Source organism: Hibiscus syriacus, unplaced genomic scaffold (assembly GCF_006381635.1).
Source record: "Hibiscus syriacus cultivar Baekdansim isolate YM2019G1 unplaced genomic scaffold, ASM638163v2 tig00110890_pilon, whole genome shotgun sequence".
NCBI lineage: Eukaryota > Viridiplantae > Streptophyta > Magnoliopsida > Malvales > Malvaceae > Hibiscus > Hibiscus syriacus.
In genome coordinates, this window is record NW_024062900.1 from 1484261 (window position 1) to 1556349 (window position 72089).

The window sequence follows — 72089 nt, forward strand, 5'->3', positions numbered from 1 at the left end:
AAGGCAAATACAAGACAAAGAAAAATAGGATAAAACAAAAGAAACTGTTAGTGTCATTCAATCAAAAAACAAAAAAAATATTTACAAAAAGAAAAGATCCTACCCAACATGGTATCTACCCTGACATGCTTTTATAACATTTCTACCCAGACATGTTTTCTTCCCCCATGCTTTGTTCAATATATAAATCCTAATCTCGTTCTTTCTAGTTCGTATGCTTATTCGAAAAAAATGAACCTAACCGCATACTCTTCTAATTATCATGCTTTTGCAAAATAAATAAATTTGATGAAAAGGTTAGAGTTAGTTTCTCTTTAGTGACTTTTGAAGAACTGCGGACAGAGATTCAACATGAAACAAGCAGAGTTTTAGTATTACTAACACGGTCCTCGAATTATCCTTTGTTGGTATCGCCTTAGGCCTGCCAAACCCTCGATCCTCACCCATTTATAGGCTTAAACGGGTCGAGTTCAATTCAAGAGGATGCATTTCCCCATGTCAATGCAAGGAAACTCAATGTTTCGCTCGTAAACATAAGGCATATGTACCCCAGAGGTTACTTGCTAAATCCCATCGAAGAAAAATATTTTTCTCACTTAAGCGTAGCATTCACCCCTACCTAACGGGACAAAGCACAGTTAGAAGGCTCTAAATACTCGAATGGTTATAACGCGAGTGGGGGGAACTCACAATCCTTCGCATCGATCCAAAAACAAATAGACTAAAATGAAGTAAAAAAAATATGAAACATATAAATCACACGTTAGTACAACCAATAAATAAAAGATGCACGATGCAATGTAAACAAAACTTGACGATCAAAATTTAAATATCATTCAAATTTACCATTTTCAGCAAAAAATATGACGTATAATCGATTACGGCCTGACTCTCTAATGTCCCCCAACAGAGTCGCCAAGATGTCAAAATGGTCCTTAAGCTTTTTGGGGCTATGGCGGTGATTAATCCAACTTAATCTTGGAAAAGGTTGGATTTTAAAATAAAGAACAAATAAATAGTTTTGGAGTCGCAATCGACCTTTGTGTTAGGTAAGTCATACCTAAAAATACCTTTTAAAATAATTTTAAGAAAAATAATTTTAAAAAACTAAAAAAATTATATGCATTTAAATAGAAATTAATTTTGAAAAAGGGGTTCGGGAGTCGATTACGTGTGGGGAAGGATTAGCACCCTCACAACGCCCGAAATCGGTACCTAAGCGATTATACGTCATCTAAATATTGAAACTTGCAAATTTGAATATACATTTAAATTATGATCCTATAAAAATTTCGAAAAATGATATTACTTTGTACGGACAATCCTCAAAAACACACTCTTTGACAGTTAAGGCGAGTTTTTATGGATTCTCCATACAAAATATAATATTACTTTAATTAGTTTTTGTGAAATTTACATAGTTAATATATTCGAAAAAGTATCGAAAATAAAAATGATGCAATTTCGCATGAACAAGATTCTCCATATGAAAAAAATTCTTAATTTTGATGCAAAATACATATATTTAATGTAAAAAACCGCTCAAAATTGTACAAACAATTTTCAGAAATACACTCCTTGTTATTTAAAGCGCATTTCCATAAATTCTTCGCACAAAGTAATACTAAAAAAACTATATATATTTACGATTGAACCAACAAATGTTTAAGGTCGCGTACATACAAATATCAATGATAAAAATCCAATATATAAATGTTTAAAATAAAAATATAAACAGATACGCGGCAAGAGGCATTGCATTTTGACCTCAAAATGTAATACATTTTAAAAAAATAAACAAATAAGTAGAAAAAGAAAATGGTGCCCGTATACATAAAATACATGAAATTGGAACATAGGCATATACTATGTATGTATATTGTAAGCAAACATAGAAAAGAGAACATAAGGCTCATTACACTATCCGTAACGATATAAATATTTTTTGAAACCAAAAATTGGACGTTCAAAGTGCTAGCGTAGTAACTACATACGTGGAAAGGTAACTATGGCAAAGAGTTGCGAGTCAAACAAGAACATCATATAAGACATGCATTGGAGACGCAAATGAATCGAAACTATTAGAGAAGGTTAAAATTGAAGCATTCAAAACTGCAAAGTAAAATGCAAAATAAATAAAACTTGGGCCAAACAAACAAAGAATGACTAAAATAAAATGAATTGAAAGTTAAGATGCTTAAGTGAAAATACAAAAAAATAAGTGCTAGAAGTCAAAAGGACTGAAATAAAATGCATGAAATTAAAAGGGCAGAAAAATGAAGTACTGAAAATTAAAGTGCTGGAATAATAAATAAATAAATAATAATATTAAATTGCATACATTTAAAAGTTAAGGGGTCGATTTTAACCATTTAACCTGGACCATAAATAATGTGGATCGTCCCCTAGGGAGGGTCATCGCAAGGTCGTTGTTTATTCAAATGTTAGAAAATTAGCGGGTTAGTTTGTGCAATAAAATAAATGTTAGTAAGTTAATAAGAAAAATAAAATAAATAATAAAATAATAAATAAAAAGTCAGTATGTTAGTATGAACAATAAAATAAAAATTAGAATGTTAGTAAGTTAGACAAGTTAGCGGCTAGTGGTTAGCAGAGTCCGGACCATAATAATGTGGATCTTACCCCGGATCGGATCACCAAAACATCGAATCAAATAATGCAAACAAATATATAAAAATAAAATAAAATAAAATAAATAAAATAAAAAAGTTAGTCGTTAGCAGAGTTCGAACCATAATGATGTGGATCTTACCCCGGATCGGGTCACCACAAGGTCGAATCGAATAATGCAAACAAATATATAAAAATAAAATAAATAAAATAAAAAAGTTAGTGGTTGGCAGAGTCTGAACCATAATAATGTGGATCTTACCCCCGGATCGGGTCTCTACAAGGTCAAATCGAATAATGCAAATAAATATATAAAAAAATAAAATAAAATAACATAAATAAAATTAAAAAGTTAGTGGTTAGCAGAGTCTGAACAATAATAATGTGGATCTTACCCCGGATCGAGTCACCATAAGGTCGAGTCGAATAATGCGAAAATAAAATAAAATAAAATAAATAAAAAAGTTAATGGTTAGCAGAGTCCAAACCATAATAATGTTGATCTTACCCCAGATCGAGTCACCACAAGGTCGAGTCGAATATAAGAAACAATAAATAAACATTGGTTAGAATGAAAGAAAATAAAAGTCAGTGGTTAATGTACGATAAAATAAAAGTTTGCAGTTAATTTAAAATAATAAAGTGCATAAATCAGTGGCCAAAATAAAACAAAGCTAAACAGGGCGTCAGAATCACAATAAATAAATAAAACATATGCTTAGTGACCCATATGTAAAACAAAGCAGAAGTGGAAGGACTTACGGGTGATTACCCCTAAAACTGACCAAACTTGATAACATGCTAAAACTAGGGGACTTAATGCGTGATTAACCTAAAAAATAAAAACAGAAACTATTCCCCCTCCCTCATTTCACGTGACTTAACTGAGAAGCTTACCAAAGCTTCAAAACTCCCTCAACTATCGCTCGCCGGCCCTCACACGTCGGCCACTGAGCCAGTGGCCACCATACTCCCATTGGCGACCCCAACTACGACAAAAGAAAGCCCGACCAAAGACTTAAATGACCGAAACCCTTTTTTCCATGTTCATCTTCCTATCTCCACTCTCCCTCTCCTCCTTTCACGTAACCGAGAAAGCTTGAAATGAGCCTCAACGCCGGCGACACTCGCGAGAACTCCTCTACGCCGCTGACCACCGCCAACCCGAGGAACCTCCTCGGCCAACTCAAACCGACCCTCTTCCTATCACTCCTCTCTTCCTCGACAAAAGAAAAAAAACATAACCCCTAGGTACCATACGAACCCTGACAGTAACTCTGGTAGCCCTACTACCCCGATAACGCCACCTCCTGCGGTGGTAACCCGACTGACCAGCAAGACTCACCCCCTATTGACCGCATTAACCCAAAAAGAAAAGAAATAAAACAAAGCCAAAATAAAACAAAAAAATGGAGCAAAAGAAGTCTTCATATCCAATATTTCTTGGAAAAAAGGGGGAAAGAAAGAGGGCTCTTTTATACTTTTGATGAGCTTTTAAAGACCCCAATATTACAAAAGGTAAAAATACACATTTGGTCCCTATATTCTGTTCCTATTTTAATTTTAGGACAAAATTAGGGTATTACAAAAATAATAGTAATAATAATATTAATAATGTCGAGACAAAAATGAGTGTCAACAAGATGTTTGTGTAGACTTTCATTAGGAAGCCCATAGAATATAGGAAGAATATGATAAGGCCCATTTTCAGAGTAAACGAAGTTGCGCCTTAAGGAAAAGTGATATAGAGAGGTTGTTGTACGGCAGATGCTACAGGTAACTAGCAAATCGTTTGATATGCCATTGGTTCTATCATGTTGTCTTTGCGTAGTGTATCTTCGGTTATCGGTTCTTCGTTTGTATTGAAGGAAGATGATCCGTCCAGATTTATTTTAGATCTGATTGCTCCAATAGTTCCTATTGTCATTTAATTCTTTTTTTCTTGAAGCATTTTTGAGTGAATTCATCTGGCTCGTGCTTTAATTTCTGGATCAAATTCTACCAAATCACTTGGATTACTTCTGGTCATAAATCAAAAAGAAACAACATTTATTTTAGCCGAAGTCCCCAACAACAACGCCAATTCGACAGGCGTCGTTCGCATCAACTTAATTTCTTCTTCTCAATTAATAAATAAAGGAAATTTAATGTAGTAAAAGAGAAGTAAGAATCAATCCCACAGAGACTAAAGAAACTTCCTGATTTATTCGTGCTTTGTTTAATTTTTGAGCCAAGAAGTGGATGGAGTAGAATTTGACTAATGGTGGGGATTTATAGATGAAGAGAAATAAAATAGATGAAAGAAAAATAAAATATTTCAAATAAGATTAAAAGGAAATTTAAAAACAAAGTTTAAAAGAGAATTCAATATGGTAAAATCAACCTTGTGACTCAATTTCCTTTGGATCATCGAATTAGATTTTCCCTTTGGGATTCACGTCGGTTACTTTGTCTACAAGGGCAATCCTTGTGACTCTTCTTTGTATATCGAATCCCCAAGTCAATCTTTGATTCCGGCTTTGTAAATTGGTCTAATCAACATCAATTGTCATATATCAATAAGCGTTTAAGTTTGTGAAGACCGAATTAGATTGTTGTTTCAATAACTACTAATTTTGATCTCAATTCACTCTTAGCAAGGCAATCTTGCCAAGTGTGTACCATGAAGTCGAATGTGCTTTCAATAAGTTGATCCTTCCTCCCACATTTAATCGCAACAACATCTTGAACAAGGTCAATCTTTGATTTTGAAAAATGTTTTTTTTAAATAAGTGCATAAATTGATAGAAATATTCCGAAGTTATTTAAGTGTTTTTCAATCCTCACGTTGGGATTGAGTCATCGCTTTAGCCCTCAGCTTGAAAGAAAATTAAAGAACATGAAAATAGAAGAAAAGAATTATTATTAAACTAAAGAAATGATGAATCCATTAGGCTTACCCTAAGGGGGGTATTTATATCTTTCTAAAAACCCTAAAAATAGACAGGAATTGTTTAAACTTAAATCCTAAACATAAAAAGATAAATCCTAAAAAATTGAATTTTAAATTGCTTCATATGCTCCAGCCCTTCATCCATCTTCTAGAAGCTGCTGAATGGACCTGCTAGAAGCTGCTAGCCCACTGTCATGTCAGCATTTCATGCTCAATTTCATGCCCACTGTTCCAGCCTTGATTTCAGAACAAAAAGTACAGTTTTTAGGCCTTTTAAGCACATTTTCCAGAAGTTATTGCTCTGCGCAGAAATCGTGTAAAGATGCCAAAATCAGTAGTAAAGACGAATAAACAAGGAGCATTTACTCATGAAATGTTGCACAAAAATAGACACTAGTCACAAACTTTGATGGCTTAATTGTATTTAGGCCATTAATATTTTTTAAATAATTGCAATTAAGTCCTTGGACCTCTAAAAATTTATTAGTTTAATTATTTTTAAGACCTTTTCAGTTCTAAAATGAAATTTTATCATGACCTTCAATTTTTTCTAGTTTAGTTACTCTTAATTATTTTCTTATTCAGTATAGGGTGATTATACCTCTTTCCTAGGACCTCTAAGGAGAATAATTCTCCTTTTAACTATTGAGACTACTTGATGGGTTTAGTATTATTGAAATTGTTAAAATTAAACCATAATACCTTTAAATTTTATGATTATTTAATTACAAAGACTTTATTTATCTTAAAGTAAAACAATTTATTCCCTCATAATTTAATCACAACTCTATCCTTGTGTTATCTTCCATTAAAAAATTCACTATAGATATAAACTTATACTTGAAAAGTGTTTTGTTTAAGATAAAACTATCAAATAGAAATAGATAATACTTTAGGAGTTGGGTCCAAATCCCCCAAGAGTAAATATGCTTATTTCATGCTTATATTCCTAGTCATTTTCATATGTTGGGGCAACCCAAGTTGTAGTGTAGGCTTGCATGGTCCAACTGCATCTTCTTTAAATTTTTTTTATGTTGGACCAATTCTAATGCTCACAACCATCAATTCCTTTCAATTTAAAGAGATTTCCTCAAAAGTGTGTCAATCCCATTTTATATCAGTTAAACACAAGATGGACACATTAGCATATCACTAAGCATTGCTCTTGTTTATCACTTCAATGATTCTTTCTTCCTTTCATACATACTATATGATAGTACTAAGTACGAAAAAAATACAAGAAAAAACACAACACGAAATAACATGAATACTGCAAAATTTTATATAATATGAATTATTATCAATTACGCTAAATGCAATTGCGGAATAATATAATGCACAAGTATAATATTAATAAATTAGTTATTAGTTATTATATATGTATATGTGTGTGTTTGTCTCATTTGTTTGATATTTTGGAGTTGTAATTTTCATTTGTGTTTTGTAATATGTCAAGAATATTCCTGGAGGAATGTGAAAGCTACAAAGGACCACCATTGTGTGGATATAATAGAATAATGTTTTTCCCTCTTTTATTCTTTTTTAAACTTTCACATGATAACTGGATGTTCCAATTCGAGGATAAGAAGTTAAAAAACAAAGTATATATGTTAAGATTTCTCTTACATCCATTCCTCATTGCTCCAACCATTTCTCTAACTATCACCTCGAGACCTTCATCTTGATCCACTCCAACTCTACTATTAGCAAAAGGCCCCAAATCTCTCTCCCTCTTCCAAACATCATTCCAGAAATCAATTGTATTTCCTTTCCCTATGGTCAAAATTATACTTCGAAATCATGTCAATCTCGTCCATAGTCGGGAGCATCCTATTCGAATAATATTCTCTGGAATAGGGTCTATTATGTTATACTTTAATTTTATAATCCTTACTCATATGTGATCTTTCTGTTAGAACCAAAACATAATTAATATAAAATCAAGAACACAAATAACTCAAGATCTAATCATGCCAAATCATCAAGAATAAAATAATAGACTCTGTGACGGGCATAAGAGTAATTACGAGATTTTTTATTTCTTGGGGACCATAACCCCTTTATATAATTGATTTAAGAATCAATTATCATATGTATATATAACTATGTCCCTCATCAAATTATAAATACAACTTTAATAGTAGCTATACTTTTATTTCCATGACACTTCTAATACCTTATGACTTTGTAACATAATTGGTCACTTAATTTATGTCATATTTTATGATAACAATATACATTATAAACATGTACCTATGATTATTGATTTAATCCAACAATATTTCACCTAGGCAACATACGTTTCGTGATAGATGTATAACCTTATGAGCTTAAAATTTGTTATCATGCAATAGGTATTTTATAACAATTTTGTCCACCAACTATATCCATATAGGATCAAAACAGCCTTCGAAATATCAATCATGATTTGATCCATCAATGGTCACGTATCAATCATGGAACGTAGCATAGAAATTACATGCAATGTGAATCGTACATGTCTATTTCCAACTGGTCCTCTTTAAACATGTTGAACCATGCTTGAGATTTTGATATACCAAAAGTAAATAAGTTTAAAGAAAATTTAAGATTATTTTAATTTGGTTTTCAAGCTTATATTTAATTAAACCATTCGAATATAAAAATATTTTTAAAGTAAAAAACTTCATCTTTACTCTTACTCTCACTACAAGAAATTTAGATTGTTTCAACAAAATTATTTATCACTAAAAGTACTAAATTTGTTAGGATATATTTTTTCTGACCAATTTTATTTGTTACCATGTTTGTTAGAACAACCTTGTCATGTAAAGTATATTGTAACAAAACTGTGTTCGTTACCATAGTATAATATTTATTGCAATAATGAAATTTCGTTACTATAATTAACTTATCGCAATAAAATATTTGTCACAATCAATTAATCATTTCGTCAAGAGAAGTACATTTTGTCATAACTTATATTTAAACATCAAATATAAAGGATTTTTGTGACGAAAATACATAAGGCAACAAAAATTATTTTGTCATAGTTGCTATTTCGTTACTAAATGTAACTTACAGAGACAAAATATTTGTTAAAATAAAATACTTATTTTATCACAAAAAGTAAAAATCGTCACAATTAAATTAAATTATAACATCAAACAAAAAAGGTTTTCGTGACAAAAAGACATTACAACAAATTTTATTTTCTCACTACTTTTATTTCGACACTAAATATTTTTATAACTTTTTACTGTAACTAAATAATTTTGTTACAATTTGTTATTGTGAAAGAATATTATTTGTCATAATTTTTTATAATGAGAAATTAATATTTGTTATAAATTGTTATTTTCATTAAATAAATTTGTCACAATTTTTTATTTTGACAAAATATTGGGACGAAATAAATTTGATATAACTGTTCACTTTGACTAAATTTAACGTGTTATTGTGACTAAATCATTTTGTTGTAATTTGTTACTTTGACTAAATTTAACGTGTTATTGTGACTAAATCATTTTGTTATAATTTGTTATAGTGATAGTGAAATAATGTTATTTGTCATAATTTATATGAAAATGAAGGTTTTAGATTCGTTTATGGGTGGGCAGAGAAGCAACATTTGCACCAAGTAAGCATTCAATCCACCCACACTATTTTTATATTCAAAAACTCCAATGGCAATGAAGTCAATGGGCCGAAAAGCGGCATCGGAGAAAGGCCTAGTAGCCATGTAATAACTCCGGCGTTTTGGTTGGCCACAACTAAAACATCCATGGTTTGCCCAGGGTTGATCATCATATAGTCGCTGGTAAACCTTTTAACGTAGGAAGTATCTTGGGCAACGAGTGTGAGGGTGTGATTTGCGATGGAGAATAATTTTAGTTCATTCATTGCAGCGTTGATGATTCGAAGAAGGTGTGTACACCCATAATTAACTTGCGTACGAAATATTGTATCTGCAAGCAAGGATGAATTTAGAAAAAAATTATAGAGTGGGTAACATAAATAATTTGATCTGGTTTCAGTAATGCTAGAACGTACCGTTGGGGCATCCGTACGTGTCGCCTAAGTGTCCGTTGATGGTGTAAGCATCTGGTTGCCCAGGAGTGGTACCCGTTGCAACCGCTTCATCAATCATTTGCTTGTAGTCTCCATTGTACCATGTTTCTATCGATACAAATTAAAAAAGAATCAGATAATGATTTTATAAACATCTAGTGGGAAGTTGAAAGATATGCTTACGAAGCATGATTGTTTGATCGGCATCCTGCGTGGGGAACGGATAAGTTTTGTGCTTGGCTGGTAAAATGATAGAGGCTCCCTGGAATTAATTTATTTTGATTCTTCAGGAAATAACCATTGGAAAAAGAAAAAGTACAATTACCAGTGAATGGTTAAACCATAGTTTCCTTGATTATGAACAATATTGGATCTGAGGAGTCCCAGCCGTGGGGAGTAGAGGGAGACTTGAGAGTGTTCTAATCTTTTTGGGGGTTAGGGGTCCAAGTTCAGCATAGAGGAAGCCGACTACCATACTATGTTTTCTGTTGAATAATGTTTTTTTGCTTTGCTTATACCTTTACAAGAGTAGTCGCACAGTGAAGTCAAGCGTTCACAACGTCTTGCCTAAGTGAAAGAAGGACAGGGACCCCAACCCAAGTTTCAACAGAGTATACCAAATGACACATTCCATAAGAAATCATCTTGGCTCGATCCATCCTTAACTATACTTTTTCATATTACATGTTTGAAGATCTGAAGTGCTTAAATAGAGTTATAATGATAAACCAGAACATAAACTTAAGGATACATATATAGCTAGAATGAATTAATCAAATGATGTTAAGGATCAAATGGAGGGAGAGCATTGGAATCATTACCTTTATCGTCATCTCTGCCTACTTTTGTGCTTAATCCAAGATGTGCCACGATAAGGGAAACTTGAGTGAGCAGCTCTTCCCCATGCCTCAACTGTTGAGCATGCTCACTCCATGACCAATGACTAGCAGCATGAGTCATCATTTCCATCCACACCTCGCTAATCATTTCTCATTTCTTTTTAACATCCCCTTGCATGTAACTTGCCAACTCCTGCAATTTCCGAGCAATGAAGGCTCCCTCAAGCAGCGCTCCAACTTTGTGTAGCGGCGGTTGATAGAAATCAGGCTGGTGTTGGTAGTCAACAAAGTCAAGCAGCTCCTTGGCAAATTGTTTCCGGCTTTTACAGAAGTTTTCCTTCGTTTCCTTAATCATGAAACTCTGTGCATCATAGTGAATAGTATGGTTTATCACATCAGTGAACCCTTTACACTGCATCCCTGGATACACCAGGGCAAGGTACATCATACAATTAGCAGCGAGTTAGCGAAGGAAGGGAATCTCTGCACAAGGAAGCGAAAGCTGGTTGTATCCCTTGCTTGTTTTTAGTGAGCGAAGCGAACATGTACTGTCGAGTAAAGGCAACCGTTGTTGGCGCCGACCCCTCTAAGCCCTGGCACATCACAAGCCATCTTACTTAAGATTTTTGAAATAGGAGGAAGGGGCAATGTCAATTGAATAAGCGTGTCAAAGAGAATGAGAGAGAGATGCGGCGCAAAGAAGAGAAATGGCCAAGTGAAAACAACACGCGTGAAAGACTAGGGTTTTTGTGTTCTCCTAAAGTATTTGGTCTAATTAAAAATCGGGTTCTTGTAGTCTTACTTGTTTTTATACCTGGTCACTTTTGTTCCTCTCTTCCAATTTGGTCACTATATGTTTCTTTATAATTTTTGATCGTGGATCAATGTTTTGTTTTAGTACAATGTAGTCATTATTTTATGGCATTATGTTTTATTTTTAATTAACTACTGTCTTTTTATTTTATTACATTTTAATCCCTTGGTTCTTTTTAATTGCATTTAATTTTGTTGAGTAATTTATATTCCTTTCAATGTAGTCATAGAATCTTAATTTTAGATCAAATCATTAGGTTTAAATTTCTTTTAAATTAATCCCTACTAGAGTAATTAGACATAATATCAAAGAAAAAACTCGTTGTTTTATTTTTTTTGCCTTAACGATGAAAGAAGAAATATAAAGTTGGAATAATGGCATGAAACGGTTAAACTGCGAGTTTTCAAAAAGTATATATAAAATAAATACAAATAAATTTCTCAAAACACCAATTTCCCTTTAAAAATCAATTTCCTTTAAAATAAAGTAGAGGGAAATTTCCCTCCTAAATTAATTATTTATTTTAAAAAATTATAATTTAATATTATTAAGAACATAACACAACTATTTGTTTGACTCATATAATATTAAAATAATAAAATATAAATTATTGTAATAAATTAAATATTAAACAAAAAATACACTCCTATTAAACGCATAGTACGATTATTATTATTATTAATTAGAGGATCTTTTGATATCTACTTATAATAATAATAATAATAATAATAATAATAATAATAATAATAATAATAATAATAATAAAAGTATAATCTTCAAAACATGATGGTTCTAAAGAGATTCACATAATATTAAAATATAAAACAAATCAATAATTATAATAATATTAATTATTCATAAAAATGATAAAAATCGCATATAAAATTCGTGTATTAAAAATAATTTATGGTTAAAATTTAACGTGTTATAGTTTATAAAAATAATCGTAGTAAATTTAATACATGATTTTTACCATCTATATTAGTTATGGATGTTCATATCTAGGTACTCGCTTTTTCAGGTATTCGAAATTTTTGGGTGTCAAAAACTCGGTGTACGTCTCAACCAGTAATATGTAGGCACCCATAAGTTGGGTACCCATAAAACCTAGGTACCCATATTTCGGGTCATCGATACCCGATTAATATTTATTTAATTTATATTAATTTTCAGAAAAAAAAGATACCTAAGGCTCTTGTACATTTTCAAACAAATCAATTTGACCATCAAATTACTGTTGCATCCAATGTGACCCTCAAACTTAGGGGAAAAACAATTAACAATAGCTTCAATCATTAACCATTATGAAACTGTATAATAAAAAAACATTAAAAATATGTATACAACAAAGAAGAGTATTGTAGTGAATATAACATGATAAACGTAAGTAAATTTTACCTAAACTTAATGTAAAAAATTTAATAGTAAATTTGCCCACTATAATTAATATATATTGTTAAAGACTTACACATACCGCCTTACCTGAGGGCTTAAGTTAACTTGTTTATTCTCAATTCAATATATATATATCAATTTTTTTATCAATTTAATTTTCATTTTTACTATTTTTTATACTTTATCTTTTGTGTATTTTAGATTTTAAATTTCGAATAATGATTTTTTAATAAATAAACAAGCCCTTGAACTTTTTGATAATATATTTTGTTATTATATTTTATTTGGAAATGTCATTTAATTATATATATATATATATATATTATCAAAAAATTAAATTTTTAGAACATTTTTTTAATAATAATTATATTTTATCATTATAATTAAATATATAACTGCAAACATAATTTTTTTAATAAAACCCCTGAATCTTTTATTAATTAAAAAATGAATTTTTGTGTGATAAATTTTCTATAACAATAAATATTTCATAGAGTTACAAAACTTGTTACTATAAAACATTTTTGCACCAAAAAATAGAGAGAAATATTTCTGATAGTATAAGTTTTCATAATGATTAAAATATATAACTGCAAAAATAATTAATTACAAAAAACTTAAATTTTATTAATTACAATATATTTTGCTACTATATAACATTTTTTACACTAAAAAATAGGAAGAAATGGTTCTGATAGTATAATTTTTCATAATGATTAAAATATATAAGTACAAAAATAATTTATTACAAAAAACTTTAATTTTATTATTTGATGTGATAATTTTTCTATAACAATAACTATAAATTATAATTATAAAAATTGTCAATATAACTTTTGAAAAAAAAGTGGAGAAAAATAGTTATGTCAATTAATATATGCTATCACTATAGTTAAAATTTATAACTACAAATATAATTTTTCACAAAAATGTAAATATCATTATTTTTTGTGACAATGTTTTTGTAATATTTATTAACACTTATAGTTATAAAATTTGTCACTATATGATTTTTTTGACGCAAAAAAAATGTGGAGGGAAATCTTTGTGACAATATATTTTGTCACTATAATTAAAACATATAATGACAAACATTGTTTTTATTAAAAACTTGAATCTCATTATTTATTGTGAAAATTTTTCTGTAACAATAATTATAGCTTATAGTTACAAAGCATGTCACTATATGATTTTGTTTTTGTTCCAAAAATTAGAGATAATCATTTGTGACTATACATTTTGTCACTATAATTAAAATATATAATTACAAACAAAATTTGTCACAACAAATCTAAATCTCATTATTTGTTGTGATAATTTTTTGTCATGGTTACTAAAACTTTTAGTTATAAAAGTTGTCACTATATGCCTTCAATTTGGCGCTAAAAAATTGGAGGGAAACATTTGTGACAAAAATTCGTAATAAAGTTTATTTTGTCACCATATGTTACACATGTTTACTAATTGTGACAAATTATTACGACTATTTTAGCTTTTGTCATAATTGTATATCTTTTTTTTAATCTAATGCGACGATTATTTGTTTTGTCACAAAAACTACTAACAGTGACAAAATTAATTTTGAGAAAATTAAATTTATCACAATAGTAGAAATTTCTTGTAGTGTCTTTTGAAAATTCAAGTAATATACTGAAAATAAATTTTCAAACATTTTTACAAAGGGTTTCAGATCTTGATCGAGTCAAAAATCATTTTTTAACCCTGTAGTACCAATATTGCAAGAATATTATTGATAATGTTCATGAGATACCGATACTGGTATTGATATTAATGTGTAAAAGTACACTATAGTATCGATATTGGTACTGATACTAATGTGTAAAAATACCCCACAATACCGATACTGGTATCACTACTCCCTTTAAATTTTTGAAAAAACACCAATTCCAGTATATTATTTTCATATTGATATTCTATGAGTATCAATATCAGTACCGATACATAGAGTGGAGTAATTATACTCCCCTCTCACCAACAACTAGGTTTTGTAATTAATGTAGGCAGTACCGATACTCCAAGCTCGAGTATCGGTACTCAAGGTGTTTGGGAAACATTTATTGCGGGAAATTTCATTCCTATAGCTCTATTAACTCCCACAATAACCCAAGTGACTAGAATTTAAAGAATCGATATAGAAATAAGATTTCAAGTCATATGTGATGACAAGAAATCATAGAGAAAGTTAAAGCAATCACATTGAGCCAAAATTAAGTCAACATTTTTCAATATTTTTTTTGCTTTCAAAGAACACTTTTGTACTCATTTGTTTTATTTGCTAAGTGTTCTTATTTGTTCTTGAATTGTGCAAAACATTCTTAGTGAGGTTTTCTAAGTTTTATATTCGTAATTTCTTCTCTGGAAGGGTTGTACACTTGAGACTTTGGGGTATAAGTCTAAGTGTGTTGTAAGGTTATACCTTATCCTAAAAGGTTTGAACAAATTAGTGTTGAAATCCTTAATGTGGAAGCTAAGATAGTGGATGTATACTTCATTGAAGAATTTGAACCACTTTAAAATTGCTTGTGTCAAATTTTTCATTCTCTTGTAAAAAGCTTTCATTTAGTTTTTATTTGCCAATTCACCCCCTCTTTGCTATTTTATTCTCTTGATTGACTCAACAATTGGTATCAAGGCTAATCTTATTGGAAGGCTTAACATCATATTGAGAAGATCCTTGGAATAAGTCAATCAATTCATCAATGGCCACCCATATACTTCTAGCATTTTTTGTGAGTCTCAATTCCTTCCAAGCAAGGAGAACTTGTTGTACTGAAGGTCAAGTCAGAATGGATTCATGAAGACTGAAGACTCATCCAACTCAATGCAAAGGTCATGCACATCATATTTTGTGCATTAGCCCCCAATGAATATAGTAAGGTATCTTCTTTCTCAAAGTCAAAATTTATTTAGGACAAGCTTGATGTCATAACAAGTGAAGAAATCGAAGATTGAAATTATCACTCTCAATTATGAGAATTTCAAAATAAAGGCTTATGAGGACATCAAAATGGTGTTAGATCGTTTTATCATCATCATTGATGATTTAAGGAGCTTTGGGAAGGTGTATTCCAATGAAGAAGTGGTAAAAAAGATGTTTACACCATTGCCTTCATATTGGGAAGGCAAAGCAACCATTATTAAAGAAGCTAAAGATTTGGAGTTGTACAACCTTTCTAAACTCATCGTATCATTACTCACTAACGAAGTGAAACTTCAAAAGAAGAATAAACAATAAGAGAAGAAGGTGGAGAAGAAAGAAACTTGAGATTTCTCTCAAGTCTACCAAGGGAGAGATTGATTCTAGTCATGAGGAAGATGAATAAATAACAATGTTTTCCAAAAGATTTAGAAGATTCATAAGGTCTAAATTGCTCTCAAGTCTACCAAGGGAGAGATTGATTCTAGTGATGAGGAATCTGAATAAATAACAATGTTTTCCAAAAGATTTAGAAGATTCATAAGGTCTAAAAAAGGTAGAAGATTTCAAAGAAATGAGGGCATCGAGAATGTATCTAAGGAAAAGGACCTCGTCATTTATTATGAGTACAAGAAATTGGGACACATCAAGTTTGATTGTGCTCAATTGAAGAAGAAGAAGAATAGGTCAACCAAGAAGGCACAAAAGGCACATGTAGCTACATAGAGTGATGAAGAATGCTCCGATGAAGAAGAACAAGAAGTAGCCAACTTGTGTCTTATGGCCATCGAGGAAGAAACGAAGGTAACCTCTAATTCATCCAATTTAAATGAATATTCCTTTGATGAACTACAAGAGGCCTATGATGAATTGGACTTAGAATTTGAGATCTTGCTTTCAAAGAATAAGAAAAATATTTCAAAAATGAAAAATTAAAACGATCTCTTATCTAAGACCAATGATGAACTTGAAAGTAAGATAAAGGATATGCAAGTCAAACTTGATGAGTTTGTAAACAAAAATCAAGATTTGCATAACTTACTTTCTAAAGTTCACGATTATCATCAAAATGAGCTTGATGATCTCAAAGCTTCTTTTAAAAAAGTTGGATCAAACCAATTTCAAAAAGGTCAAGCTTTAAAATCCAACTATGTGAAAAATAGCTTTATAAAATACAAACATAGAGGTCCCCAAAGAACTTGTAATGGGAAAGTTGTTAGAAGCATATGGTTCCCTAAAGGGCTCTTTGTTACTAAGGACAAGGATATCCCATAAAAATGGATACCCAAAGGGACTAGATTATTGAGAACTAATGCCTATGGAGCAAAACAATTTAGGTACCAAAAATAAAAATATAATCTATGTTTGTAGGTAGAGGAGCATTGCTACAAGTCCCAAAATGTAAGCTCAAATTCATGGTATCTTAATGGTGGATGCTCAAGACATATGAACAGTGACAAGAACCGTTTCAAAGATCCTAAAACTAAAAGTGGAGAAGTAGTAACTTTTGGTGACAACTTCAAAGGCCACATACAAGGAGTCGGTTCAATTGGTAACAATTCTTCCATTTTAATTGAAAATGTGTTATATGTCAATGGGTTGAAGCATAATCTACTTAGTATAAGTCAATTGTGTGATAAAGGATACAATTTCATTTTTGAGTCCTATGATTGTAAAATAGTTTACATTGCATCAAACATGATTATGTTGCTGGACATAGAATATGAAACATTTACATGGTGCATTTAGATGATATTGCTTCCTCAAATGTATCTGTGGTAGCTAAAGATGAAAATGATTCATGGTTATGGCATAGAAAACTTGGACATGCTAGCATGAGCAAATTAGATAAATTTGTTAAAGGTGATCTAGTAAGAGGTTTACCAAAGCTAAAATTTGATTTAGATATTTTTTTGAATCATTTGTAAAGGGTAAGCATAAAAGAGTTCCCTTTAAATCCATTAATGATGTTTCCTCTAGTAGAGTATTTCAATTGATTCATATGGATTTATTTGGGCATATTAGGATTACTAGCTTGGGTGGAAAACAATATGCTTTTTGCTTGTTGTTGATTACTCTAGATTCACATGGGTTCTCTTTTTAAGTACTAAGGATGAAACTTTAGAGAAATCGATCACATTTTTAAAAATAAACTAAAATGAAAAATGTTAGTCAATTTCTAATGTTAGGAGTGACCATGGAACCGAATTACAAAATCTTGATTTTGATGAGTTTTGTAACTCTTATGGTATTAGCAATAATTTTTCAACTCATATAACCCCTAAAAAATGGAGTTATTGAGAGAAAAAATCGAACTTTAGAAGAAATTGCTAGATCCATGCTTTGTGAAATAAAATTCCAAAATATTTTTGGGTGGAAGCCATAAACACTGCTTTCTATATTGTGAATAGAGTAATGATTAGGCATATTTTAAGGAAAAATCTATACGAACTTTTCAAAAATAAAAAGCCTAACATTAGCTATTTTCACCCTCTTGGGTGTAAGTTTTGGTTTTTAATAATGGAAAAGATAATCTTCAAAAATTTGATGCAAAAAGTGATGAATGAATATTCCTTAGATATTCCATGAATGCTAAAGTTTTTTTAGTGTTTAACGAAAGAACTCTAGTGGTAGAAGAGTCTATTCATGTTGTTTTTTATGATAACCCCACTCCAAGAAAGATGTATTGCGTGGAAAAAGATGTAGGTATTATGGCATCAAATGAAGCTGGTGAACCATCATCTAAAGAGGATACGCAAGAACCAACACAAGATGCTCTTAAGAAGCCAATTCAAGAGGAAATGGAAGTATTATGCCAAAGGGAATACAACTATGTCAAGGATAGTGAGATTTTGGGTGATCCATCCAAAGGGTAACTACTAGATCCTTTCTTAGAAATATTAGTAATTTTGTTGCATATATTTCATGTATAGATCCTAAGAATATAAAATAAGCACTAAAAGATGAATTTTGAATATTGGCTATGCAAGATGAGTTAAATTAATTTGAGAGGAGTCAAGTATGGACATTAGTTCAAAGTCCTAGTGACAAATCTAGTATATGTACTACATGTGTATTTAGGAATAAATTATATGAAAGTGGCAACATAGTGAGGAACAAGGGTAGACTTGTTGCTCAAGGGTATACTCAAGAAGAAGGAATATATTTTAATGAAACTTATGCTCCCGTAGCTAGGACAAAGGCAATGAGAATATTAATTATCATTTGCATGTTATCATAGTTTTATTTTATATCAAATTATTGTTAAAAGTTCTTTTCTAAATGGTTTTATAAAAGAAGAAGTGTGTGTGGAACAACCTCCCAGTTTTGAGGATTCGGAATTTCCAAATCATGTTTTTAAATTGAAAAAACCTTATATGGTTTAAAAATAATTTCCTAGAGCTAGGTATGAAAGATTGCTAAATTTTCTTGTTGAAAAAGGTTTTTCAAAAGGGAAAGTTGACACCACTTTATTTATAAAAAATAAATTGAAAGATTTGTTAGTAGTACAATTTTATGTTAATTATATTATTTTTAGATCTACTAATGATAATATTTTCCAAGATTTTGCTAAGTTAATGCAAGGTGAGTTTAAGATGAGCATAATGGGGGTGCTCTCACTTTTTTGGGACTAAATCAAGAAAAGGAAAGATTTCATCTTCATAAATCGAGCTAAGTACATCAACGATATGCTCAAAAAGTTTGGATTAAAGGATGTGATACCCGAAGTAACTCTTATGAGCCCATATACAAAGCTTGACAAAGATGAGGAAGGTAAGTGTGTAGATGTTAAACTTTGTTTTATCTTACCGTAAGTAGACTGGACATTATGTTCAGTGTTTTTTATGTGATAGATTTCAATAATGTCCTAAGAACATTTACAAGCCATTAAGAGAATCTTTAGATACTTTAAAGACACTCCCATATAGGACTTTGGTATTCTAGAGACTCTGACTTTAGCTTTCATGCCTTTTTGAATGCGGATTATGGAGGTTGTAAATTATATAGGAAAAGCACATCTGATATTTTTCAATTCCAAGGTATTATGTTGATTTCATGGTTTTCAAATAAACAAAATATTGTAGCATTATCAACCACCGAGGCGAAATACATTTCGGCTGGTAGTTGTTGTGCTCACGTTTTATGGATGAAACAAAAACTAATAGACTATGGAATTGATGTAGGTACTATACCTATCAAGTGTGACAATACTAATACTATTTGTCTCACCAAAAATCCCATCCAACATTCTAGAACTAAACATATTGAAATTAGACATCATTTCATCAGAGATCATGTCTTCGAAGAAGATATAGTTCTAGAGCATGTTGACACTTTGCATCAAGTAGCAGACATATTCACAAAACCTTTAGATAATGGAAGAATTTGGGAAATTATAAGAGAATTAGGTCTAACAAACCTACCTTGACTTTGTGTATACATATTTTATGCACTTTTATGATTTTATAAAAAAACATGTTAAGTGTTTTCCTTGATGCCTACAATACAATTAGTTAGGGGGAGTTTATGACTTTTCATTAAAATTTATAAATTGTTCAAAGTATGTTTGCATGTGTATTTGTTTTCTTGAACATTTTTCCTTGTCTATTTAGAGTTATCTATACCATTATTGATGCCCTAAAATATGCCCTATGAATTTTGACCTTTCGGTGCACTCTAACTAGAAGTTCATGAAACTTCATCATTAACTGATGTTTTTGTTGTTAAACCTTATATAAATGAATGAATGCTTGTATATTGGTCATAATTTTATGTCTCATATGATCATATATGTTGTGTGTGCTTATTTTGTAATAAAAATGTTATCTTAGGACTAATTAGCAAAATTTCTTTACCATTTCGTGCATCTAGTATCATTATTGTTCTTTCAGTACTGATATTGTTCTTTCTCAGTATCAATATTGTTCATCAAGTACCGATATTGTTTTTAGAGTATCGATAGGAGTATATATACTATGTATTGATGCCATTTTCTTTAGCATACAAGTAATGTTACTTATTTAAATGAGTACCGATACTCGTGGCCTAAGACGCATTAAAACCTTAAAAAATTCCCATTTTTTAAAAAGCCCTACCAGTGTCGCTGATGAAAAACTCTCTCCCCTCTCAAATTGTTGCATTTTTCTATCGTTTTTGGGTAGTTTTTCACGCTTGTTACCTGTATTTCATGCTTGTTACATGTATTTCATCAAAATCGTGCTACATTCCTTCATTTCCTCCTAAAATAAAAGATTCAAGGTAAATCCTTCTTCAAGCCCTAACTCTTATTTTCAACTTTTTTTATTTATTTGTATAATTTGATGCAAATTACTTATTGGGATTTATACTTTAAACCTTTTCGCACTATATTATTGTATGATTTGTTATTTTTCCATCAAATTTATAAAATTTTGAATTAAAGAAATTTTTTTACGTTTACATATACATATTTTTATATTTTATATATATGTATTATACATTTGTTTCTTTAGTATAAATATGTGTGTGTATATATATATATATTTAACATTTATTTCAAAACTTTTTATATGTATGTTCATATTCACTGCAAATACTTTTAATTATATATATATATTTACACATATTCATATATTTAGATATAAAACATTAAGCTCATTGTTTTTCGATTTTAATTTGATCTTAAATACCTAGAATATTGCATACTCTTTTGAGTTTTGGGAATTGATGTTAGCATACATGTGTACATTGCTTCTTTTTGTAGGTTTCTCTATCCCGATTTTATCCCAAAATGTCTAAATGTCCCCGTTCTCCCATTCCCACCCTCATCCCTAAGCATCTCATCTTCCAAATCTTTTTAAAAATCCTAATCCTAACCCTGTTTCAAATTCAAATGAGCTTACCATTAAAAAAATCATGTTTTACTAAACATGATCGCCAAAACCTTTGGCATAGGTACTCGTAATTCTTTGAGTTATTACCCTTAGGGAGAGCTATGCCTTCGCTTTATTCCATGACCGAGCTTAAATTCAAATATCTTCCACAACTCTGATCTTAGAAACTAGACAACACTTTCAAAATCAAACTTGTTGTCTTTCAACTACTTGTTCGTATTTTCTATTCAAATATTTTTTGTGTTGTTGATCAAACCCTAAATGCCATCGTTAATACTCATTCATACCTCATGGAGCAATACATTCACATAGATGTTGCTTCCATAGCCCAAGACTTAGATCTAGAGGTTAAGGGAATATACAATGTGAAAATATTGTTGCATCTCCTTATACAATTGGTCATAGTGTCAATACCTTAGAGATTCATGAGAGATTCTTGCATCACATTATCACTTTGTGGTTTCGACCATTTGGGGGTAAATTATCCACCCTTCGTGCCGTAGACATTTGGTAGCTTAATTACTTTCAACATAATAAACAAATAAATTTCCCAAAATAGTCTTTGGTGAGCGTGTCGATGTCATCAATAACTTTTAATCTAAGAAATTTGATACCATAATTTATGGTTGTCTGCTTATCCATATCTTTCTCAAAGTCGGTATCAATGTCACTCTAGATCCCACTATTCCCCTATCCTCATACATTGATCTTAAATCTCTTTGTAAATCGAGATGGGAAAAACTTAGGATAACGTAAACAAGAAAATGGAAGCGAGCTATAGGATCTACCTCTGGTGCACCTCAACCTCAAGGCAATGATCTGGTACGCGATGTCGATGATCCGATGAATCATGTTTCTGTCGATCCCCTTGAGTTGGTGGTGAGGATGTGAGTGAGATTCCACCTTACTTCCAAAAGTTCATAGAGACGATGGACATGAGGTATGCTACTATAAAGTATCATTTCACAACTTTAGGGACTTGGATTTCTGACATTGCGGACCGACAGTTGTCATTGAAGGCGATGTATGTGACTACCAGCGTGATTTCATGGCTAGGCTAGACGCTCTTTCTCACGACTTTGCTTTCTTCCACGCTATGTCTTTGGATCATGATCCTTCTCCGTCAGAAGCCTGACTACTTTTCCTTGATTGACTGTTTGTTATTTGATCATGTTCGGTATTACATTTAGACTTAAATGGATATTTTTATCTTTCGCTCGGGGATGTTAGTTTTTATATTTTCGTTATGGCTTTGGATTTTTATGCACATGGATGCTTTTATTTGACATGATATTTGGATGCTTGTTATGATTTATAATATTTGATGTTTGAGACATGATTTTCTTTATGACCATGTTTATTGCTTAAGAGTATTATTTATGTTAACTAACCTCTTTTGGATAATTTGTTCTTCACATCTTTTATTTATATATTGTTTATAATTTTTAATTTAACAAAAATGGGGAGTAGTTATTTTCAATAAAATCTTAAAAATCTTAAAATTATTCAAAGGTTTTGTTATATCAAAAAGGGGAGATTGTTCAACCATGCTTTGAGATTTTGATATATCAAAAGTAAATAAGTTTAAAGAAATTTTAAGATTATTTTTAATTCGGTTTTCAATCTTATATTCGATTCAACCATTCAAATATAAAAATTCTTTTTAAATTCAAAAACTCCAACTTATACTAGAAATAAATTTTCAAATATTTTTACAAAGGGTTTCGGATCTTAATCAAGTCAAATATCATTTTTTAACCATAGAGTACCAATACTACAAGAACAGTATTGATACTATTCATGTGGTAACGATACTGGTACCGATACTAATGTGTAAAAATACATTGCACTACCAATACCTATACCGATACTAATGTGTTAAAATACACTACAATATCGATACTGGAACTGATACTCACTTTAAACTTTTGACAAACCGATTCCAATATGCTATTTTTGTACCAATACTCTCTAAGTATCGATACTGGTATCGATACTCTAAGTGGAGTACCGTTACTCCCTATCACCAACGACTAGATTTTTGTAATTAATACAGGCTATATAGATACTCCAAGCTCGAGTACCGGTTCTCAAGGTGTCTGGGCAACATTTATTTCAGTAAATTTCATCCCAACGGCTCTATTAACTCCCATAGCAACTCAAACGACTAGAATTGAAAGAAGGGGTATAAAAACAAGATTTCAAGTCATATGTGAAGACAAGAAATCATAGAGAAAGCCAAACCAATCACATTGAGCCAAAATAAAGTTAACATTCTTCAATATTCTTTTTGCTTTCACATAACTCTTTTGTACTCATTTATTTCATTTTTTAAGTGTTCTTATTTATTCTTGAATTGTGCAAACACATTTCTAGTGAGATTTTCTTAAGTTTGCTATTTGTAATTTCTTCTTATGAAGGGTTGTACCTTGATACTTTGGAGTATAAGTCTAAGTGTGTTGTAAGGTTACATCTTGTCCTAAAAGATTGGAACAAACTAGTGAATTTGTTGAAACCCTTTGTGTAGAAGCTAAGATAGAGGATTTAGGCTTCATTGAAGAAGTTGAACCAATCTAAAATTGCTTGTGTCAAAATTTTCATTTTCTTGCAAAAAGGTTCCATCAATTTCTTATTTGCCAATTCACCACCACTAAAACTGAAATCTTCAATATTGATTTATAATCAAATCTAATTTTTCATTTTCTTGCAAATAAATGAATCAATCCAAAATTAATAGAAAATTAAGTTGTTCTTAATGATTCAACATGATGAGGCGATGATAGCACTTGTTAGAACGAAAACATAATTGATATAAAATCAAGAACACAAATAGCTCAAGATCTAATCATGTCAAATCATCAAGAATAAAATACTAGATTCGAAAGCATACCTGTTTTAATTGATAGGTTGAAATTCTTGAGGCTTTCTTTGGTTGTGATCTTCCAAGAAGATAAAGCTCCCTTAAGTATAAACTCTCTGATGGGAATAAGAATATATACGAGATTTTCTATTTCTTGGGGACCATAACCCTTTTATATAACTGATTTAAGAATCAATATAATTGTTTGTACTTATAACTTTGTCCCTCATCGAATTATAAATTCAACTTTAATAGTATATATACTTTTATTTTCATGACACTTCTAATATCTTATGACTTTGTAACATAATTGGTAACTTAATTTATGTCATATTTATAATTACAATATACATTATAAATATATGCGCATAATTATGAATTTTAATCCAACAATTTTTTTGGGTGCTATATTAAAACCAAAATTTATGAGGAATGCTTCATTATTGTGCTCTAGTTTTTTCACCCCTAATTCGCCATTTCCCGAAGGGTTACAAACAACCCCCATTTAACCATGATAACACTCTTCCTTTCATCTGATCGATAATGAAATTTCGTATTAGCCTTCCCGTTACTTGACATATTCCTTTAGGCAAAATATTGGTATGCATAAAAGCCGGTAGCTGAGCCTAGCCTGGACAGGAGGGATACCTGCCCAGGACCATCAAGATAGGTCACTCTAAACTAAAGTAAACATATTTCGGGTAAACTATACGAACAGTCCCTTGCGTTTTTGGTCTAATTAGTTTTGATTACCTGTTAAAAAATTAAATGTGTTTAGTCTCTTATAATATCGGTCTATTCGGTCTGTCTCTAACTCGTTAATTTTCATTAACACATTAACGTAAGTATTACGTGGCAGTTTAAAAATAAAAAAATATCATGTCTTATTCGTTTCTTTGAAATTCTCCTCCCTTCATCTAATGATTTAAGAATAAAGAACCAGATCATTTTATCTCACTACATTGCTTGAAATATCTTGGTTTTGAAAATTTGACAACCGACTCTGTTTTAAATGGAAATTAACTTCATCAATGAAACGCTACTGAAAAAGATCTCTACCTATGGCTTCCGACGCGGATCTTCAGAGCTCTGCTTTCCCATTTAGTTCGGAGTGCCCCATGAGCCTGGCTATTACGTTAGGGGACCGTTGTTGTTTGTCGTTATCCTCTACTACATTGTCTTCATTATTGGTTTTGCATTGGTTCGTACCGATCTCACGAGCTTTTAAGCTTCCTTTAGCGACATCGACGACTCTGCTATTCTTTTGGCCTTCATACTAACATATTTTATTTCCGTCATCATCGTCACAGCTTGCAAGTTTGAGGATAATAAAGTCAATTCGATGGAGGTGAAGAAAATAGGGTTGCTCGCTTCCTGAAATGAGCTATTTCTTGATATTTTCCTTCCTGCATGCATGTCATCTCTCACCATCAGTACCTATCATGTGCCTACGTTAAAGTGAAATAAAATTTACATATCTTTTCAAATATTACGCCTCAAATAAATTACGATAAGGTTGAAAGATATCAGGGTCTACTGCACTGCAGTTCTCTCTTTGTGGTCTTGCACTTCATATTTCAGAGAAAAGACATTGGTTCGGCACATAAATAGATTGGTAATGCTAAATTTTTCTTGGCTGCTACTTGTCATTCAAAAAACCATAACCAAAGTTGTAATAATGAAAAGGAGAAAAAATAAAGGTCAAAACATTCGATGCAACTAATATCTCTCTTATCTTTAGGTTTTAAAAAGCGAGTTGTGCTTGCAGTAGCAGTATGTTGCTGGTGGCAGATTAAAATATGGAAAATGATCCCCCTGCCGCCGCCACTCGTACCCGCCCACTTATAGTGGAAAGTGACCTAGTCTTTTAAGGTCAAGAAATCAGAAACAACAGCCAGGAAATAGTTTTAATTTGTTGAAAATGCAGAGGAAGAATCAGAAAGTCAAGTGAAGTTTTCCCATAAGAAGAATTGAAGAAAAGTTCGGCTGCTGCAAATAGCGACGGAAATAAGCAGTTTCCTCAAGCTAGACGATGACAAGCTTTTCCTGCATCAGGTAATTGGACTGCAACATTCCGATAACAGGTGCATTATATGAGCTTTGTTGGTTGTCATCCATGGCTGAAAATCATTAGATGGAGGGAGGAGGATTTCAATGGGTTTGTTTTAGCATGGTTTTGTCGGAATGAGAATTTAAAGGAGTGTGGGTGGTTTAATGGTCTAAAGAAGAAGGAAAAGCATCGGAGGAGGGGTGATTTAATGGTCTAAAGAAGAAGGAAAAAAAGAGGCACATGTAATTTTTAATTATTCAATTGAAAAAATATGATTTGTTTACGTGAGATAAGATTATCTAAAATATGAAATAAAATTCAACTAAAACAACAAAACTTAAATATTTATTTTTATCTTTTTATGATAAACCTTTTAAATTTAAGATTTTTAGTTTGATTATTTTATATAGAAATTAATTATTTTTTTACTAAGAACAAATTTATTTATATAGAACTCTCGGGTTCCTTTAGGATGAAACTTTGTAGACAAATTGAAATTTATATTTCCTTGGTTATTTATTGAAGTCATACTTTTTTCATCTCCACTTTTCTTTGATTATTTTCTTTTCACAATGTTAAGCATGATCTAGTCCATGCATAGTAAATCTACATTAGCTTAAAGCTTTGCGAAACTCAATTTTAAATCGTGAGAATTGAGTCTTGTTCTTCATAACTTCAAATAGTATTATTCAATTCTCTAGAAAATATGAGTGACAATCGGTCATTCCTTCAAAGTTACTACATCTTTGATCCAAAAAGATGTTGGTTTGAAGGTTGTTTTGGCTTATGGTTGGGAAGACGGATCAATTGGTCATAATTCAGCTTCCTATGAACAAACTTAGTGACGATACGCTAAGGAGAATTAAGATCAGGTTTGATTCTTGGAGAGACACTATAACCCGAGTTGAGCTCTTCTAGCACTCAGAGTTGTCTTGGTGTTAATGACAATAAACATGGTTAGCCAAACAAGGACTAGATTTCGGAGATATACTTAGAAATTTCTATCAAACTAAGAGAAGAGTTAGCTGCGACGGTTTGACTTTGTTAATTATAAGTAACATCCATCAAGGAGAGAAAATCTATTTTAATGATCGATCAAAATTGAGGCTAAGCAAGGCCTATGTTATATCATCTTAATTGAATTGTTTTACATTATTTACTTTATTTACTTTCTCATTATTTTTTATTCATTATTTATTTTTATTATTAATGTACTTTTAAATCCCCATTTTTACGTTTGTAGTTAAAACCTGAGGATCGAAAGAAAAAAATTATTAGACTTCCCTAGTCCTTGTGGATCTAATTGAAAACTTTATAAGGATAAAAATGGTACATTTTTCAGGCTTAATTGAAATGATAGTTGAATTTGATTTAATAATGCAAGATTATGCTAGACGTATCTATATTCAATAAATTTAGTATCACTACCTTGGTCCTCAAATTCAAAATGAGTTAATTTCTCTTTTGGCTCGTAGTGTTAGAATTTTTATGATAAGGATTATTAAAGAGACAAAATATTTTTCTATTATTCTTGGTTGTACCTTAAATTTGAGTCATCAAGAACAAATGAGTTTGATAGTAAGATGTGTAAATATGTTAAACGATGAAATAAAAATAGATGAGTTTTTAGAAGTTCTTACATGTAAATGGTACATCTGGATTGAAGTTTTTTAATGAATTATTTGGTGTATTCGAGTCACTTAATTTAGATGTTAATGATATCATGGGTCAAAGTTATGACAATAGTTGGAAAACATCAAGGGGTACAAAAGACGTTAGTTGAAATAAATCCAAGGGTTTTATATATGTCATGTGTTTTTCATAGTGTTTATCTCACTCTATCAAATATGACTCATTCTTATGTAACAAATATTTCTTTTTTAGAGTTGTGCAGTGTATATACACATTATTTCAAAGTTATACTAAAAAAGTCGAAGATTTTAGTCAATAATATTAAATATTTTACAGTAAAATCTTCATATAATACTCGATGAGAGAGTCAAATTAAAGCGTTAAAGTTGTTATATTTCAAGCAGCTCAAATAAAGTTAGCTTCGTTGGGATTTTGTAATTCTAGTGGTGAAAAACAAAATTTGAAGCAAACAATTTAGTTAATTCTCTTGCATGTTTTGAATTCCTAATTTGATGATTTGGTATAAGATTTTATTTACTATAATAAAGTGAGTAAGAAATTACAATCTAAATCTATATGCATTAGAACTAAAATAAATAAAGTAGAAAGATTAACACTATTCTTTGAGAAATATAGAAATAAAAGATTTTGGTTACGCTATTCCAAAAGTTTGACATTTGATATGAATATAAAACTAACACTTTCAATAAAACATCACGTGTCCAGAAAAAGACAATTTCCTGAGAATGATGATGAAGAAGAAGTAAAACTACTTGAGAAATCTTTTACGGTTAATTATTTTATTTTGATTGTAGATTTAACTATAACTTATTTGAAAATAGATTTAAAGAATTAAAATTATTTGACAATATTTTTGAATTTTTAATTGATTCTAAAAATTAAAATTTTTAGGCAATAATGAATTAAAAAAAACTTGTACAAACTTTCATTCAATTTTTTCTGATAATAATTTATCTGATTTAATGTAGAAGATCCTTTTTCATAATTAAAAGTGGCGAAAATGATTGTCAAATGAGTTGATGTTAGTATTTGAAATCTCAAGTTTGTCAAAATTGCAAATTATTATCCAATTATCTTAATTGTTTATCAAATTCTCTTAACTATGTTGATGACAATTACATTGGATGAAAAAAAAATTCAAACTTAAAAGGCACCATCATAGAGTCAGTTCGTAGAGATTGAGTATATTGTCACGGACCAAAGCCCACCACCGAGGTTAGCCCATGAGAAGTAGCCCAAATGGGGGTTTGGACCTTCTAGAAGCCACAAAGACTTAGGTGGCATTTAATTTTGTATAGATAATGCCCACTTGTTTTTGGTAAGTAAAGATTAATCCCGACCATCGATGCAATTAGATCTTAGCCGTTCATTGAAGGGAGCTTTAGCTATAAATAGAGGCCTCCCCTCCTCATTTGTACTCACTCCTTCACTTTAAGAAATCATAAGAGCATTCTTCTCTCAAAGCTTTCTTATCTTCCTTCTTGTGCTAGTTCTCTTGTCTAGCTTCCGTCGAGGTTCTAAGCATCATTGCTTGGGATATTTTCAGGCTTACTTAGCCGCAATCACTAAGAAGACGACTAAGGCCGCACGTTCCGAGGCATTGAAGTTCTAAGGGCGTGACAATATGAAGAAGTGACATGGCTTAAAATGATTCTACGTAATTTCTCTGAAAGACCAACATCAATCAATGTCTCATCTATAAACAATCATTCTAGTTTGTTATAAGGTTTTTTTTTCAAATATCTCTCAAAGATCATCTGCCAACTTTTCTATAATTTTTTTGTCTAAAAATAATAATAATATCAGATATATTTATCTAAAATTAAAATTATTTTGGTTCTCTAAAATCCCTTGTAGTAGTAACAGATTAAGCCTATTAACCACCACTTAGGTTTTGTTTTGTATAACACTGTACAAATATTCATTGGATGAAATTGGCTAATTGATACAAGATTTAGAATAAGTACAAAAGTGTATGATTCAGAGCTTCAATTTGTAACATCCCAATTTAGGAGCTAAATTTTAGAAATTATAAAGTATTGGATTTAATTGGTATTTTAGGAAGAAAATTGAGGATTAAATTGTAAAATTTCAAAGTTGGTAGACCATTTTATAAAGTGCAGGAAATTCAGTGACTAAACCCATGATTTAAACATTTTTTTATAAAATGAAATATAAACTCTCCTCGTGCCCAGGTTTTGCAGATTTTTCAGTTTTCCCTTCTCCTTCAACCCTCTTTTCAACTCCGATATACTTATCGTCCGACGTCCGTTTGACGAACCGAAACTACAATCGTGTTCGTTGTCGACCGATGAACAAAACCCCTCAAACCTTTCGTCGTGAATCGTCGTCGTTCGTCGTTAATTTCAATCGTAAGTATCGTCGGTATTAACTCGATTTCAGATGGTTTTTTATTGATTCACAACGATTTGACCATCCATTTTCGACACCTCCCTCACCATCGTGTTCCTTGCATCATTCCGAGTCTGTCGGTTTCCTCCATTTCTCCGTCGTCGCTGGCACGTGGAGGGGTGAAAAAGTCAAAGTTTTTGATGTTTCGGAATCGAGCTCTCCGTCGTTCAAAATTATGAACCGAGCTCGGTAAGTGTCTCAAAATGCCTTAAAATAATTTTTAGGAATTTTTCTGAGACTTTTCCGACAACGAATCACTGTTCACGTGCCGCACGCGCCGCCACTACGTGTAGGGGGTGTTAATTTTGTAATTAATTTCTGTTAGGGTGATATTTGTGTAAAATTTGAGTGTTAGTTTTGTAAATATTTGTAGAAGGTGGCTAATTTTATAATTAATTTCCGTTAGGGTGATATTTGTGTAAAACAATCGACTATTGACCGTTGACTTGCGTTGACCGTTGACCGGCGTTGACCACTGTTGACCTGAACTTTGACCGACGTTGAACGACCTTTGACTCTGACCGGGTATACCTATACTGATGTTTTTCAACGTTCTGAGTCCGATTCCGCAGTCCATTTTCCAAAATTCGGATCCAAAGGCCTCGAAATTGCCAGTTAAAAAACCATTGACTTTGACATTGACCAAAAAGTTAAAATTTTTGAAAAGTCATATTTTATGTTTTTGACGTCCCAAATCTGTTTTTGGGGTCCGTTTCGCCAAACTCGAATCCGGTAAACTATTTTTGACTGATTTATCACCCGATTTGATATTTTTTTTTTCAGAATAAAGCCCCGTTTTGATGAAATGTTTATTGTTATGTATCTGAGGAATTATTGGAAGATGATTTCAAGATCGAGGGCGATTGAATAGAATTTAATGGTCGATCAGCGTGGCATGAAAATCGAGGTAATACATTACTACCTCTTTATGCTTTATAGAACATCTTGATAATGGATAAATGCATGAATGTATATGATTGGACTATTATGCTTGTTTGTTTATGGATGGATTCGAATCGAATATGTTTTAAGCGATAAATTATGGAATACTTTGATTAGGTAAAATTACAAAAATACCCTTATGTTGTAAACAAACAAGAATTGACCATGGAAGTTGTAAAGACATTGACTTGATGAAACTACTGATGTGCATGGAAATACTAGTTTTGCTTAGGAAATTTGGATAACCGGTTTTTAAACCCAAGAGAGTTTGGGCAAGATACTAGAAGTCTGTTAAGGAATCATTTCAAGATCAGAGAACGTTCGGGAAAGCAATTGTCCATAGGATATCTAAATTAAAATTATTTACGTTAAGAGTTAATACCGAAATTATCTTATTACAAAATTATGAAAATGCCCTTGAGAGGTAAAAAATAGTCCAAGTTAACTCTGAATGAGAAGGTAACCTGAGAATTTGTACTTAAACCGATAAATTACTGATTTAATGGTTGAGATCCTACTTTTGTATGGAAAATTCCTAATAATTCGCTAGTAATGTCTGAAAAGAATTTTAACCTGGAAATCTCCGAGTTATGAGTAAATACCTGAAGAATAAATTATCGAGGGTGCTATTTTGTCAGAATTGTTCGAAAGGACTAGAAAAGATGATACGTTTGAATTAAATGATAAGATCAGATGGAAGGAAATGATTGAAATACAATGGATCTATAAAATAACCAAAATACTCCTGTAATGGAAATGACTCAAGAATATTATCATGTCCAGGAAAGATTGGATATCCTCAAGCTATGAAATGACAATAACAACATTGAGCACCAAAATAACTAAAATACCCTTATAACCAAGGATAAGTAAATGAATTGGATTCATTAAGGAATCCAAATAAACCTGGATGTTGCATTGCCTTTTAAAAGTTATGGAACACAGTTTAAGCCGGTCGACCAACGTTAATGCTATATCAGTACCTGAATGACATAAATACCACTTGAATGTTTGTTCTTCTCCTCAAATTGGGATTGATGATAATTATGGAAGTTCTCGCTCAGTTTAACGCTAGAGCGCATTCGATATTAAGAAGTGGATATTCGTGAGATAAATCAATCACGAACACAAAATAATGATTTTAGTAAATGACCAAAGTGAACTAAATGGAAGTACAACATGTATCCGAAACGTAGAAGCATTTGAATTACTCGGAAAGACTCTGAAGTAACTAGATATTGATTTGACTACTAAATGAACCGAGTAACTTTAATGACTGAGAATTTAGTAAGTGATTGAATGAGTTTGAGAACTCCAATGATATTGCATGATGTATGATTACTATGGGTTATGAACCAAGAATTAAATACGTTGACAATTTGTGATATTGTTGCCATGTGGATATAAATAAAGATTATTTGGATCCTCTATTGCTTCCTTTAGATGTATTCAGCGATGATTCTGAAGATGATGTATAAACAAGAATTATTGGTATTAAAGTGTGAATACCCTGGAAGGGCAATGAATTGACCAGTTGAAATATAATAGTTTTAGGAGTTGTTGATAGTCCGATCGATTGACATGGATGGTAAGTGCCCTGAATCTTCGTTTCTACTTTATCAACTCAAATTACTCTGGTCATACTTGAACACTTTCCTGAGATATATGAACCATAGAGGGATATGAGAATATCAACCTTAAATATCTGATTAGATTGGTTATTAATCGATTATCTTCAATATGACCTCGTTCCTGGAATCCGATCAAATTTCATAAGTTTCATGTTATCCATACTGATAACTATAATGGCCTCTGAAAATACGTGGATCCTCTAGTGTGTTCCCTATGTACTACATAATTATTTTATCTGTTTTGAAATATGGTACATTGAAATCTATGATTTACTGTTTATTGATACACCGACTTACCAGTGATGGTTTAAGGACTATGACTGATATATAATTATTGGTTTTCACTGATATATGATAACGATGATTACGAATTTATGGAAATTATGCTTACTGCATAAATTGTATTGTGAAATACTAATTTTGGATGGATTGAATTACAGAGTATAGCTCTGATCAAGTTGGTAAACCGTACAGACCTAATGTGACTCTTGGGTATGCTCACGGGCCCAAGATGCTCCATTAGGTTGGCTCCCTTTGCTGTGTGCTTAGGGTAAGCCCTACGGACTTACGGACTTAAGGATATAGGCCTCAAAGCCTATCCTTAGGTTGGCTTTCTTTTTGCTGTGTGCTTAATGTAAGCCCTATGGACGCAGTTCTGGGAACTGTGGATGGTGTACAAGAGAATGGTTTAAACTACGAGTTTCAAAAGTTAAACTTCATTATAATTTTATGAGATTTACTGAACTATCATTTGATAAGTGTACCTATTATGATTTTATTGTACTGTTGGAACACACTAGACATCCTATTCAATCTCCTAAAAATGTCATACTTTGAACGCTTCCTATGAACTGTGATCCTCATGGCTTCAACTCGATGAACTACTAAAGGAAACCCAAATTATTCCGCAACTGGTATACGTCTGATTCAATAAGGAAATTATATGGCTTTCCATTTATCTGCATATCATGTAGCATCATTTGGTAGTTCTGTATTACTGAGCTTTTCGAAACTCACTCTATTACTCACCATTGTAGGTTAAAAGAATTGTACTAGTGCAGCTGTCGACTTCAGTAAGGGAGTTCTTCCTGCTTTGTTTGCAGAGTATGGTACGTGTGATTAGGGAGCATGTAATTGTATTTTTTTTATATATGAGTATGAAAATCTTGTTTAATTTTTATTATTGATAAATCATTTTATTGTTTTACATGTTTAATAAAAAATTTAAATTTTCCGCTATTTTTACGGTGGTCGCTCCAGTGGCCCTAATGTGACACTCCACATTGGATCATGTTAACTGCATCGGTCTGAGGGGGTTACACAATTATTTCTCTAATTTCAAAAGTCTCATGCATCAAACGACAAACATTGTTTCTCATGTTGTCCCAATTATGTTAGTAGTACACATAAAAACTATCCACCCCTACGTCTTTGACGGATTCATTTCAAAAATCACAAATTGAACTTCATCATCACTAACAGGAGCACCCAACAACAAATTAGTCTCACTATTCACATGCATAAAGTACTCTCGAATATTATAATCATACCCACCAAACCCGAGTTAGTAAATAGCTCTTTAAAGGAAGAGATTGCCAATCGTTGTAAGTCATCATATCTAGAACTCCAATTTCATCCGACTCATAGCATACGAGTGAAAATACTTTGTCTTCCAATCACCTTGATAAACTTCTTAAAAAACCATCGATAACTAGGACTTGTAATAAAGTATATTGTAATAAACATTATCATTATGAAAGAAAATAGTAATAAAGTAAGCTGCTTACTGAGCCACCAAACCATGTGCATTCTACGACTCCAAAGCCACCATAATAGGCATTGATAACTCATCAGGAGTCTTCTCATGTAAATCTGAGTCAATATTAATTTGGATTATTGCATCCCTTTGACATATAATAGGAACCATAGCCATACTTTGACCAATGTTGTCAATATTTGTAGCCTCTATTTTTCTCTCGACAAATATAATTTTTTTATTGATATAATAATAACCCAATGGCCAAAAGAGAATACCTCATTAAAAACCTCTTTAAGCATAAATGGATGAAAAGAGTATATTCTCCTCGGCAATACAGAAAGAAACAACATGAAACAAAAAACCCTAACAGGCTCGACCCCAACCTTGCAAAAAACACTCCCTCTACCATTCTGTAAACAAATGTTTGATTTCCTTTGACCAATTTCTTTATCGTATCCTTCACCGTCTCTAACTTTCCATAATTAAACATCTTCAACCGAAAAAATCGAAAGCAATGGGGAGCAACAACAAGCCACCTCAAAGAGATACACCTCTTTAGGATAAAACAATTACTACCATACCATAATTCACTAACATCCACCAAATACAAGGATAATGAAGGCTACCCTAAAACTGAGCAAAAACATGATAATATCAATACCTTTCCATTCATTCAAACATTCGTTAAATCATGACCAAAGAATAATTCCTTCTTAACACTAGAATGTTGGTAATGCTCGTGAAGGGTATGGCCATATCATCCCATATTGGGAGAAAATATTCCTTGTGAATGTTATTTAAAGAGTATGATTCTCCCTACTTTGTTGAATACGGATAAGATAACTCTTTTTCATGGGCATCGTCATCGTCCAATTGGCTTGGTTCGTGGTTGTGGTAATATGTGTATTTGACACGTCCATGTGCATTCTATCTTTGTAGGACAAATCCAAAAGAATTTCTTTAAAATTATCTTTGTAAAATTGAATTAGCTTTTTTCAATTCATTTTAGCTAATTTTCAGCTATTTATTACGTAAATAAAATATGTATTTATTTCATATTTTATTAGGATGTTTTTAACTTTGAAGCAATCTTATAAATAGAAGAAATTTTTTATCTTTTTATATCATAAAAACATAAATTTTTATACTTTCAAAAGATATCCACTCTCCTACCATTTTCTAAAAAAATTCTTTCTTTTCTCGGGAGTGCCCATAGGTGCATATGGACTTACCATCATGCAAAAAGAAAAAGAACCACCCTATGGGAGTGTCATAGAGTCCATAAGGTCTTACCACTAGGCCTATTGGGCCTATGAGCCCACTCAAGGGTCGCCTTACGTCTATAAGGAATTACAACTTGATCCGATATGAACCTCCAGAGCTTCTAAAGTACATCCCAGAACCGTAGTGAAAATAGTTTCAGATAGTATTAGTACATCAGGAAAGTCAGAGGCCATACATTTTTAGTAAACAGTAACCAGAGAACATGTATAAGTTAAACAAGAATTTAAAATAAGTAAAACAAATATAAAGGATCCATGAAAATAATAAACTAGAATCAGACTTTTCAATCATTTAAATCAATCATGTTTAAAATCAGATAAAACATTCTTGTACACATGATAATTCAACCATATATTTAAAAATAGATATGTAGCACGCAAGGACTATACCTCGCAAAATAGACCAATCTGAGAGATATACTGAGCACCAGTCTCGCTACGAATAAAAGTAGTAAACGACCCTAAATCAGGTCAGAACAATATTAATATCAGAATAATATATTAAACAGAGTATTTAATAGAGTTATGGAATTATATGAGTAATCACGTCTCACACGGTCAGACGAAACAAGAGGAGCTGGATCAAGCAGTTGATGGGTCAGAAGAAACGTAGGTACCTACCATAACCAAAGTCGTAATCAGTTCTTGTCATTTCCTTATTTTCCCTTAAATAATTTAATTAAGTAACTATGCAAGTTCGAGTTTGGAGGCTTTCGAGTTAGAATTTGGTGAGACAGACTTTGGATTCGGACAAAGGATATCGTAAAAAATAAAATTGGTTTTTCAAAAAATCGATTAACGATTAATGGTCAACGGGTCTAGCCAACAGTCTAGGTCCACATTTAGGTCAATGGGTTGACTCAATCAGAGTTTACTCGATTTACTCGCCTGAGTTGAATGAGTCAACTTGGTCCGAGTTGACTTGGTTTCCAAAATATTCAATGAGAAACGACGTCCACTTGCAGCGTTGGTGCATGTGACTATAACAGGACTGAAAAGTATGGTTGATTAACCGAAAAGCAGCCAAACATCAACTTCAACCAAAAACAAATAAGAAATCAACATAAAACAACATAAAATGAGCAAAAAATATTGATAAAGTTACCCCAACAACGGACAGAGAATACGATGGCGGGAGGGGACATCGTTGATTGAGTTTTGGTTCAAACAGGTCAGGGAATAAGTTGGAGGTGACGGTGAGGTGAACGAAACTCGAGATCGATGTGAAAATGTGAAAAATAATGATAGGTTATGGGTTTTCTGAAGAAGCTTTGGCATTTGGTTCACGTTGAACGGTGGCCCTAAACAGAGCGAGATTGATCGGGTTTCGATCAGGTTGGGATGGCGAGTCGATAGGTGGAAGCGAAGTGGCCTATAAACGTTAAAATTATAGAGAGACAAAAATGGGGGGTTTAAGGTTTTGATGATCGTTCATCAGGTTCTCCACGTCAATCGGCGGTGTTTTCAGAAAATAACCAGACCGATTTTGAATGGGGGATGACGAGAACTAGTTGGTGGTAGCAGTGCAGGCCACCGTCGGCTAGAGACAGGGTGAACGACGATGAGGAAGATGGTGGGTATTGATGCTTTCTTGGAATATGGCTCTTACATGTAAAACAAAATGAAAACAAGGATAGGGAAAGGATCACCAAAACTGACTCATTGGATAACAAAAAATTTATATAACAAAATCTATAATTTCTAAATCTCTTAAATACATCTTTTAGATGATTAATTAACGTGTGTGAAAACTCTCCTCCCCTTAAAAGAATTTCATCATCAAAAATCACTTGAGTGAAACAGATGTAGAAACTAAGTCTCTAATGAATCCTTAAAAACATAACCCAAATACTCTATCAAAGATAACTGACTATATCGCTAGACTCGTAACAGTAACAATATATGTTGTTTCAACATACTAGATCAATATCTGAGGGTCTTGGGATACAGGGCTCATAATACAAGTATAAATGGGGTCATTATTCAAAATTCGTGCTAAGAAAAAAAATAACAATAACTATACCTGCAGAAATCTCGAGCTTGCCTGGATTATCAAAATGCCTAGTAGCATAGACAAAAACATGCTATCTCGCCTAAGTCAAGGTTGGTCTTGTACTTTACTTTGATCAAGCTCTACCATTAGTCCTAGAAGTAGATCCAAAAGTCCTACCCTATATATGAATCCTAGATGGGGTCTGATTAGAAGCCTGAGAATAGGCAGGGGTCAGAGTATACATGCGCTCATAAGAGGCAGGGTGGTGGCTATTCCTAAGGAAATTCTCACTAGACCCATAAATATAACATGTACCCATGTTTTTCTGACACTCCCCTCCATGTCGACTACCACAATACTCACAACTTAGCATATGAGAGAAACATGAAGAGTCACTCTAACTAAATGTTGGGGGTGGAGGGGACGCATGCCTCGAACCAGAATAACTCCTCTGAGGGACAACAAAATGAAATTTCTTCTCAGGACGGGCAGAAGACTCAAATACACATACACTAGAAGGTCTCCTAGACTTCTCTCGATATACTCTTGCACTAACAAGAGCCTTAGCTTCAATTTCTTCTACATCCTTTTGTCTCCCTGCCAACTTATCAAACACCTTATCCTTATGAGTACAAACTTGCTTGCACAACTCTTACCTAAGTCCTTAAGCAAACTTATAAAATCTATCTCTCTCAGTAGACATCAAGCTAGAACTATATTTTGACAACATCAAGAATATTATCTCAAATTCAGAAATAGTCATATCTCCCTGAACAAGGTCCTAAAATAATTGTCATCTTTACGGAATATATCGTTCTCCCAAGAACCGACTCCTAAAATGCTCTCTAAATAAATCGCACGTCAGGCGATTGATTGGAACACTACTCACTACTTATTCCTACGAGGTATGAGCATTCCCATCCTACATAGACACAACTCCTAAGTATCTCCTCTACAAATCTAAACCTAACTGATCCAACCGCCTCTCATTATCACAAAGCCAATCCTTAACCTTAATTGAGTTCATTCAGTAGGGCCCGTAAAAGTACTGACTCTATTTGCAAAAGGGTATAAGAAATATACACCTCGAGTGTAATGCATGTGACTCTAATCGCACGTTGAATTAGTTAAAGAAATTGTCTACTAAGATTCTCCTCTAGAACAACACTAACATGCTCATTCCTAGAATCTTATACTCCTCTAACCCAGGTAGTCAAACTTATACTAGGGGAAAATAACAGATCTCTAGGGATCGGAGAACCTCTAGGAGGAGGAGATCATCTCAACATAATGGGTTCATTGTTACATCAGTGATTTTAACAAGACAACCCTGCTTACAGGTAGGATGACGACCTCGTCTAACAATCCTCTTGGGGGAGACTCTAGATAATCTATAAAACATAAAATCTAGGGTTAGGTTTGGCAATTAGAGTTCCGTACACAATTAAACTTGTAAAAACTTGGTTACATGACATTCAAAAGTTATTTTGTAAATAATTCCAAAATTATGTTTTTGTTTTGAACCCATCCACATTATGAGGTTTTAAAAAACCAAATACTCTGATACCACTAATTGTAACCCCCTAAATTTGATTTATATGATACGACCTGATCTAGTGGATTATAATAAAAATATTTTCAAAACATTTTTAACACTTTAAAAACCAAAACCTCTTTTAAAATATACTTTTAATAGAAAAACTCAAAACGAGTAATATAAAACATGAAATATCATTAATGAAACAAAGTACCCATAACTAGTGACAAATTAACCCATATATCAGAGGTGATAGGAAACATGACATAAAATCAGTGTATCAAAATAACAGGCACATGTCAGCAAAATAAAGGAAATTGGAAAGATTAAACCATTACAACAAAATATATTGTATGAAATGTGTCAATCCTCCAAGTGTCAGGTCTAAGGTGCCTATCTAAAATATCTAAAAGGGGAAATATTAGTGAATGAGTTAGGGAGCTCTGCGTGTTCCAACAATGCAAAGTAAAACATATAAATGATTTTAAAATTAGTTCAATTTTGGTATGAAAGTAGCATTACAATTTTCAGTCAAATCACATAGTCACTCTTTAACCGAACACCAAATGTAGTTCCCTAGAACTGCATTCCATAAGGACTTACCCTAGGCCTAAAGGATCTAAAAGCTAACCTAAGGGAGCACCTTGGGTCCATAAGGACTTACCCTAGCCGAAGCATAGGAGCCACATAAAGGGAGTGCCCTCAGGTCTCATAAGGACTTACCAAATGTACAAAGCAAATGAGCCACCCTATGGGAGTTCCATATGGTCTATATGGTCTTACCACTAGGTCCATTGTGCCTAACATCCCACCTAAGGGTTACCTTAGGTCCATAAGGAATTATCAGCTTGATCGGAGCTGAACCTCTAGATCTTCTAGAGTACATCCCAGAACCATAGTGAAAATAGTTTCAGACAATACTAGTAAATCAGGAAAATCAAAGGCCAAACATTTTTTAGTAAACAATAACCAGAGAACATAAATCAATCAAAGAGGAATTTAAAATCAGTAAAATAGATATCAGGGATGTATGAAAAATTAAATTATAATCATGTTTTTCAATCATTTAAATCGGTAATGTTTCAAACCAGATAAAACATTCATGTGCACATGATAATTCAGACATATATTTAAAAACAGATATGTAGCATGCAAGGAACACACCTCATAAAGTGGGTCGGTCTAAGAGATCCACTAAGTAACAGTCTTGTTACGAAGAAAAGTAGTACACGACCTTAAATCAGGTCAGAACAATGTTACTATCAGAATAATATATTGAACATAATATTTAACATAGTTACACAATTATATGAGTAATCACATCTCATATGAATGAACGGAATGAGTGGAGCTGGGTTTAGTAGTTGATGGGTCAGAAGAAACGCATGTACATACCATAACCAAAGTCGTTATTAGTTATTGTCCTTTCCTTATTTTTCTTAAATAATTTAATTAAAGTAACTATGTAAGTTTGGGTTAAAAGGTCAATTTGAAGGCTTTTGAGTTAGAATTTGGTGAAACAGACTTCAAATTCAGACTCAGGATGTCAAAAACATAAAATAGGGTTTTTCAAATTTTTTGACTTTTTGGTCAAAGTCAACGGTCAACGGGTAAAAGTTAAAGTCAATGGGTTTTCGCAATGATCAAGTCACAGTTCAACGGGTTGACTTGATCAGAGTATACTCGACTAACTCGATTGAGTTAACTCATTCAATATGGTTCGAGGTTACTCAGTTTCTATAAAATTCAATGGGAAACAATGCCCATACGCGACGATGGTGTGTAGTAGCTTGTGCGGTGGTGAAAAGGACGGGGAAGGGCAGTCGATTAACCAAAAAGAAACTAAACACCAACATCAACCCAAAACAAAAATAAATCATCCCAAAAAAAAAAATAAAGGACCGAAAATTTTCGATAAACATAGCCCAACGGATGATAGAGAAGACAACTGCGGGAATGGATGATGTCGATTGGGTTTTGGTTGGAACAAGATGGAGAATCAGTTGGAGGTGATGATGGAGAATCAGTTGGAGGTGACGATGAAGTGAACGGAGCTCAAGATCAATGCGAAAACAACAGTGGGCTTAGGGTTTTTGACAAATCTTTAGCGATTGATTCACAGTGAATGATAACTCTAAATGGTGTAACAATAGTCAAGTTTTGTTCGGGATGGGATTTGGAGTCGATATGTGGTGGTGACACAGCCTACGGACGTCTACGATGGACGAAATCAGACATAGATGAAATTGAGGGTGTTTAAGTTTCGACGATCCTTCACCGGATTCTCCACGTGGATCGACGGTGGTTTTTGGGAAATAACTAGAGGTATTTTGAATAGGGGATGACGGGGAACGAGGTGGTGGTAATTATGCATGCCACTATCGATCGGAGATAGAGTGAATGGCGATACTGCAGATGGTGGGTGTTGATGCTTTATGGCAATATGTCTTTGACGTGTAAAACCAAATGAAAACAAGGATAAGGGGTAAGGGTTACCAAAACTGATCTAACATTTAGAAAGGATATATTTATTAAAGCTGTCAGCTACAATAACCTAGCCTAGATAGCTAAGTCTTAGGGGAAGATTCAAGAGATCATAGGTTCAAAACCCTTGAACCATAAAAAAATTATTTATTTTTAGAATAAAAAGGAAAAGGGTAAATCATGAACTAAGTCATTGGACAATACAAAACTTACATAACATAATCTCTAACTTCTAAATCTCTTAAACAGGTCCTTCAGAAGATTAATTAAAATTCAAATTTTTTTGGGTGTGACATCCTTCCCAAGCATCCTTAGAGAAGTACGAGAAGGATAATAAGACAGTTTTTGGAATTCTCTTAACTCACATGTCGAACAAACTTTTTGACATGTTTCTTTAGGAAAAAGTGACAAGGTGATGTGGGACATACTGGAGAAAAAGTAAGGAGCTAGCTTTTGACAATAAGTCGATCATGGATCAAGTCCAATGAGAAGCTAGTTTTTGACATCCTTGCTGAGGGCATGAAGATGTGTAAAGTCATACAAGAAAATGTCCTCATTGAGAAGTTGACTAAGTTCTAGTCTAACAACCGCAATTCCTTCAAGCACAAGAAGAGAGTGTTCACAATCAAAGACCTACTGATTCATATAAAGATAGAGGAAGCTAACCAAATCAAAGATAAGTTGACTTCTTATAGTAATATTTCTTTTAAGGTTAATCTAGTTGAATCAATGTCTACCTCAGGGTCCAAGTTTAATAAGGCCAAAAGTTGAGGTGTCTAGAAGCAGAAGGTCAAAGTCAAAAACACTATTAACTTCAAGAAGCTTGTGAAGAAGAAGGCTCCACCAAAGCACTTCAAATGCTATATGTGTGGATGGACCGTACACAAAGCCTACCAGTGCCAACAAATATCAGACCACCATAATCACAACAAACCACAACCGAATGTTATTGAGAATGCTAAAGATGTCATAATAGTGGTGGTTTCTAAAAACAAAATGATGGAGAACAATGTTGATTGGATCATGAACACCAATGGTTCCAGACATTTTTACGCCAAACGGGAACTTTTCACCAAGTTTGAAGATATGAAGAATGGTGAACAAGTGTACATGTGGAACTCTAGTAGCTCTGAAGTGCTAGGCAAATTAAATGTTTTACTTAAACTGACTTCCAATAAAACCTTAACTTTAAATAATGTTCTGTATGTTCATGCCCTCCGTAGAAATCTTATTAGTAGTGGGTTAATGAATAAGGCATGCATTAAACTAGTTTTTTAAGAATATAAACTAATATTTTCCCAAAATGGTGAATATATAGAGAAATGTTATTTAAATAGAGGTTTATTTATAATTAAAACCTGGTTTAATAAAAGTAATTAAACCACCGCTTATGTTTATATTGATGACACCCTTGATATGTGGCATGCTAGATTAGGACATGTGGACATTCAATCTCTTAAAAAACTATTAAGATGAATTTTCCTCCTAATGTAGATGAGAATAACTTTAACAAATATGATATTTTTGTAGAAGCCTAGCATGCCAGACATTCTTTCAAAATTTCTTCTAATAGAAAGACTGTACTATTAGAACTTATTCACATTGATCTAGCAAACTTTAGAAACTCTGACAGCAAGAGAGGTAAACACTATAATATAACCTTTTGTAGATAGATGATTTTCTAAGATATACAAAGGTATATCTCCTTAGAACAACAGATTAAGCTGAGAACTTCTTTCTTATTTATAAGGCAGAAGTTAAAAATCAACTTGATAGGAGAATAAAACGGCTTAGGCCTTATAGAAGTGGTGAATAAAGATCTAACTTTCTTAAAGAGGTTTGTGAAAAGAATGATATTATTCATGAAACATATGCCCCTATTTTCTTAAAAAAGAATGGGATAGCTAAGAGGAAAATAATAACCTTAAAGGCGATGATGAAATCTATACTTGTAAGTTATGTGTTATCTGATAACATGTGATGGGAAGCCATTATGTCAGTAAATCAAGTTTTGAACCGAGTACCTCATAAGAAATTAGATTGTACCCCTTATGAGTTGTGTAAAAGTTATATACCTAATTTCAAAAACCTAAAAAAGTAGGGCTGCTTGACTTAGGAAGTCTACCATCGGTCCAAAAATCTTTGATGTAGTGTTTATCGGATATACTTCAAATAGTTTCGCATACAAATTCATGTATCTACATGATTTTTCTATTTTTGAATCTAGGGATGCTTTATTCTTTGAAGATAAGTTTCTTTTAAAGAAACCTAGATTAAGTGTTGAATCTCAAATAGAAACACGTGCATCAACTTCTTCTATTCTTTTCGAGGATACTATGGAGATAAAATTAGAGCATGTAAGGAGTAAAAGGAAAAAGGTAGCATTTTCCTTTGGTCCAGATTTCCTAACTTCCTATATTTTTGAGGTAAGTGATGTAGACATCATTTATGTTCCTATAGACCAAGTTTTGCTATTAGATGAGGATCCAAATTCGTATGATGAAGCTATAAGTTCTATTGACGCTAATTTTTGAAGAACCAACATCAATAATTCCTAATCCCATGGGGGTTGGTAGATTTTCCAAGAGTGTTTTGAATGATCAACTATAAGGGTGTTTTCAAAAAAAATTAGACCAAATGGGTCAATCTAGAGGTATAAGAAAATACTAGTAGTCAAAGGATTCACTAAAAAAATTGGTATAAACTTCTTCGATACCTAATCTCCTATCACAAAAATCTCAATGATTTGCTCCTTGTTTGCAATAACGACCATTCATAAGTTGCATGTACATTATATGAATGTTAAGATAGCATTTTTAATGGAGATCTAGACAAAGTGATCTATGTGGAGCATTCGACGGGTTTTAAAGCATCGGGTTTGGAAGGCAAAGTGTGTAGACTTAAAAAGTTAATTTTTAGTCTTAAACGAGCCCCAAAGCAGTGGTGCAAGAAATTTCTTAGAAGATTTTTAAGCTTTTGTTTTATTTTAAACGGAACTGATGCATGCATGTATTTGAAAATGTTTGGGATTGCCTGTAATATCATAAGTTTATATGTTGAAGAAATTTTTCTATTCATCACTAACATCGAATACATTAACAAAACTAAAAATTTCTTCTCCATTAAATTTTAGATGACAGACTTAGGAAAGGGTGATGTGATCTTAGGTGTTGAGGTTATAAAAATTGATAAGTGATTTTCTTTAAATCAAACACATTATATTGATAAGGTGCTAAAGAAATTTGACAGTTTTGATGTCACCCCTATTAGAACTCCTTATGAATCTAGTATACAACTCCTTAAAAATAAAGAAAGTAGTGTTTCACAATAAGATTATGTTAAGATAATCGGGAGTTTTATGTTCTTAATAAACTACACTCGTCTTGATTTTACCTATTATGTGAGTAGATTGAGTAGATATACTCATGATCCTAGTAGTGAGCATTGGACCACATTGAGATTTTTACTTAAGTAGCTTAAAGGTATTATGGATTGGAAGCTCGATTTTGTTGGTTATCCTTCATTTTTAGAAGGATATTTTGACGCCAAAGGGGTTATTGATAATGTTGAGGTAAGCTCTATGAGTGGGTATGTTTTCACCTTAGGTGGCACAACGATCTTGTGGAAGTTCGCTAAATAGACTTCTATCGCTCGTTCTACCATGGAGTTAGAGTTAATTGCTCTTAACTTAGCTGGTCAAGAATATCAGTGGCTTAGAACCTTGTTAGCAGAAATACACTTGTAGGGAAAACCGACTCCTTTGGTGTTCTTGTTGTTTGATTCACAAGTTGTGATATTTGTAACTCAAAACCAAGCTTACAATGGTAAGAAGAGACAAATTGACATTAGACATGAATCAATGAGACATTTAATATGGAACGAAACACTCTTTTTAGAGTATGTGAAGTTGGAGAGGAACCTAGTTGATCCGCTTACCAAATGGTAAAATTGGAAATTAGTTATGGATTTATTGAGAGGGATGGGTCTAAAGCCTATTGGTTGAGGAATTCATGGTGGATACCCAACTTATTTATCTAAGTTTAATGTGGTCGAAAAAAATCCATGGAAAGACTCGTAGTGTACATTTGTACCTACGTATCCCTATGACGAATAATCTACATGCACATGATGAGCTTAATTGCTGTTAATAAATTCATATCCCAGACTTTGGGTGGTCTTAGTGAGAAATATTTGATGAATTTATTGATTTTTTGACTAAATATTTATTCTTAATAAATTCACAACCTAGTGTTGAGTGGGTAGTCCTAATAATAAATGATTAGGAAAACTTAGACTAGATAGGACCTTAGCTAGGTACCTAGTGTCATTCTAGCTCCTCAGCTCACATTCCAATTCACTTGCAGATAACTATACTCCACTAGTCAGCTACTTGCTCCTCAGCTCCCTTCCAACTAGATTCAGCTCTTATGCTCAGTTGTGAGCTACCTTGCGCTGGCTCAACTTTATGTTTGAGCTCCTCCAAGCTAGATGATCTTCCGTTAGTTTGTATTAAGCTACCATAACATCATTTTCTTAACCTTAACCTATGTAAAGTATTAAAAACAATGAGTTATCTAAGATAACATTAGTGTACATAATGTACGTACTGATAAAGTATGCAAATGATTTGTAACATAAGTAAATGATGTGCATACATATAATATCTAAAATAATCATGTAATATACATAGTATGATGTTCAAAGCAAGAAATTATAATGCATGTACCATGATACTAAATAAGTAAGTCATATGACAAGATGAATTGAAAACATATGATAAACATAGTATAACATGTAACTGAAAGCTTATAACATTATATAATGCATATGTAAAATAATATAAGATGAAGTAAGGAAAATCGCTTAGAATTAGCTTTGATGTTCTTGAATGGTGTGATCAAGTAATGGTGAAAGTTGGAGTTGATTAGGATCATATAATTTCCCTTCTTTTTAGTATTTTACCTAAGATTAAAGTTATTCCTTAATGGAAAACCCTTTACTGTTAGGGTGGTTAAGTGCTCTCATTTTTCTTTTAATGGAACACTTCGTTCATCCTTTTGGAATTCACCTTTTCGTTGGTTTGTAACATCATGTCCTTTGGAAAAGGTACTTCTCCTTTTAACTTCTAATTGGCGATGGTTAGAGTCATCATGTTTTTTCGCCTTTGTACTTCTTTAAAGGATTGCCTTTGAGTGAATGAAGAGTCCTCATTTTACATCCTTGATTTGAATAATCATTGGTGGGTTATGCAATCATCTTATTTCCAACACATGTTTTGACTATGCTTTAGAAACAAAGCAATGATATATGATTTGCCTAATTTCGAGGTCTCTTGTGTTCGAACAACTTATTTGTTTCCTCGTATCTTCCGGTGTAGTTCTCTTTCAAAATTATGTCTCCTTTCATTTCCTACAACTACAATTAGATTAGTATAAAAGAAAATCTGATTTAAATAGATGGAGAAAATAAACCCAGTAACATTATGGATGGTGATTAATGTTTCATGTCCTTTATGATGGAAAACTTCATTGGATTCTCCTTTGAAGCATAATCAAGGCACAAATGATGTTTGACTATCTTCATGATAGGCGATGATTTTGGGAAGTATCTTGAAGCCTTTCATTAATCCTGAATCAATAAAATTTCAAGAATATAAGGAAAATAATGGTTAGATAAAATTTATGTTTCCTTCTAATCTCCACAATCATCATTTTCACTTTCAACCATATTTTGAACCTCTTCTCTAGTCTTATATTACCCTTCATTTTCAAATTTTGTTTTTCATTCACAATATCACTTTCATTTTCGTCCTTACTTGCTTTTCACTTTTCAAAATGATATTTTTTCTTAGCATTCTCTTTAATTTTCTCATTTGCCTTTATAGCTTTAATAATTTTCTTCAACAAGATTTAATCTTCATGCCCTTGGCTTAGAGTTTAGAGCACTAAGGTTATCTTTTTTCCATCATATAAAAAGAAATAACGGTTGGTGAAGCCATCATGTTTTACTCTTTTGTTGAATTGCCATGGCCTTCCTAATAGCAGATGACTTGCATTATTGGGCACCACCTCACAAAAGACTTTATCCTTGTAATTCCCAATTGAGAATGGGATAAACACTTTCCTTGTAACTTTTAATTTGCCTCCATCATTCAACCATTGCAATTTGTATGGATTGGGATGCTTGGTTGTCTTTGGGCCCGACTTATCCACCATCAAAGTGCTTGCAACAATGGTGCAACTTCCTCCGTTGATGATCATGAAGCACACCTTTCCATTAACATGACATCTTGTGTGGAATATATTCTCTCGTTGCTTATCTTCAAAGGATTGTATGTTCAATGCCCTTTTAACAATAAGGACTATGTTGGAAGTATATGGAAGAAAATCTTGCAACACTTTTAGTGAAAAGAAATGTAATTTTAGAGGACCTTACCAATAGTCTCTCACAAATCCTCATGGATCACTCCAAAGAAAAAAGATTGCACTATATTCGTTTCTACTCTATTTGTAGTATGGGATTCAAATTTTCTTTTAGTATCATCTTATGATCTCACTTCTCTCAATTTCCATTTTCCATTCATTTTTTTGTATAGTTCTTTGAGGAACTAACTCAAGAATTAGACAAGTGGTGTGCTTAGGCGTATGCTCTAAAGAATGTTAACGTATGAAATAAAAACAAATATAACAAAAGGGTAGGCTTAAAATTAGAAATAATAGAATAAATAGGTTGCCTACTACAAGAAATTACAACTTTCATTGCCAACAATGAAAGGTTTTAATGGCTTCAGCATCAATTGTTATTGTTGTTTTCTTTACCCTTTCTTTTGTTCTTTCTTTCTCTTTGAACTTCTTTTCTTTGCTTGAACTCTTTTTGATGATGAACTTCTTTTCAGTTTTCCTTTTTTTTCTTTATGCTTTTATTCTTTGGTACTTTGAGTAGGGATCTCAATGTAGGAACTTTCTTGCTTCCAACAAAGCTCTGAATACCATATGATAATAGAGAGTTGGAGCACACCTTGGATGTTGATATAGACAGCTCCATTTGATTGTCAGGATGTAGAAAGACAGCTAGTATACCTGTAATAAGATATGCAAAAACAAGAAAGATTAAGGTAGATTGATGTAATGGTTTATAGGTGGGCTAGAACTCAAAGATATATAAGAAAGGAAGTGAAGTTTAGAGGGTTATTTTTGTAAGGATATGTACATGGTGATGGTTGAAGAATGAAAAATAGAAGACGATGATGGGAAAGGAAGATTGTATGAACAATGAAACAAGGTATAACCTAGGTTATATGAAAGCCTAACCCAACACCTTATATATTCAAAGTAAGAGAGAGGGTATAAATAACTAAGAACCAAAGTATCAAGGTGGAAAGAGGGTAACACCACAAGCAGAAGATACTTGATAAATCGATATAGTTCTTAGAAAGAAATTGAAGAGATAAACTTATCAAAAAGTTTAAGTAATTGATATGAAAAATAAGATGCCTTGCAAAGCCAAAGGCATTGGTTTTTTATAGGTTTCAAGGGACAAGGTCAAATGGTTACATGGTGATTCGACAAGCTTAAATGTCCCTATAAATTTACATAATTTATGCATGAATGTATAAGACTCTTCATGGATGAATAATGTTAGTGTTGGTTCGGCTAGCATCTCGAATGCTTATAACTTAAGATGCCCGAATAAAGGTGATGATTCGGTTGGAAATGCTCATTGAATGCTTGTGACTCTCCAAGGCTGAATGTTGATGATGTTTGAAAAATAAGGCTTCTTGAAGGCTTTTGTTGGTTTGATTATAAAACTTGATGCATTTTTAGCCGAATGGTGATGCCTTCTCACCCTTAGCGCCTAAATGAATGCATGTGACTCTTAGAATGCACATGGCCATCGGAGGGCCCGAATATATTTATGATGGTTCGGTCAAGGGTGTGTCCTACACATGACTTGTTGTTTGTACCAAAAGAGATTACTAGGTAGCTAGCTAAGTGATTTGGACTAGGTAGGTCTCCTGCTAGGTGCCTAATGTCATTTTAGCTCCTCATCTCACATTATGGCTCACTTGCAGCTAGTTATACTCCACTAGTCAGCAACTTGGTACTCAACTCCCTTCTAGCTTAATTCAGCTATGTAGAAACGATTTTTGAAAATGTGTCATTTCGAATAATTTAATAACCTGTTAATAGTAAACATGGTTCGAGGAGTCGCTACCAACCTTTGATTAAGGTGTGATTGGGAACACAAAATGTATTTGTCATTTTAATAAAAAAATAATCTTAATTAAAACGACAAATTTGCGGTATGCGTTACCAAAATTTGAGTTCAGGAGTAGGTTACGTGTGAGGAAGGATTAGCACCCCCACATCACCCTAATTTAGTACCTAAATCAGTAACCAGTCGATTAATCAGTTGTCTTTGCATTGAAATTTAAGAATTATAGTCTAATTTAATTTAATATCTCATACAAGTAATATTCTTTGGATTTTAGGACGAAACACAATAATATTTAATTATTTCCTATCGAGAAGAATCAACCTCTCATGCCTTAAAGCAGTCGATTCTTACTCAATCAAGAAAATGAAAATATTATAATTACATCCTAAAGTTCAATATTAATTCAAAAGAACAACACAAAATAATTTGAAGAACGAAAGTGATAATATCTAATTATTTCCAATTGAGAATAGATGACGTCTCATGCCTTAAAGCAGCCATTTATTACTCCTATCGAAAAGAAGATATATCACTATTTCATCTTAAAATTCAATATTGATTCGAGAGAAAATGATAATATCTAATTATTTTCAATCGAGAATAAATGACCTCTCATGCCTTAAAGCAGTCATTTATTACTCCAATCGAAATGAGGAGACATCACTATTTCGTCTTAAAATTCAATATTGATTCGAAATAAAACCATAATATCTAATTATTTCCAATAGAGAATAAATGACCTCTCATGCCTTTAAGCAGTCATTTATTACTCCAACCGAAATGAAAAGATATTACTATTTTCAATATTAATTCGAGTGTTATTTATTTTAAAATCCCATTAAAAAACACATGCAAAAATAAAACAAATTAAAAGCATACATCAAGAAAGTATAATTAATTATTTATTTTACCAACATTTAATGAGAATAAGGATGTTCAATTATTTAAATACATTGAGACGAAACCATAGATTCGATCTAACAGTTTTTTCTCGGTGAACTTAATTAGAAGAAAATGATATTTTTCTCATTCCCTAAATTTTAAAAACGGAATCAATTTAATTTGTGTCACTTAATGGGATGTACTTTCGTTTTAAAACTATCGAAAGTAACTTTCATATATGTTAAGGCATTCACTTTACGACAATATTAAAATGAAAGAATATTACCCTTAGTCAAATTATTTTGATTTGAGTCAAGAAATGTGTAGGAGGGTATCATGCAAAACTAATTAATGACTAAAATGAAATAACATGCAAGCAACATGCAAAAATTAAAATAAAACAACATGCAAAAATTAAAATAAAAAATGGAAATAGGACTAAAATATAAACACACAAATCATCATATCAAAAATTGAAACAAAATAAAGTAAAAAAGTGCCTAAAATTAACATTTTTAATATTAAGTGCTAAACTCACAAAGGGTATAAATAAATAAAACAGAGGGACCAAATTAAAATAAAATAAAATTGTATGGCCAAATTAAATAAAATAAAAAATAGACTACAATTCGAAATATAAACATGTTGAAACTACAGGGACCATTTCATAATTATTCCTTATTTTCTAGCCTAAAACATGTTTTTAAAGAAAAATGGGTAAATTACCTAATCAGTCTAGAAACATTTTAAAAAAATTAACAGTAACTATATATGACCAAAATGTAAAAACATGCTAAATATTGGGGGACTAAGAAGCCAATAACCCTAAAAATATATAACATACATAAAACATGTAAATAGCATATTCGATCCCTATAGGTGACTAACATGCAAAACTATAAAAATCTACGGGGGACTAAACAGTAAATATCCCAAAAATTAAAAAGCATACATAAAAATGGGTAAATAGCATATTCGATCTTTACAGGTGACCATTTTGTAAAAAATGCGCTAGATTTAGGGACCTAAGCGCGAATTTCCCCTAAAGTTCTGCTATAAATACCATTTTTTTTTGTTTTAAACTGAATTCTAAAAAACTAAAAATCTCTCTCTTTTCTCTCTTCTTTTCTTCAGCCAACCCACTGTCGGATGCCTTGCAGCGCCATCCGACCACCGTACATGGCGGTCGAAACCCCTAAATTGACCCAAAATGTTCCTTACTCTCTTTTCTACTTTCATATGCCTAGATCTAAGGATGAAACTACCTAAAAGGACTTTTAAAGACTCCGAAAAGATTTCAACCCTTTGATTCTCTCACACTCTAGCCTCCACGATGATGAACCGACCGTACGGTTCAACTCTCCTCAGATAACTATATATGCTCCCTTCTCTTTTTATCTCATGAAAGCCTTTTTTTCTTATTTATTATGTTTTTTTGTCAAAAATCGATAGTAAAAAATAACAAGAGGGTACCTTTAATATTTATGTTTTTTTTGCTTTACTTGTATTGCTTTCTGGAAAACCAAAAAAGAACTTTTTTTCTTACACTAGTGTTCGGGTTTTATAACCCTTATTTTACAGATTTTTCATAATAAAAAATTAAATGATTATAACTATTTGCTTGTGGTTGCTTGTTGCAGGAGTTGGAGTGGCATGTTATGGTTTTCTTGCACAGCTACTGGCGCGTGGTTGGTGAAAGCGGCGTTGGATAGGGACTGGCGTAGCAAGATAGTGGATGATGATTGGTGGAGATGGCAGTAGAAGGCTCTTCATCTGGTGGCGACGGCGGCGGGTGGTGATGGCGGCGGATGGCTAACCATAAGATTAGGGTTAGCAAAAGTTTGTAATAGTGTGGGACTTTAGGGTTTGGTATTTGGGCCCAATTTTAACTTTGGGGCCCTATTTTCTTTGTAATTGGGACCTGGATATAATTTTGGGCCTGCAGGAAATAAAATGAAAATAAATATAAATATATATAATAAAATAATAATAATAATGTCTGGACAAAAAACCAGTGTTGACAGCTGCCCCTCTTTGCCCATTTCTGTGTTAAAAAAATAAGGTAAAGAAGAAGAAGAGAGAATTTGTTTTCATTCGGTCAAATATGTACTTGGCAATCTGATATTTTCTGAAATGAGACTGAAAATAAAAATCTCAAGTGAGATATTTAAAAATAGAGTATGAAAAGAGATCTGATCCACTACTTCTTCAAGGTAGATTAGATCTAGAAACATTGATTCATTCCACTGTTCTTCATGGAAAATTGAATCGAGGCAGACTTGTTCCACTGCTACTCAGGGAAGATCAAATATGGAAAGAGGGGATATGTTCTGCTACTTCTTCAGGGAAAATCAAATATGGAGATGTTGATTTATTCCACTGTTCTTCAGGGATTATTGAATCGAGGTAGACTTGTTCCACTACTACTCAGGGAAGATCAAACCTGGAAAGTGGGGATCTGTTCCACTGCTTCTTCAGGGAAAATAAGATCTGTACACGTTGATTTATTCCACTATTCCTCAAAGAAGATTGAATAGAGTTCAATTTTCTTCTCTTGTCTTCAAGAATATAAAATCTGAAAATTAAATAGTAACCATTGTTAGTATATGTTTGCAAACATCATACCTGCAGGTTTTGGGAGGATACTCCTTGGAAATTGATTTTTCTTGTGAGAGCTTATCTCGCAGCCACCAAATATGGGAATCTGAATTGGTTACTTTTATATTCCACATCTCCAATCTTTCCATTTGGAGAACCTGTAAGTACTCAATTGCATTTATCATTATCATTCATTTTATGAATGCCATTATCCTATTTATGCCTAAGATGTGTGCAATGGTGCACTTTTATGGTATTTTCTTCTTTTTAAATGAAATCTACCTTTTTTGACCACCTTGTAATTTAGTCGAATCTTGGGCACAAAAATTAATAGCAGTTCGTCCCAAATAACAATTCTGATTAGATACTCATTGGTCGATCATGACTTTGATTCTCTTTATTCCTATACTCAAGCATTAATCATGACCATCTTCTTGATCAGTGGGAAAATATCTTGGATTATCCTAACTCACTGAGCTTTCACATGTAGCCTAAGGTTTTAATTTTTTGTAGCCCATCATCAAGTAAGCCTCATGCTAAAGTCATTTTTAGCTTCGGATTACCTACACTTTTCCAAAAGTTTTTGTACAATAATACACAATGATCTCATGTTTCTACATGTTTTTATTTTCAAATTAGTATGCTTGAACCATGGTTTTAACGAGAAAAATACCTCTTTTTTAATTATATAAATGAAGAGTTTTTGGGTAAATACATGGCAAACTTTTAATTGGAATAATCAAAAGAAAGTAGGCGTCCTCATATATCAATAGTACGAATGCTTTTGGACTGGCACGTCACATAATAACTTGAGTGGAGCTTCTGTTAAAGGGATCTTAAGAATTGTGACAATGCGCAAGGGTGTGAAGTTCCCCTTGTACTACTAAATTCCTCGAATGTTGGATGATGTAAATGAATCTCATGTACTCTTTATTTCTTTTCTGGTTATCCAAGCCTTTTTCAATCTCTAATCCTAACCCTGACAACCATTTGATGTCTTCAAATCTTCAAAACTAATTTAGAACCTTCGCCATGCACGAATTTTGAATTTGAATAATTCTCAATACGCCCTTTACGAGTTTTCAACTTGAGACCTCATTTGGTTTCAAGACACCCTTTACGAGTTTTCATCTTGAACCCCTTTTATTTATTTATTTATCTTTATTTTTCTTTGTTTTTCTTTTTTTCATTTTTTCATTTTTCATTTTCCTTTTTTCTTTGATTTTCTTTTTTCCTTTTCATTTTTCATTTTTCTTTCTTCAGGCAAAGTATTTTTTGATAGAGACATAATTCACAGGGTTAGGTAACTCCGATCCATCCATCTTGGTGAGGATTAAAGCTCCTCTGGAAAAGTCCTTCTTCACAACATAGGGTCCCTCCTAATTTGGCATCCATTTACCTCTGAAGTCTTTCTGAATTCGCAGAATATTTTAAAGTCCTTCTTATTACGTGTCCTCATCATACGTTTCTGGTATATCTATCCATGACAAATAGCTTTTAATCTTTTCTCCTCAATCAGATTCAATTGGTCATACTAGCTTGTACCCATTTTGGTTCATCTAGATTAACCTCTGATAACACTCGAAGTAAAGGAATTTCTACCTCGATGAGTAACACAAATTTCATTCCATAGGCTAAAGAAAATGGAGTTTCCCAATTGATGTCCTTACTGAAGTTCGATAGGCAAACAGAGCAAATGGTAACTTCTCATGCCAGTCTTTATAAGTCTCCGTCATTTTCTCTATGAGCCTCTTGAAGTTCTTATTGACTGTCTCTACTGCTTCATTCATCTTCGGACGATAAGTGGTGGAATTACGATGTTTTATCTAGAAATACTTACATACGAATTCCATCATCATATTATTTAAACTTAAGGCATTGTCAGTGATGATTCGTTCAGGTAACCCATATCGACAAATAATCTCTTTCTTTAAGAACTTGCAAACTGTTGACTGAGTGACATTTGCATAAGAATCCGCTTCCACCCATTTGGTGAAGTAGTCTATTGCCACCAAAATGAAATGATGACCATTTGAAGATTTGGGAAAAATTTGGCCAATGACATCCATTCCCCCACATAAAGAATGGCTACGGAGGAGTCATCATGTGTAATGGATGAGGAGGGGTATGGAGCTTGTCTCCATAAATCTGGAACTTGTGACATTTTCTGGCATAACTGATACAATCGGTTTCCAGGGTCAACCAATAATACCTAAATCTCAGTATTTATCCAGTCATTGCATGTCCATTAGCATGGGTACCACATATTCCCTAATGTATTTCTTCAATGATTTTTTTGGATTCTTTGGCATCCACACACCTCAACAACACCTGATCATGACTGTTCTTATACAAAATTAGTAACTTTGGCGAAGTCCCCAGTACTGGTGCTAATTTGACAACTGTCGTTTTGATGTCAAAATACATTTCTTATTATCGATAATATATAAGAAAGAAATATGCAATAAAGATAAGTAAGGATCGATCCACAGGGACTTATAAAATTCCCAAATTTTAGTTTGAATTGTCTTGACCAGCCGATATGTAGTAGATAAAAAGGATTAAATAAGAAAAAGTAATTTTAAGTAAAAATAAAGAAAATAGAGAATGTAAAGCTGAAAATAAATATGGTAAAAATAGCCTCAAGCCTATATTTGACTCAATTTCCTTCGGATCATCGAATTAGATTTTGCTTTCGGGATTCACGTCGATTACTTTATATACAAGGGTAATCCTCGTGACTCTACTTTGTATACCAAATACTCAAGGAAATATTTGATTCTGGCTTCCGAAATTGGTCTAATCAACATCAATTGTCGTAGATCAATAACTGTTTAAGTTCATGAAGACCGACTCAAATTATTTTTTCAATAACTACAAATTCCTATCTCAATTCCCTCTTAGCAAGGCAATCTCGCCAAATTTATTCCCAAGAAGTCGAATGTGCTTTCAATAAGTGATCATTCCACCCACACATTTAATCGCAACAACATCTTGACCAAAGGTAATATTTGATTTTGAAAACTGTTTTGATTTTGAAAATAAGCGTAGAAATTGATAGAGATATTCCGAAGTTATTCAAGTGCTTTTCAATTTTAACATTGGAATTGAGTCATCATTTTAGCCCTCGACTTATGAGAAAATTAGCTAAGCATGACAAAAGTCACACTTAGAATGTTTAAAAATAAAACTTAAAATAAAATAAAATTGAAAATAAAGAAAATAAAGAACTTTATAAAACTAGAAACAAGAAGAAGAGTAAAATATGAATTATCTTTAGGCTTACCCCATGAGGGTATTTATAGCCTCTAAAACCCTAGATATAAACATATAAATTAAAAAAAAATCCTAAACATAATTCCAAATGTTTTCAAAATTCAAACCTTAAAATTAAAAAAAATATTCAAAGATATCTCTGCCCGTCCACCTTCTAGAAAGTGCTGACTAGATCTTCTAGAAAACTACTACTTATTGGACCTTCTCTCCCATGTCAGACCGTGTCATGCCCAGAGTTGTGCTCATATCTTCATTCGTGACCAAATAATAATAAAAATGCAGAATGTGCCCTTTTTACTACTAATTCTAGAAAGTAAGATCCTGCACGAAAATAAACATAATATAACCAAATCATCAACAATAAATCCATCAAAGAATTAACGAGCAAATATTATCAATATAGAACATTTATCAAATTCCCCTCAGTTATCTCATGCTTGTCCTCAAGTATGATATAATCAAATCAACCAAAAATTATATTTACCTTTCTTTATCAAGTCTCACATTCGAGGAAGCAAGGTAGAGACCACAATAATAATCTAAATCAAGACACCAATCAATTGAACATCACCAATTGGAACTAGTTAAATACAATTGTAACATACATTCATTATTCAATCTTAATGCCCACAACTTAACATCTTACCGGGATTCACTCAAATCACTCAATGTGTTTGGGGTATAAAAACGCTCAATGTCAGAATCGACACGATATTACTATAAGCATGCAAGTAAATCAAATATCCACTACTAATAAGAACAAGATGCATAAATCAAAGGGTCTTTATTGGTTGTAACGGGGCTTAGGTAAATATGGGGGGAAAGGCTAATAATATGGCTAAAATTCAAGGCAATGAACTACAAATAAGTACAACTCCATTAATCGACTAAGTACATCAAGATAAGAAGACATGAATCGTCAAACAACACAGTTCCTTTGGAATGGAATTGGACTTTTATGCACTTTTATTATTGTTTAGTTTTTCTACTATTTCCTATGTCTTTTTTTGTTTTTGTTTTTGTTATTTTTTAACATCTATTTTTTTCCAAAATAATTCTTTTGTTCATGGAGCATGATCATACACTATATAAATTGTTCATCTGTCCTAAAAAATTGTAAAAAAGAGGGATAAAATAAAAATGATTGGGTTTATAAATGTGGTGAAAACAAATAATGGGAATGGGCTCAAGAGTGGTTAATAAGGGAAAATGCATGGGTAGGAAATTTAGTGGGGAAAATATAATGGTTAATCCTACGGTGCCCAAATAATTTTTAAGCATCATGTTCGTGTGTAATCTCGATAGTATTTAAAATGCAAGTTCTAGAATACCAATGTCAAATTCGACACACTCAATCCAACAAAATGAGAGCAAAATGATATGCTCGTAAAGCTCAAATCTCACCAAATTGTTTTCATGCATTGAACTAAGCACATTTAAACCAACAAAATCATGGAATATCACAATAAATCTAACTTGAACACAATTCATGCTATTCGCTATTAAGATTGTCTTAACCTAAACAATTCTGAGTTCCCAAACAATCATGGCATTCCAAAAATATTCAACAGGACAAAGAAATTAAATGGAACTTTCCGCAAATCCAAACAACACATACTAGCATCAAAACATAGAGGTAAGAAAAGGAAAATTCAACCTAGACTCTACTCCCCCTTACTTAAGGTGTTTTGTACCAAAACGTAAAATGAAAGTATGAGAAAAGGAATAGATAACCCCTCGGATTTATTGTCGACCACGGCCATGGCCACGATGGGAGGCACTGGGATGAAAATATATAAAATTTCATCAATGTTTGTCTCAATGGTATTGAGGCGATTGTAGACTTCATCCATTTGTGTTTGCATGTCCGTGCGAGGTGCTGCAGGTGGTGGTTGTGGTGCATTACGATAACAAAACTTGCTCGAATCGAGGAGTAAGGACACCAGGTGGAACAAAGTATAGTGCACTCAGGGTTCCAGTAAATAAGCCCATCGAGTCCAAGCATCGCTCATCCAAGGCATTTATAGAAAAAAGCATAAGTAAACCTGGTAACATCAAAATTAGCGATACAAGAAGCTAAATGAGTAATATAAGAACCAAGGATAAGAAGGCGATTAGACCGAATAACGATCTCAAAAGCCTGAGAAAACCAAAAACCTAAGTTCACCCATTGGCCGGCTAACATACACCTTAAGAATAAAAGCTTAACTCAGTTCAAGGAAAAAGATGAGTCATTTCGGTCGGAGTAATTGTAGGCAAGGAATCGGTGTATATAGTGTAAGGTCAGATCGTGGATATGATGAGCTCGAGTGGAACGAGCGTTGAACATATGGCTAGCGAAGCCAATGAGTGCCTCGTAAGCCATATCGGCATCAAAATCCTACAGAATCTCAAGTAGAGCAATCAGATACGCATGATTCATGACATTCGTCATGAACCCCATAGCAAAATTAAACTCATAAATATACATTGAAAATTGATTTCTGCATAATCGAAAGGCAACGACATCATGAGAGTTAACATTAATAAGACGATTCTGGGGAAAAGTAAAAGTGGCATAAAATTCAAAGACAAGTTCATAAAATATGCCACAATTAATCATCAGATATATCATCCAACCAATGGAAACAAGGTAAGCATGGACAGATTCACGTAAATGCAAAGTTTCCAAGGTTCGGGTCGGAACATATTTACATACACGAAAAGGACGATACCTTATTGACTCAAAATACACCAATTCCTAATTAGTGAATTGTAAATAACCTTGCAGAGTTTCCTCAGTAGGGACATCATACGATTGTCTATGTTGGTTACGTTCGAGATTCTCAAGAGTAGGCGGTGGACTTCTAGGAGAAGAACAATCATTCAGGCTAGAGGAGTGGGACGGTGAAGTGGACTGATCGGGTTGATGTCGTGAACTGGAAACATCATCAGGTGGTGCGGTAGGTGGAAAATCGGCATCAAAATACTCTGTAAAACCATAAACTGGATGGTACATTAGTAATGGTTGAATGAAAATAGGATCAAATTTTACCTCGGGAGTATAGTCAAAGGCCACCGAATGCATTGAGCACGACGATAAATCCAACAATCATGGACAAGAGGAAGAAGTGGATACGGTTGGCATGGACGAGAAGGACAATGATGGAGAGCGTGACGGAGATGGAAGAAGAACCGTGCTCGGTCTGGGGTGGAGAGAGGCAGTGGGTGCGAACGCCGAATGATACAGTGGGGCGAGGAGCAGGTTACGATGGTTGCAGCTTAGAATCGTTATGCACCTCAAAAAAGGTCTGTGCATTGAGCTGGAGATGTTCACTGAGAATGACTGGTGGTGGTTTCGCTTCATTGTTCTGCTGGTGTCATGTGCAGATCAGTACGAGCACCAGTGGACGGGTAAAAATATGTTGGATCGAACGAAATGGAACGATAAGGCCGATGATAGTGAGCACGGTGGAGAGTAAAGAACGATGAATGGTTTTTCATAAGAAGATAACTAGTTGGGGTAGAGGAATGAGTTCGGTTTAAATTGAAGGGCACGTGGGGGTATTTTAATTTGAGTGAAATTGTTTAGGTAATTAAAATAAGGGTTAAGTGATAGGTAGGGGTAAGTTTTTTAAAATAAAAGAAAAGAAAGAAAAATGGTTTTAAATTCAAAAAGTGAGGATAAGGAAAAGATGGGGGCCACACATGAAATGAGAGAAAGAATGGGAGAGGTGTGGTAAGCGGGAGCAGATATTTTACATAAATGGTGAATTTTTTTATGGGTTTTGGTAACATGCGTCGGCCTGCTAGAGGAGATGCTAACGTGTGTCGTTTAATGAAACGATGTGCATGGTGCTGGAACAGAATATTCCACTCCTCTGCGCGAAAAAAATGTTGTTGCTTCTAGGGACCAAATATTGCCACTGTTCGAATATAAATTCTGTAAATTTTCATCGTTTAAGCTCGATTTAAAACATTTAGTTCCTGAAAAATAAAAGAAATAATTGAATTAGATTTAATTAACCAAAATAAAATAAAATAGAATAAAAATGCAACAAAATTAAAAATAGTGGGTTGTCTCCCACTAAGCGTTTTGTTTAACGTCATTAAGCTTGACGACCTGAATCAGAATACAAGTTCTTCCAAGTCGATCTCTTCAATTAAGCATGCCTAACTATTCACATAATACGTTTTAATTGGTGTGTATTAACTTTATATCGTGCACCCGAATTATCTTCGATTTCGATTGCGTCATGAGGACAAATTTCAGTTACCGTGTAAGGTCCACTCCACTTCAATCGAAGTTACCTGCAAAAAGTTTCAACTTTGACTTAAAAAGAAGAAATTTTTGTCTGACAGAAAAATATTTAAAAATAATTTTTTTATCATGAAATTCTTTTGTTTTGTCCTTATATATCACGTCATTCTCATAAGCATCTCTCTGGATTTCCTCAAGTTCCTGTATATGTAACTTTCGTTCTTTGCCTACCGCTTCCAACTCCATATTCCATTACTTTACAGCCCAATATTCCTTGTGTCCCAACTCAACTAGCAAATGACATGGCTTACTCAATACAAGTTGATATTGAGACATGCCATAGGTACTTTATATGTAGTTCGATAAGACCACAAGGCATCAATTAATTTTAAGCTCCAATCTTTGCGGTCTAGCTTGACTATTTTTTCAAGAATTGTCTTGACTTCTTGGTTTGATATCTTTGCTTGTTCGTTTATTTGCAGATGATAAGCCATGGCAATTTTGTGAGTTACTCCATGCTTTTTCATAATAGCATCAATTACCCGATTGATGAAGTGTGTGTCACAGTCGCTTATATAGATCTTGGTGAACCAAACCTGGAAAAAAAATGCAATTTTTTATAAATTGAACAGTAGTCTTGGCATCATTGTTTAGAGTGGTTTTTGTTTCTACCCACTTTAAAACATAGTCAATAACAAGAATTATATAACAATTTCCAAAGGAAGAAACAAAAGGACCCATATAATCGAGTCCCTAAACATAAAAAATTTCATATATATGAATAGGATTAAGGGGTATTTCTTTTCTTCGGGTTAAATTACCTACATGTTGGCATTTACCATAGGATTTAGAAAACAAGTATGTATCAAGGAAAATATGAGGCCAATGGAACGGAAAATATGAGGTTAAAAGAACCCATATTCAAGAATTTAATGAGCAGTTCGCTTTGGTCTAAAATGGCCACCACACGAATAAGAATGACAAAAAATTAAAATGGAGTTTACCTCACTTTTGGCAATACATCGCCGAATTATCTGGTCTGAATAATGCTTCCAAAGATAAGGAAAATCCCAAATGAAAAAATGAGATTCTCTTTTAATGCAGTTTACTTCAGCTCTCGTCAAATCAGTTGGTAATTTACTTGTAGCTAAGTAATTAACTATATATGTGAACCAAGGAATTGATTTTTGCACCATCATCAAGCTTTCCTCTAGGAATTCCTCATGAATTGGAGGATCAACTGTAGTAATATGAAGTCGGCTTAAGTGATCAACCACCAAATTCTAACATCCTTGCTTATCATTGATTTTCCAAATCAAATTCTTCAAGGAGTAAGATCCAATATATTTGTAGTGATTCATCTCTTTTTTTCTAAGAAAATACTTCAGGGCTATATGATCACAGAAAATAATAACTTTAGAGCGAAGAAGATACGATCTAAATTTATCTAATTCGAAAATGATAGCGAATAATTATTTTTCTGTTGTTCAATAATTCTGTTGTGCGGAATCTAAGATGAGTGATGCATAGGTGATAAAGTGAGGTTCTTTTCTGATCTTTTGTCCGAGTACGACTCCAACACTTCCATCTGAAGCATCACACATGACTTCAAAGGGGAAATCCCAATTTGGCGGTTGGACTATGGGTGCCAAAACTAACTTCTCCTTTAAAACGTCAAACAATTCTCTGCATTCTTGATTGAAATCAAAGTTTTTATCTTTTTGCAACAATTTGCATAATGGTTATCCCACCTTGGAAAAGTCCTTGATGAACCTGTAGTAAAATCCTGCATGACTAAGAAAATAGTGGATTTCCCTCACAGTAGTGGGGTATGGAAGTGAACGTATTATATTGGTTTTCACTTTTTCTACAACAATTCCTTTTGAAGAAACAATATGGCCTAAAATTAACCCCTTATCAACCATAAAATGACATTTTTCATAATTCAATACAAGGTTAAATTCTAGACACCAACGAAGCATATTTGTTAAGTTCAATAGACATTCCTTAAATGAGTTATCGTAAATAGTGAAGTCATCCATGAAGACTTCAATACTTTTCTCAATATAATAAGAAAAAAAAAAACTAATCATACACCTTTGGAATGTGGCAAGTGCATTGCAAAGTCCGAAAGGCATCCTTCAGTAAGCAAATGTGTCGAAGGGCCATGTGAATATCGTCTTTTCTTGATCTTCTGGTGCCACTGGAATTTCGAAAAAAACCTGAAAAGCCAACAAGACAGCAATAGTAAGTCTTACCAACTAATCTTTATATTATTTGATCTATAAATAGAAGAGGAAAATGGTCTTTTTGGGTTAATGAATTCAACTTCCTGTAATTGATGCATACTCTCCATCCATTCTGAACTTGTGTCGGTATTAATTACCCTTAAGAATTTTAAATCATAGTAACTCTTGTTTTTTAGTAACTACATGTATCAGACTTACCCATTTACTATATGAAATTGGATATATAATATTTTCATCAAGGAGTTTTTGAATCTCCTTTTTTACCACTTCCATCATTGGTGGATTTAATTTGCGTTGGCGTTCATGGGATGGTTTTATGCCTTCTTTAATTTTGATTTTATGCATACATCTAGATTTATATCAGCTGTGGTCCATCCTATAGCCTCCTTATATGTACGAAAAACCATTATCAAATCTTTCTCTTCTTCCTCGGACAATCCTTTCAATATGATCACTGGAAATGTGTTGTTTGTTCCGAGAAAAGCATATTTCAAGTGATCTGGCAATGGTTTTAGTTCAATTTCAAGTGTCTGCAAAATAGAAGGCATAACCTTAGACTTAGAAGAAATCAATTTTAAATTGGCACAAATTGAAAATATGTTTTCCAACTTCCTAATTTCCTCATCATGATCTTCTATCTCCCTATATAGATTAAAAGAAAATTTAGTCCTTAAAAATTCATCAGCCAAATGATCAACTATAACAACATAATTTATGCTCTCCACTTTTTTCATGATATCTCATTGCCTTATACACATCAAATTTAACGATCTCACCATCAAACTCCATGGTCAAAATCCCACTTCTTACGTTAATCTTTGTTGTGCAGTACTTAAGAAGGGAAGTCAACGGGAAATATTTAGTCATTTACCTCCACCAGCACATTTTCAAAGAGTCATTCCAGGTAAATAACAGATCGGTCAACAAGCTGAATTGATATTTTTGTATCCTTCAAGGGCACGTTAGTGATCATATTATAAACAAAGAGAGGCATCACATTAATAGAGGTTCCAAGATTACACATGGCTCACTTTATCCCAACTTTACCAATTTCACTGGTATTACAAACATACCTTGGTCTTTCAGTTTTGGTGGCAACTTTCATTTGAAAATAGCTGAGCCATGTTCTCCCAAATTTACCTTCTCGGTCCCAGAAAACTTCCTCTTTGTTGTACAAAGGTCCTTCAAAAACCTGGCATACCTTGGAACTTCTTGGATAACTTCAAGGAGAGGTATATTGATTTCCGTCTTCTGAAATACGTCTAATATTTCTTTTTCCTCAACTTGTTTATCCCTTTTTACTAATCTCGATGGAAAAGGTAGTGTAACGTTATAGGGAAATGGCATTGGATCAGTTTTTACTTTGTCTCTCTTCTTCTGGGATCTTGAGTCAATAGTATTTTTTCCTTTTTGGATTGCTTCATCTTCTAGAATAGGTGGCGCGACCACTACATCACTCCGAAGAGTGATAGCGCTAACATTCTCCCTTGGATTTACCTCGGTTTGAGACGGAAGTTTACTTTGTGATTCCAATCATCCTACGGTTTGAGCTAGTTGGCTTATCTGCTTATCCGTCTCTTGGAAGTGAGCTTCAGTACGAATATGGAATTTTTCCTATGAAAGAGATAATATTTCAATGATTGATTCTGACGATGACTTCTGCCGCTGTTGGGGTAGTAAAGGTGGCCTTGGTTGATAAGCTTGAATTGGCGTTGAGTTTTGAGTGTAACTGAAATTTGGATGATCCCTCCATCATGGGTTGTAAGTATTGTTGTAGGGATTATAATCCCTATGGGGAGGTCCTGGAAAATTCCCTACTTCATTAAATTAAGTTGTTGTATCATCTTGAATCAATGGAGAGTCGTCTATTGGATGATCAGGTAATGCACATATTCCACCTAATATGTTGGTTCATATATTTCCTGCAACAAGAGAGTTGACTACTTCAGTTAATTTATCTATCTTACTTTCTAAGTAAGATGAACTTATCTCATGAACTCTTCGAGGAGGTTCATTAGTTGGGCAGAACTGTTGAGAATTTACTGTCATTGTGGAAATTAAATCCTTAGCCTTAGTAGGTGTCATGTTCACTAAAGCACCTCTTATAGCAGCATTGATCATCTTCATTTCCAGGTGAGTTAATCCTTTATAAAAGTATTGAAAGAGTGTTTGCTTAGTTAACCCATGATGTGGGTAACTAGCACATAACGTTTTAAATCTGTCCCAGTAGTCATAGAGTGACTCTCTCTCTGGTTGCTTGATTGCTAGTATTTTCTTCATAACTCACATACTTTGAGCCCATGTAGTAATAGAATTTGAAGGTAAAAAAACATTCCTTAGTCGATCAGCTATGGAAAAAGGAAAAGCTCTGCGTTTGATTTGGTCCTCAGTTACTCCATGTGGTTTCATGCTGGAGCAGACCATGTGAAATTCCGTGAAATGTTTATGTGGATTCTCATTTGGTAATCTGCGGAAGGTAGGGAGGAGAAGAATAAGGCCATTTTTTAACCGGTATGAAGTTTTTTCTTGGGGAAATTCAATGCACGAAGGCTCTTGCTCAATAGGAATCGCAGATAACTCTCTAATAATGGGATCGACCATCAGATTTGGTTATTTATTAACGGATTCTCTTGATCTTGATTCTAAATTTGATTTTGGATATAATTATTGTCACCTTCTTTCCAAAAGTGTCTGTTGCTGAAGTCTCTGAGCTCTGGCTTTGATTTCCAGGTCGCCAAATTGTTGTTTGAATTGTCTTGACCAGACGATATGTAGTAGATAAAAAAGGGGTTTGAAAAAAATATTAAATAACAAAAATAAATTAAAAATAAAAATAAAGAAAATAGAGAATGTAAAGTTGAAAATAAATATGAAAAAAATAGCCAAGTCTCACTTTGACTAAATTTCTTTCGGATCATCGAATTAGATTTTCCCTTCAGGATTCACGTTGGTTACTTTGTCTACAAGGGAAATCCTCGTAACTCTACTTTGTATACTGAATACCCAAGGCAATCTTTGATTCTGGCTTTGGAAATTGATCTGATCAACATTAATTGTTGTAGATCAATAACTGCTTAAGTTCGTAAAGGCCGACTCGGATTGTTGTTTCAATAACTACTAATTTCGAACTCAATTCCCTCTTAGTAAGGCAATCTCACCAAGTGTATTCCAAGGAAGTTGAATGTGCTTTCAATAAGTTGATATTTCCTCCTACACATTTAATCGCAACAACATCTTGACGAAAGTCAATCTTTGATTTTGATAACTGTTTTGATTTTGAAAATAAGCGCAGAGATTAAGAGATATTCCGAAGTTATTCAAGTACTTTTAAATTCTCACGTTGGAATTGAGTCAACGTTTTAGCCCTCTACTTATGATAAAATTAGCTAAGCATGAAAAAATTCATACTTAGAATTTTTAAAAATAAAACATAAAATAAAATAAAAAAGTAAATTTGAAAATTGAAAATAAAGAAAAGAAAGAATCTTATAAAACTAGAAACAAGAAGAAGAGTAAAATATGAATTATCTTTAGGCTTACCCCAAGAGGGTATTTATAGCCTCTAAAACCCTAGAGATAAACTTATAAATTAAAAGAAAAATAATCCTAAGGATAATTCCAAATGTTTTCAAAATTAAAACTTTAAAATTAAAAATAAATATCCAAAGATATCTCTGTCCCTCCACCTTCCAGAAAGTGTTGACTATATCTTCTAGAAAACTGCTGCTTACTGAACCTTTTAGAAAACTGCTACTTACTAAACCTTCTAGAAACTGCCACATCATACCGTGTCATTCCCAGAGTCATGCCCATATCTCCAACCATGACCAAATAATAAAAAATGCAGAATGCGCCCTTTTTACTATTAATTCTGGAAAGTAAGATCCTGTACGAAAATAAGCGTATTACAACCAAATCAGAAACAATAAATCCATAAGATCAAATAATTAACAATAAAATATTATCAATTTATAACACTCATTAGGTGTCCACACACCTCAACAACACCTGGTCATGACTTTTCTTGTACAAGATCTTGCGATCAAGCACATACCCCGTAACCATCCTTCTAATAGTTCTTTTATCATTCTCAGTTGCCTGCTCGGGATAACTTTGATGTCTAATGTATTCCAAGATATCATAATACCAGGGATTTCCATCCTCTTCCTCTTCTATGCTATAGCAGTGAGCTAGATACTCATAAGCTTGCATCTCAATAGGTATCATATCTGATTGCTTATTTACTTTAAAGGATGCTACCAAAGTGGTTAGAGCATCTGCCATTTTATTGTCTTCTTTGGAGAGATAATGGAATGTCACTTCTTCAAACTCTTTGATAAGCTCCAGGACCAACCTACGATATTCCAATAACTTGGGATCTTTTGCTTCCTATTCACCTCTAAGTTGATAAATTACCAAAACTAATTCCCATACACTTTGAGTGTTTTTTACTTTACGCTCGATGGAAACTCTGAGACCCAAAATACATGCTTTATACTCAACCATGTTGTTTGTGCAATCAAAATTCAACCGACAGGTGAAAGGATAGTGTTATCCACTAGGTGAGACCAAAATTACCCCAATCTCATGCCCCAGGCATACCATGTTGTTTGTGCAATCAAAATTCAACCGACAGGTGAAAGGATAGTGTTATCCACTAGGTGAGACCAAAATTACCCCAATCTCATGCCCCAGGCATTCGAGGCACCATCACAATTCAACTTCCAATGTTCAACAGTAGAAGTAACAACCCCTTCAACTAAAATAGCCATCAAATCATCATCTGGGAAATTGAAGTTCAACGGTTCATATTCTTCAAAAGCCATGCTTTCAATGAAATCTGATATAACACTCCATGTAACTGCTTTTTGGCTCATATATTGGATGTCAAACTCATAAATAAAATCTTCCCTAGTAGTCCAAACTAAACCACAACACAATTTTTCGATAGGTAAGTATATTACCTTGCAATTGGTGAACTTTATGTTGATGTAGCAAATTGCTCTCTCTTTTTTCTGTTTGGTAATGTTTCCCTAGTACACTCCCCAATGAATTCTCAAAGATTGACAAGTAAAGAAATATTGGTTTGCCTGAGATAGGTGGTATTAAGACTGGAGTATTTGACAAATATCTCTTTATTCCTTCAAAAGCTGCTTGGTAATCATCATTCCATACCCCCTGGGTTATTTTTATGGAGAAGGCAAAAAATGAGATCACACTTCTCGGTTAATTGTGAACTAAACCAAGCGATGTAGTTCAATCTCCCTAGAAATCCTCGAACTTCGTTTTGTGTTTGTGGGGGTGGTAAATCCTGAATAGCTTTGACTTTTTCTGGATCTAATTCAATTCTTCTTTTCTAACTATAAACCCTAAAAGTTACCCAAACGTTACTTTAAAGGTACACGTGTTTGAATTGAGTTTTAGCTTGCATTTTCTCAATCTCTAGAAGAGTTTCCTTAAATTCTCCACGTGTTCTTCCTCCGTCTTAGCCTTAACAATCATATCATTGACATAAAATTCTATTTCTTTATGCATCATGTCATGAAACAGTGTTACCATGGCTCTCTAGTATGTTGCCCCAGCATTCTTTAGTCCAAACGATATCATCTTGTATCAAAATGTTCCCCACATGGTGACAAACGTAGTCTTTTCCATATCTTCCGGATGCATCTTTATTTAATTTTTAACCTGAAAACCCATCCATGAATGAAAATAGAGAGTTTCTAGTAGTATTGTTCACCAGTGTGTCTGTGTGTGGCAAAGGAAAATTATCTTTTGGGCTCGCCCTATTAAGATCTATGTAGTCAATGCACATGTGAACTTTTCCATCATGTTTGAGTACTGGAACAATGTTTTCCACCCATTATAGATACTTGGCTACTTTAAGGTATCCATCATCGAATTAATTCTTTACTTCTTCTTTAATTTTTAGTATTATCTCGGGTCTCATCCTTCTGAGCTTTTGTTATGTCGGTTTACATTTCTTCTTTATCAGCAATTTGTGCACCACCAATTAAATATCTAAACCCTGCATGTCCTTATATGACCAAGAAAACACGTCTTTGTACTCTCAAAGCAGTTCGATCAAACTCAGTCGTCCCTCAGCAGATAGGGTGGTACCCATATTTACTTATTTCTTATTTTCCTCTGATCCCAGATTCAAAATTTCAATAGGCTCTTCATGATACAAACTCTTCTTATATTCCCTCTCTACCATTTTTAGTAGTTCAAAATGTAAGTCACATTCCTCATCATTATCACAACCCTCAATTTCCCCTTGACATATGGGCAGCCCAAAATCAATCTCTGGGTCAGTGTCATCAACATTCATACTATTGATACCCAAGATCCTAAAAGAATAAAGAATGAGAGGATATATATACATATACACATATAAAAGAATTTATCAAATACCAAAATAGAATGAAATAATATATATAAACAATAAATAATGAAAATAATATGCATGGGAGAATATTTATCGTTTTATGAATTGATAGGAATGCATCTTTCGTTAAATATTTAAGAACAAGTAGATTAACCCTTTACAAAATATAACCTATTTCCATGAGTTTTAGACAATGGGGAATTTTTTTGTGAATTACTTTGAAAAAGTTTTGTAAACTACAGGTAATTCCTATGCAGTCCAATTGTTTAACACGAAGCCTGGCGGTGTGGGATAGGTGCCTACAACTCTTCCTTCTTTATCCTTATCATCAGATATCATATTGATGCCTAAATCTCCAAAGGAATTTTCGATAATTGGTTCTTTAGTTGACTGGATTCCCTGAAACATATGGCCTCCGGACATGAAGGTATCACACAATGGTGGAAAAGTCATAGGCACCCTCTTAATATTCTCCCTGGCTAGCCTTGCTCTCCTTTTTTCCTGACTCTTCTAAATACCTTTCAACTTCTCTTTTAAGGTCGAGTGATATCCCATGCCAAAGTAGTATCATTTGATGGTGGGAAAACTGGATTAACATATCCCTATAGGCGGCTCCGTAGCCTTTTTCCAATCTTGGCTCCCCCCTTTCAACTTCTCTTTTAAGGTCGAGTGATATCCCATGCCAAAGTAGTATCATTTGATGGTGGGAAAACTGGATTAACATATCCCTATAGGCGGCTCCGTAGCCTTTTTCCAATCTTGGCTCCCCTTCCAGGGTCATCTTTAGTTCCATTATGGTACAGTATGACAGCCTAGGCTTTGATATCTTATTCCCTTCAGCCACGAAGTGGAATTAACAAACTTCAGGGATCTGAATGAGCACTCCACAACTTCTTCCTCCACTTCAACATATGGAGCGATAGTAGACACGGAAGCAATAATATCTTCCTCAATATTAATGCATACCAAATTCCCCTTAATTACGAATTTAAGTTTCTGATGTAGTGTGAATGGCACGACCCCTACCTGGTGGATCTAAGGACTTCTCAAAAGGTAATTATAAGTCGACATAATGTCCATGGAAGGGAACTCAACCTCGTAAGTAGATGGGCCTATGGTTAAATGAATATTGATATTCTACAACACTTCTCTTTTTGTTCTTTCAAAAGCTCTAACGATGCTCGGGCAATTCCTTATGTGTTTCCTATCGATCGACAACTTCTTTAGGGTCACTAATGGCATTACAATCAGTGCAGAGCCATTGTCAACTAGCACTTGGGATAACACATGTCCCTTGCACTTGATGGTAATATGCAGGGCTTTGGGATTTCCAACCATCCCGGGTGGGATGTCATCATCGAAGAAAGAGATAAAATTATCGACTTGGATATTCGTAACCAGTCGATTCAAGAATTTGATTCAAGACTTTCAACAAAGTACTCTGGTGTGCCTAAGAGCTTAGTAAAAGAGCCAGGATCAAGATGCGAGCATGCAACTTGTGTAGCTATTCAATGATGTTATACTCGATATGTTTCAAAAATTTTGAAAACTCCACAGTCTCATTCTCCATTACATGCTCATTAAAGATCGGCTCATCATCTTTTAACAATATTTCAACTTTCTTCCATTTATCGGCGTCATTTCTCTTCTCGGGTTTCTTGTTCTGGTTGGGAGAATAACACCTCCCATTTCTGGTGAAATGGTCTACCTCATCCACTTTTCCTTTGGTGATCTCTAAAGCACCCACGTTATCCATCTGGCATTCGTATCTCCATGGGACTTGTTTATTGTCCTTATAAGGGAATGAAGACAGGGGTGTGATAACCACCTTAGGAGTCACTATCTCTTCCACACGAGCTTTTGGTGTGATGACTAGAGTATAGTTGTCGTTGTAAACCCCTTGGAAGAACCCTCAGATGCACAAATCTTTGTGTTTTCCTCTTCAACAGCTTCTTGGTAAAGTTCGATCTCCTTGTCCTCCATCATTCTTTACAACAAAGCTCGGAACTCAGAACAATCTTGTATGGTATAAACCTCACAGTTATGATATTGACATGCATGCTTACTCTTGTCAACGTTAGAGGCCAACAAGTCTGCCTTGTTCATCTTCCCCCATACTCAATGCATGGGTGACTTCACTTCATTCACCTTGGTTATAACCTT

General features: G+C 33.2%; 1 protein-coding gene across 1 annotated transcript; it reads right to left on the reverse strand.

Moving 5' to 3' along the window:
- Positions 1–9165: 9165 nt before the first annotated feature.
- On the reverse strand, positions 9166–37274 carry LOC120144597 (putative laccase-5). Its single transcript, XM_039158626.1, has 5 exons — positions 37270–37274; positions 22741–22747; positions 9797–9875; positions 9596–9721; positions 9166–9510 (listed from the first exon to the last, which is right to left on the reverse strand). The coding sequence occupies exons 3-5, from the start codon at positions 9801–9803 to the stop codon at positions 9191–9193; spliced, it is 453 nt and encodes a 150-aa protein (XP_039014557.1). The 5' UTR covers positions 9804–9875; positions 22741–22747; positions 37270–37274; the 3' UTR covers positions 9166–9190.
- Positions 37275–72089: the final 34815 nt, after the last annotated feature.

Bases quoted from the DNA above. Each gene is read 5' to 3' on its own strand.
- LOC120144597 (XM_039158626.1), bottom strand. The intron at 9,511-9,595 runs GTACGTTCTAGC...CCTTGCTTGCAG, and splicing joins CACGTACGGATGCCCCAACG to ATACAATATTTCGTACGCAA.